We start from the raw sequence: 72,089 nt of genomic DNA on the forward strand, positions 1-72,089 counted from the left end.
GTCCTTCTGGCTGGTCTAAGAATTAAATTGACATGAGACAGAATAACAGGAGAAAATCAAACAAAGTTTAATAACAGGTGTATATGGGAGAAACCCAGGAAAACTGAGCAACTCAGCAAAATGGCTGAAGCCACCACCTTAAATACCATCTTCAGCTAGAGACAAAGGAGGATGTTCGGGGTTGTGGTTTGGAACTTCTAAGGGAGGAAGGCAATTTACATGGAGATGAAAAAGCAAATGCTTGATAAACAGATATTTGCTGAGTCATTTATAGACAATGTGACCCAGAGAGAGAGAACATTGATAAGAATGGGCTTAGCAAGGACCCTCCCAGTCTGTTACACCCAGAGTTCTCCATGGTGATGGCCTGTCCTGGGACAGGGCTTATGTCTCAAACTCTTTTAGGCAGTAAGGGGGAAGGTCAAGTTGCTTTCAGAGTCTCTTATCCTTAAAAATAATAAGCCAAAGAGACACATTTTGGGGTGGGAGGTACAATTCTGATCCCCAACATGTGTGTGCTGGAAGTTAGATTTTATTCACACTTATACACCCTTGTGTTTCAATAAATGGAAAATGCAACACGAGTTGCAGCTATAATTTTGTCTAGATCCTTTGGGCCAGCCACAGATCTAAAGTTAAAATCAAGTCATATACTTGTTCTTGTTTCAAAGACAAAGTCACAGCTGACAGGGCTAGCAGGGCACATTTCCTGAACTTGACACCATGTATCTATCTGTTGCCATATAAAAAGTATCTTATAAAAAGGCAAGCTGGGATGAGATGGGAGAAGAATTGGACCCCCCTCCAAAAAAAGGGAAAAGAGAAATGAGCCAGGTGTTTGTCACATCTGGAAAAAGCAGCTGGGGGTCAGCACACCCCTCCCAGAGCACACTTCACTCAGTTCCTCAAAGTAAAACCATCCTCACAAGAGGAGGCATTTCCCCTGTGCTCATACTACCAGAGACTGCTTTAAAACAAACAAAACACATTTTAACATCCCATAAAGCCAACATCTAAGAATACTATTATCATCCTAGGGTTACTATATTCTATTTTATTTCATAAGTTAAAAGCCTGTGTGATGTGATGGAAAGGAGACTGGAAACCTGCCCCCTGGTCTCAGCTCTGCTGAGTAGAAAGTCCTGTGGTCTGAACAAGGCAATTGTCCTCCTTGCTCTCTCCCTCATGTTGGACCACACCAATCTTTCTATCAGAACCAAACAAAACAAAATCATCTATATGTCTTTATGAACCAAGATTCACTGGTTCTTTTGTGGGTTTTTTTGTGAGGAAGATTACCCTAAGCTAACATCTGTTGCCCATCCTCCTATATTTTGTATGTGGGGCACTGCCACAGAGCCCCTGAGTGGCTTTATGAGTGGTATGTAGTCCACAGCTGGCATCCAAACCCATGAACCCCGGGTGGCTGAAGCAGAGAATGTGAACTTAACCATTATGCCACCAGGCCAGCCCCTCACTGGTTCTTTCTTTATCAGCCGACTCATCTAAACTCCTCATCTTTGCCATCCCATCCTTCAAAAGTCTTCTAGGTATCATTCATTGAAAACACATTTGGTTTTTGGTTATGAAATTTTATTTTTGTAATCTGTGCTTTTTTCTTGGAATGAAGAAGACTTTCGTGAAAACAAGAACAGATCAGAAACAGCACCTCTCTGAGGAGCAGAGCTGTGCAGAAGAGAGAGCACGGAAAGCCCAAACAGGTAGGGGAGGAGGGCACTGAGTGAATCCGTTACCATGGCGACCACTGTGCAACAAGCACCTGAGAGCTATGGGGGCAGAAAGCATGGCACTGGGCTGGCACTCGGAGGAATGAATTAAATAGTCATTAGAGTGTGTAAGGCAGAGTCATGAAGAAAACACACAGGCCCAAACAAAGATTTTGTGTTTACACACCTGTCCTCAGAGTTCTCTGATGGGGAGGGTACCCAGGCTTCCTCTGACACCTCACTATTACCAATCTCAAGCTCCCTTCTAAGGCCAAAGGCACTGTCTCAAACTAAAGCATCTCAATTTTAAGGTAAATAAGGCAGACGAGGAAGGTTCTAAGACATGGTTCTAAAACTGTGTTCATCATGCCCTAGGGTTCCTCAGTGACACCTAAGTTTACAGAGCAGGCTGAGGTGCTCTGTATTGTTGACAGCGGTGAACATTAAATGTTATTGCTAAGTGAAAGAAGCCATCTGAAATGACTACACACCATATGATTCCAACCATATGACATTCTGGAAAAGGCAAAACTGTGGAGACCGTAAAAAGACCAGTGGTTACCAAGAGGGGAGGGAGGGATGAATAGGCAGAGCACAGAGGAGTTTCAGGGCAGTGAAACTACTCTATGTGACACTATAATGGTGGATATATGCCATTATACATTTGTCCAAACCCGTAGAATGTATGTTGAGAGATAATGATGTCTCAATGTAGGTTCATCAGTTGCAGCAGATGTACCACTCTAGTGGGAGATGTCGATAATAGGGGGGCTGTGCTTGTGTAGGGGCAGCAGAAATGTGGAAAATCTCTACTTTCCACTATATTTTGTTCAATTTTGTATATCGTTGCTGAGGTATATTATTAGGTTGTGAACCTAAAACTGTTCTAGAAAATAAAGTCTTTTTCTAAATATTGTTTCGCAAAAAAAATCAAAACCCAAAATTCAATACTTTACAATCATAAATGGAAGCATGAAGACTGAGGAGTAGCTACTGGATTTGGCAACAGTGGTCCTTGGGTGACCTTAGCAGAAGCCTGACCACAGGGGCCTGAGGGAGCAGGATGTGAGGGAGCAGGTCATGAAAAGTAATGGCAACTCTTTCAGGTGGTCTGGCTGCGAAGGGATGGAGGGGGTCGGTGTCCATGACTGTGGGGTCAAGAAGGTCGTTTTGTTTTGTTTTGTTTTGTTTTAAAGATGAGAATTCGGGGGAAAAAGAAGGAAAGAAAAAATGGCAACGTTAGACATTCCATAGCTGGTAGGTAACCTAGCAATTTCACTGTAAGAAAATAATAATCATGATCATTTAAATAAAAAATTTACCAAACTTTGACTATTGGCAAAGCTAAATGTTCGGGGGAAAATGAATAAGGCTTGTGTCCAGCCCTGACCTTAGCAGCTGCAGCTTGGACTCAGCTGGTCTCTCTTGCAGTTGTCCCCTCGCCTTCCTAGTTCCCAAGGCCCAGGGAGAAAATGAAGGCCGTGTAAGTCAGAAGTATAATGGAGTTTGGCATCGAAGGGCTAGGTCATCTTTGAGGATCCCTTCAGCTCAGAGACATACTAGTGACTCATTTCTGTAATTTTTATTGAGGTACAGAGAATCAAAGCACTCATGGAATATGACAGAAAACTAAAGCTGAGATTTAGCATTATGCCTCCTGGAGCATGTTCAAAACTGCTCCACATCTGCATACTTCCTCCCCACCTCCCCTCACCATTGCTTACAATAGCTGGACCTATGGGAGACATTATTGCAGAATGGAGGCGGGGAGGAAATCCTCTATGCCATCCCAAGAGTAGGATGGGTCATGGATATTTAAGAGCTCAAACAGTACCTAGAAAGATTGTCCGTGAAAGATGGATGGCCCAGGCATACATTTCACTTAGTTAATTGGAGCAACGGCTAGCAGAGTAAGGAAAATATTTCCCTTTAGCCTGACTGATAGAAGGACTGTAGTTCCAGAGGGGAGTTTCTCAGCTCTTGAAGATGCTGAGCTAGTGTTCACATCTATAGACCAAGCCTTATGCTGCCAGGAAAATAAAACCGGCCTTGGTCTCTGCAGAGGAGGAAGAAATTTTCCTCTACCCTTCTAGGTTCTTCTGGCTGGTCTAAGAATTAAATTGACATGAAATAGATTAAGGAGAAAATCAAACAAAGTTTAATAACATGCATACATGGGAGAAACCCAGGAAAACTGCATAACTATCCTCAGGTAAATCCTCAGCAGAGGACAGAAGATGTTGAGGGTGGGGAGAGTCAGGGACTTCAAAGGGAAGGAAGGCAATTCACAGATAGGTGAAAAGAAGCAAATATTTCGAAAACAAGTGTTTATTTGGCCACGCAGAAACAGAAGAACACAGAGGGAGCCCAACAAACAGGCTTTTCTAAGTTCCTCCCTGTGTATCACCCAGTTCATGTTATGGCAAGGTGATAGCTTCCTGAGACAGGTTTTTTTATCTGAATTCTTTTAGGCAATTAAGAGGAGGTAACAAGAAAAACTTTCTGAGTCTTTGTGTCTTACAAATAGTCTGCCTAAAATAATTCTCATGTTGAAGAGACACATTTTGGGGTGGCAAATATTGCTCCCCTTCATCCCAGTCCTTTGGCAACCGGGGCTGGCAGAGTATAAAGGGAGATTTATGCAGTTAGCACTTGCCTGAGAACAGACCAGGGGCTGAAATGATTACAGTAGAGGCGGGAGCGAAAAACACAGGTATGAGCCTGTTCCTAAGGAAAAGGAGATAATGCCAACAGCTCCTTTGGAAGCAAAGGAAGAGATGTGTGATCTGGTTTTTTTGTGATGAGGGGAAAAAATGTCTGTGCAGTAGATAGTAGGAGCCATCTTCTTGCATAATGATTTAAAAGGGCCTTTTAAAAGTTCTTTGCCAAAATTCTGAGCAAAAGAGATCAGGGCCCATTATGCCCAGGATTCTCATTATTCCATCTATGCTCCACTGTTTGATTTCCAGCATGAAGAGCAGGTCACCATTGAGCCGGATTCTCCAGGAAACAAAGAAGAAAAGGACGATCAAGAGACGCATCAAAAAGAGCACAAGCTTCAATCAGAGAAATAACCACACCTACCTCCTAAACAGAATAGTTGTTTTATCTTCATCTAATTTTTAAGATTTATTATGATTTATCAGAGATGGTCACCACCACCAATACTCCCTCCCCATTACCTACCCAACACAATTTTCAGAAAATTAATGGAGAAGAGGTTGGTGTCAAGATGGCAGCATAGGCCGACTCTGAGCTTCACAGGGTGAGACTTTCCTCTCGGTGTCAGCGCTGCTGGCCTGGCATCGCTTCCCCATCAGGAGACCCAGTGCCTCCTCTGAGCATTTTGCTCTGAGAATCTCTTGATGGAGGTGAGTGGCGCCAACCCCACAGCACAACCATAAGCATTATTTCTTTAAGTTGTCTCACAAAATCAGCTGCCTGAACCTTGGGTATAAGGCTGCCCCAGCGTTGGGTTCGGGTACCAAGGTTCTCTTGCTGGAGCCTGGCTTTGGGGTTCGGATCCCTGTCCAGAGGTGGCCTGGCTCAGGGAAGTGAGAGTCTGCATGTGGTTGGAAGGATTGTGCGACCCGGCCACCCCAGAAGAACTGATGCTCGGCTCTGGCCAACAGGAGCCATCCCTGCTGACTAGTCATTGGGCAGCGAGGGCTTGAAGCCCATTTGAGTTTGTCACTTCTGGGGCTTGAAGCCTGTTTGAGGGCCCTTTCTGTGTCAGTGACAGAAGGAGCTGGTCTCTGGAATCACAGAGTCTGAGTCTTATGTTGTAACTGTGGTACAAGGCGGGGTTAGGTCCCTGCAATCTGAGTCTTAACCTTTGAGCCGCCTGGAACAAAGTGGGCGGGCATGACCAGTAGGGGATCCTCATATCCCTCTCTGTTTCCTCAACAGACAGCCTTCCAGGCCTCTGAGATCTCTCTGCCTCAGTTTCCTTACCAGCCGTCCTTGGGGAAGCTTGATGCCCCTGTTCTTCTTTCCCTCGCACTTCCTTCTGGAAACGTTCGGTTGGCCTCTCCTCTCCCAGATCGGACCTTCCTGGGGTTGCTTAGTCTCCTTAACCGTCCTCCTTCGAGAGGGCGACTTTGCTTTTGCTGGTGGAAGAAACAAGGCTCAGGACTCGAGAAGACATCTGTGGTGAGTCACGGAACTCATTCACAAGGGGGCCAAGGTACTTGCCCTCCCAGCACTTGGTCCTGTTTTTCTTTTACTGGATATTGGATCTGTCAGAGTTTTTTGTTGTTTTTCTCTTTGCACTAACCCTTTCCAACAGGACTGGCTAAAAATAATGGGATTTATGTAAAATGATTACATCTCTTTTGCCTAATTATATTTTAAACTACACTGTGGGGATTGTGAGCACATATAAATCCACCTTCAGGAAATATGAATTAACCATGTTAATAGAGACCTCACCTTAAATTGGCCAAAATGGGGCAAGTTCAGTTTACCCAAACTGGTGTATTTGCACATGTAATTGGAGACAAAGCTGGCCATAAAAAAACTAAACCACCAATGGGAAGCCTGTTTTAATTTTTGTGTGTGTGTGAGGGAGATTGTCCCTGAGCCAACATCTGCACCCATCTTCCTCTATTTTATATGCAGGATGCCACCACAGCATGGCTTGATGAGCAGTGTGTAGGTCTGCACTCGGGATCTGCACCCTCTAACCCCAGGCCGCTGAAGTGGAGCATGCAAATTTAACCACTACGCCACTGGGCCAGCCCTGCCTATTTTGATTTTTGAGTTTCTAAACAAGATCAAAAGTCCCGTACTGACTCTTTAAGAAAAAATAATTAAATAAACAAACAGCTAGCTAAAGGACACCCCCTCTGCTGCTCCTCCCTCCTTTCTTGCTGGGCTCCACCACTTCAACTTCCCCAAAATTCCAGATCTGAAACTAAGCAAGTGAAAGTAAGTAAACTTTTAAAATATTTTTTAAATTGTAATAGCCACTTTGGGGAAACTTTGTTCCAGAAAAGTCCACCTTAAAAGAGAGGATTCCAAACCTCTCACAATAGCATGCATTCTTTGATTAATACACAGACACTGCTAAAAGAAAAAATGACCTTAAAACCAGCTATAAAAAAGGATCCTTAAAGCAAAAAGAAAAAAAATCTTTAACACAAATCTTTAGCCATCTGAAGAAGTCACAATCTGGATCCAGCATTCTTTTAAATTTTGTGCCTGAGACATGGCTGAAATTTTTAAAAATCTGTTTCCAATTGTTTCTGTGTCTCTGTGTGTTTGTCCGGATGATGTAATTTTAAAGAGACCTCTATTTAATTGACTTAAAATAAGCACTTATGTAAGTTATTTCTAAATGTGATAAAAACTAGCCCAAATGTCTTTCAAGTTAACATGATCTAAAATGATCTTTGGTAAATAAAAACTTGTTGAAGTTTGTTGGTTTATTAAAGTAGACATGTCCTCAGAGTTATCAACTTAGGATGTAATGGAAACATACCACCTTCATGAGTCAAACAAACTCATGTTGTCTCTGTTACAGAATTTGTCAACAAAACTAATAACTTAAAATAATAGCTAATTTTGTCGGATAATTCATGAAGTTTTTATAGGCAATCTAAATATTCATTGGAAACAGGTAAACTAAACAGATGTAAAAAGGTAAAAGTTTGGGGGAAAACTTTTAACAATAATCATGTTTTCTAATATATGTACATACAACAACTTAAAATGATGGCTAACTGCTCTGGTGTCACATAAAGACTTTGTGAGTAATCTGGACATGATCGTTAAAAACAAATGGCTTATGGGGCTGGCCCCAGGGCCTAGTGATTAAGTTCACGCCCTCTGCTTCAGCAGCCCAGGGTTTTGTCAGTTCAGATCCTGGGCACGGACATGGCACAGCTCATCAAGCCATGCTGAGGCGACATCCCACATGCCACAACTAGAAGGATCCACAACTAAAAAGCACACAACTGTGTACCAGGAGACTTTGGGGAGAAAAAAGAAAAAAATAAAATCTTTAAAAAAAGATAAAAAACAAATGGCTTAAATGTAAGTGAGGTAAGAGTTTATGGATAAGCTTTTAACAATAATTATATTTTATAACATATGTATTTAGAATAACTTCCAAAATCTCTTTGGTAAGTTAAAACTTTGAAGTTTTACTCGATTAAATTAAATGATAAAAAATTCCTTAAATAGCTAGATAATTTCTAAGGAGGATAAAATACCAGATAAAGGTTAATCTTTTGGCTTCTTGTTACAAAAAAAACTAAAAGATGTTCAGGTCTATTAGTAAACATGTCCTATATTTTATTAAAAGATTATGCTATGAAGTAACATGTTTCTAAAAATTATAAAAATTATTTATAAATACGCCAAGCTACAGAATACTAACGTAAAAGACAGTATGTAATTACTTACTTCTTAGTTTTCACAGACAAAATCAAAGTTTGTAATGGCTAAAAATTCTAATTAATACATATGATTAAATTTGGGCCCAGCCTTGTGGCCGAGTGGTTCAAGTTTGATGCGCTCTGCTTTGGGAGCCCAGGTTCTCAGGTTCAGGTCCTGGGCACAGACCAACTCTGCCCACCAGCCCGTTGTGGAAGTGCTCCATGTACAAAAAAATAGAGGAAGGTTGGCACAGATGTTAGCTCAGGGCGAAGCTTCCTCAGTAAAAAAAAGCTACTAAAAGTTAATAAGGGAAACGTCTTTGTAATCAAGGAAAGTAAAATGTATGTTTTCAGTAAAGAAGACATAAAGATTAGAGATATTTTTATTTTTTCTGTTAAAAAAGATAAGCTTGTCCTAGAGTACTAGGAAAAAAACGGAGGAAGACATAGAACAAATTCTAAATGTAAGAAGCAAGTGACAGAAGGTTTGTGAAAGTAAAAACCCCAAGAAAAGAGTTTTATACATAGTTGACTAAGATTAAAATAAATTCAATTAAATAAATGTTTCTATATCAAAAGCAACTTAAGAAATTAAAAATTTGGGTTTCTCTCTCTTAAAAGGATAATCTTAAAGTTTGGTCCATTCTTGATAAAGAGATTATGAAAGTTTTTTTTTCTTTGCTTTTGAGTGAGTCTACTTACAATGCAGACAACCTATGTTTGGTTAAAATAGCTTGCTATGCTCAAGGAGGCTGAAGTCTCTCTATTCAGGCTTTCTTTTTAGACTATTTCACTCTCTCTGTTTGCCTGTGACATTTTCTGTTGTCACCTTGACTAAATGGATAACTAAACATTATTTCCTATTTGACCAAGTGTTTTAAAACCCTTTGCTATTTTTTTTTTTACAAATTTCCCCAAGGTTCAAGCCCTAAGTAAAGTCTTTCTTTTGAGGGGTTTCCAATAGCACTCTGGGGACTTCTCAAAGAATTTGTTCTCTCTTTCAATAAAGACAGCGATATTAAACTAGTTAGGCTTATTTGGTGTATTAAATTACATAAATTATCAAATAAATAATAATAAACTTTCTCAGGTTATATCATACGGGTAAATGTTATTGATGTAAGTGGTTCTTGATACCTGTTTCACATCTCAAAGTGCTCCAGGTATCCATAGGAAACTCCAAAAGTTGACAATAGGGCCTGATACCAGGTCTGCACAGTTAGTGGAGGTAGGCTTCAGGGTGTTCAACACCCGAGATATGACAGAAGAAATGAAAGATGACCAAGAGTTGCACAGGCAAGCTACTCTGCTCTTGGTGGACCTCCAGTCTTCTCGAGGTCACCAAAGGGAGAAGAAGATGCCACAGGTGAGTGACCCTGGCCCCCCACAGCGGGGTCACACAAAGGTCACCAATGAAGTTGGGGCTTAATCAGTGTGCAACTACAGATGAGAAGGGCATTGGGATTGTCCGAACCAACCCCAGGGAGGGAAGGGATCAGACAAGACCAAGCCCATGACTACAGATGAGATGTGATGGGGCCCTGGGGCTCCAAGTTTGGCTCCAGGCAACCAGTCCTCATCTCCCCAGAAGAGCCCCAGGGAACCTTAGCAGTGGGAGGAGGGCATGTTGAATTTTTGCTCAATGCTGGGGCCACATTCCTGGTGTTAAATACCTAAAAAGGAACCCTTTCAAATAAACATGTGATAGACAAAGAGTATTAGGTAGAGGAGAGACCAGAAGTTTTCTGGAGCACTTGACCTGTGAAATAAGATCAAAAACATTAAGATGTTCTTTTCTATATCTGCCAGAATACCCTGTTCCTCTCCTCAGGAGGGACATGTTATCAAAACTAGGGACCTCAATAAACTTGGAACAAGACAAAATAGAAATCCAAGTTCTCAAAAATTGGGAGGTCGAGCTCATGGGTTTGTTACAAACGTACCAGTACCTGAAAAGGAGGAAATTCCCCAAACATTCTAAGCCAAGCCAACTCGGAGGTATGGACACAAGGACAAATGGGACAGGCAGTCACTGCCATACCTGTAAAGGTGGACTTAAAGCAGATAGACCACTGGCCTCTGGCATAACAATATCCCCTAAAGTCAGAAGCCATAAGAAAAATCCCTCCTGTAATTTGACAAACTTTAACACAAGGAATAAGCCGGCCATATAGCTACCCATGTAACGTTCCCATTTTACCCATTAAAAAGCCAGGAAAGGGGGAGTACAGATTTGTTCAAGACCTTAGGGCTGTCAACAAAATAGTCCAAGACCCACGTCCTGTAGGACCTCATCCTTACACCTGCTGGCTAATCTCCCTGGGACAGCATGTTTCAGACAGCACTAGATTAAAAGATGCTTTATTTTATGTCCCATTGGACCCTGAGTCCCAAGAGATTTCTGTCTGTGAATGGGAGGACCCAGACTCCCGCCAGAAACAACAATACTGCTGGGCTGTCTTACTCCATGGATTTAAAAACTCCCTTACAATTTGGGGGGAAATTCTGGGCCAAGATTTAAGGGAATTAAAATTAAAACAAAGCACTGTGTTACAGTATGTGGATGGCATCCTAGCAGCCAGTTCGTCTAAGAAAATCTCTGATGAGAACACGGTGACCGTGCTAAACTTCTTAGTCAGTAAGAGATATAAAGTGTCTAAGGGGAAAACACTGATATCTAAAGAGACTCTAAAGTACTTGGGGGTTATTATTTCAAAAGGGCAGCACAACCTTCCTCAAGAGAGGAAAATGGTAATATATCAACTTCTCCACCAAGAACATGTAAGTGCTATGAGGATCTCATTCTTGAGATGGCACATGTGGATCCCTAATTGGGGTTGATTGCTAAGCCTCTCTATGACAAATTACAGGGTCCAGAAACGGACCCCTCTGAATGGGATGAGCTATGTGACCAAGCTTTCAGTAAGCCTAGAAACTTACTAATAGAAGCACCTGCACTGGCCTTACCAGACCTGAGCTAAGCATTTGACTTGTACCTTCATGAAAGACAAGGAGTAACTCTGGGAGGATTAGCCCCAATGTTGGGACCCTTAAAGAGAGTGATAGCCTGTTTCTCAAAGCAGCTAGACACCATGGCAAAAAGATGGCCTTCATGCCTGAGAGCTGTAACTGCCACCTCCCTGTTAATCAAGGATATGAACAACTTGGAGCTATGCCTGGTGATCTACAGACTTACCTTAGACCAGCGGGAAAAGTTCTACTCCTCTACCAGCCCCTATGACAACACCCACACTGTGGAGGAAGTAATTACAGAAGATGAAGCTTTGCCCCATGCGCTGCAAGAATGAGGAACAGGATAAAAGTAGAGGAGGGATTCTCTCACCAGCCACGGACTTTAATTCGCTTCTCTTGTCCTGCCTAAACTCTAACCTTTTGTGTTTGACCTAATTCTCTTGTCTTCTTGAAGGGCACGGACATTCTTCTCTCCAACAACTTTGGCGTCTTGAGCTTATGCGGTTTCAGCTATGCACGAGGAAGAAGCTCAAAGTGACAACCACCCTGGACCTACTAGCTCTGAACCTGACCAGAGTGACAAAAATGATGCCTACACAGACAGGCGGGGAGTTGCACAGAAGTAATCTGCCCTCATTAACATCGTAAATTCTCCTCTGGGAAGGGCAAGGCAGCCATTGTTAGATTATGTGATGCATGTAGATTTCAAACCACGCATGTGCAAGCTTCTGCCCGCCTCTACATGAGATGATGAAAGTTTCCCCTTTGAATATTCATTCCCTATCCCAAATAAATGTACGCTCTTCCCATGCTCAGAGAGCCATAGCTTTGTGAATTATTCCCTACGGTCTCCATTTTCTTTCCTGCATGCCGGCAAACAAAATTTCTGCTTTATGTGACAATTGCTTCTGGTGCAGATTGATTGATTAACTCACGAAGAGGGGGACACACATTTAGTCTGGAAACATACCCACCACCCCATAACAAAACTCTGGACACAAAAGAAGACCTGCCAACAATTCTAGAACTTTCTGAGAAAGCTGTATTACAACCTACTGGTTAATAGCTCTCAAATCCACAAAATCCTTCTTTACTTTCAAGCACCCAGTGAAGTCTGTCAGCCTCCCACTAAAAAGTATGGTGAGCGAGGACAGGGAACCACCAGCTTCCTCAAACTTTGTGTAACCAGAAGGGATGACAGTTCATTGGATTTTTATTTCTTTTGAAATATTTACATTTAAAGACAGTGGCTTAAAAGCTAATGGAGGCCCTCATAATCCAGTGAGAAACACCCTCGTTCTATGATTTATTTTCAGCTTTTGGTTAGTTTTCCATCTCCCTTGCTCCATTTCCAGGAGCACATTTTCTCATCTCTGTCACCCCTCATTCAATTCAGCAAATCGCATCCATTCAGCAAAGACGGATCGAAACCATGGCTGCTTTTTAGTCTAAAATGAAAGGAGTTTCCCGTTTCTATATTGTAGGACATGTACTTCATGAGTTTGGTTGTTTGCTTGCTTGATATACAAAGCCCCATCCAGCCTTAGCTGCCAGTTCGTTTCATTATTTTGGTGTTGACTTCTGTCTGGCCTTTTTGCTTTTGTCTTCTGACAGGTATCTGGAGAGGAAGTATGGTACAGTTCAGGATTTTTATCAGAAACACAAAACCACCCTTCGGTATATCCTCTGGGGCATCTTATTAGCAGGTAAATAACAAAGGGGGATGGATCGCATGTCTCTTTTCGTGGATCCCCCAAATATTAGCTTTCTGTGGAAAGAAATAAGTCTCCCCCCTGTCCTGGACCTCACGGAATCATCCAGAGAGGGAGAGAATTCAATCAGGAAGCCCCTGGGCGGGGGGAGGGGTCTCAGCGTGGGACACCTATGCAGAGTGGTTCCCTGTCCAGTTTTTGTGCCAGCAGCTAATGTTTTAGGTCCCCTACTCCTGTGGCTTTTGTGACTATGGTGTGGATTTGAGGGCTGGTTCATCAAATCCAGGCAACTAGAAAACATGGTGATAATCACAGGGCAGAAACCTAATTGCAGGGGAAATATAAGCAATTAATACTCTATGCAAACACAGCACGAGGAAGAGCCGGGGTTCAGGTAGCCCACTCTTCTTCCCTGAAGGCAGAACCGTACTGTCCTTACAGATGAGCACATCTCCACTTTTGCTCCCTTCAAGCAAAGGGCTCTGCAGCCCATTTTAAAGAGCACTCCCGTCTATAAGATGGGACCCTCCCACCCAAGTCCAGAGAAATTAACCCAAGACCACTGCTCCCTGAGGTCAGTGGATCTGCTGGTGCTCACACTGCAGGAACAGGGAAGAGCCATAAACTTTCTGTGTTCCAGGCCAGATGGTGTCTCAGGCTTTGCACCGCCATGTGGTGAAACCAACATAACTCTGCCTTATGGGACAACAGCACACAGACAGTGTGGCTGTGTTCCCATGAGACTTTATTTGTAGAAGACAGATACAAACATAAAAATACAGCTGTACTTGCCACCTACAAAGCACATGGCAGGCCACATTTAACCTGCAGACAGTGTTTGCTGACCTTTAACAGGAAACCTTGTTGTTCTTATCCTACAACCTCCTCTTCAAAAGCAGCCCCCTTGGTAATTGCCCCACCCCTTCCCCTTTCCTGTAGAGATCCCGGGACACTGAGAGATTGTTGGTGGGCCCGTTTTCCTACTCAAGCTTAGGCCAAATCTGAGCTGCAAACCAGCGGAATCAATACCTTTAGTCAGTGGTTGCTTCAACGTCTGGCCTTTCTCTGATGGAAGCTTGCCTGCCAAGTCTGAATGCCAGAAAAAAAGTGGTTAGTACTGAGTGAGAGGCCCGGTGATGAAGCATCAGGATTTGCGAACTCAGAAGGTTCTATAAGAGAAAAAGACTTAGCACGCTGTCCTCCTAGCGTTCATGGTGACATTGTTAGGGACTTGCTTGGAAAAACAACAGAAGCTCCCAAAATCCACTACTTATAATCAGAGGAGCCCACAGCCCTATCACGAGCTCTCCCGCCTTCAATGCTCCCTTGACTGAACCCCCCTTGGTGGAGCTGATTGGTGCTGTGGCTGGTCTCCAGCTGGTGCTGATGGTCCCCATCTGTGTCTGCTTCCTGGCAGTTTACCTGGCTATGGTGATCGCCGCGTGTGCCCTCAACTTTCACCGAGCCCTTCCTCTCTTCATGATCACCGTGGCTACCATCTTCTTTGTGGTCTGGGATCACTTTATGGCCAAATATGAGCATCGTGTCAAAGAACTCCTGTCTCCTGGCAGAAGGCTTCTGGACAGACATTGGTCCTGGCTGAAGTGGTAAATGCAGTTGGTTCTCTTACCACCATTGAAAAGGAGCTTAGTTTTTTCGAAAACTCTTCCAAAACTGTGTTCTGAAATTGCTTCCTCATTGTGGGATATTGAAGCTAGAGAAAACCTAGGAAATAGTCTATTAAAATGCCTTCATTTTATAAATTATATTTATATTATATTACATTATATTATATTTTATATTATATAGATATTATATATATTATATTTTATTGTAAAATTTTATAAACAGGAAATCAAGACCTCAATAAGGTAATGACTCATTTGAGATGTGTTCAAATGTCCCTACAAACTGCCTTAATTTCAACTGCCACTAAATGATAAGATGTTGTCCAAAGGATGGGATGGTTCTCACTTGGGGAGGTGACCCTCTGCTCTAGGCATGAAGCTAGCCTCCTTCAGAGGAAGGGTCTGTGAATTATTAAAGCCAATCCTCTCCTACAGAGCCCATGTCCTGTGGGGGACCACGCAGGGCATTTCTCACAGCCTCTCTCTGTGGGATCTTCTCTCCCTCCAGGTGGCCCTGCTGGGTAGGACCCAGGGCCCATTCTCCCCAGCATGGCCCACCTGGGATCTACCAGGAAACTTCACCCATTCTTGGCCTAATAAACCAGGATTGTGTAATCCCAACACAGCACCCTTTCTGGTTCTGCCATCCAAGCTGTGAGTCAGCCTGGCCATGCCCACCTGATTCCCCAGGGAGTTAAATCTACTGTAAAGTCCAACTTGGCTCTCTGGGGCTCGGGTGAGGTCCCCCAACTGCAGAGAATGCATTTCAAATTCTCCCTTAAAGGGAAGAAAGTAACACCTCACGCATCCTCCAAAATGGAGGTGAGGACTCCCCATAGATCTCTCAAAGAAATCATCAGACTTCTCTCCAAACATCCTTTCTTCTCTCTGACCCCTTTAGATGTCCTTGAACGGCCCAAGGGCTGTGGAATGAGGGGGACACATTGCTTAATGTTTTCGCTCTTTGCCTTTATAGTCACACTAAAAGAGGGTCTGTTGCAATTTCTAGAAGCATAACTTCCTGGTGCCAGAGTGTGTTACTCTTAATATTCTTTGTTTGTTGGTTTAAGCCTGATTAAGATTTCCAAGTTAGCACTTGGATGCTACAAATGAGCCACAAATACAACAAATGATGCCCCCTTTCTGGTTCTCTCAGGGTGATTTGGAGCTCTCTGATCCTGGGAGTTGTTTTCTGGCTGATCTTTGACACTGCCAAATTGGGCCAACAGCAGCTGGTGTCCTTCGGTGGGCTCATAGTGTACGTTATCCTGCTATTTCTATTCTCCAAGCACCCAACCAAAGTAAGTATCAAATTCATCTTTTCTGTTTTTTTCTCTCTTTTTTCTCATGTGTAAATTGCTCAAAGTAATGAGTGTGAGAGAATTTAACTGTTATTCAGTATTTTTCTTACCTTGCTATGATATTTTGAGTGGCTAGGGGGCACTTCTTCCTGAACTTTCATAGAACCGTCACGTTCTCATTGTTCATTCTCAGTAATTTTCCAGTTACACAATCAGTGAGATGTTCTGTCCTGTCAAGGCCAACTTCTACTCGTGTCCCCTCCTCTCCCCATCAAACACACATTCAAAGAGAATGCATCCATTTTGATCCAGATTTCCCCAGGCCAGTAAATAATCTAATATTCTACCATTGGATTCTGCAGTTTATCAAATTCCCATTTGTAATTTTGGCTATTTTACTCCAAAAGTTTGTCGTTGAACAGTTTTGTTCACATTGAATTCCAACCTCATCCTTGTTCTGTCAGTCAGTAACCCAACACATGGGCAAGAATTCTGAGACATCAGTTATTCACAAATGACTCATAATGGCAAATTCTGGAAGACTTCACTGGCTGAAGGGTGACCACTCAAAAGAAAGCGTTAGGCAGAGATCAAGTCACCTAATGTGATCCACTTCTTTGCCCTGTGAACATCTCTGCTGTTTTCTATGCCTCCACTCCCATAGTTCTTTGCAGGCCACTCAGCTCTGCACCAAAAATGAACGCAGCTGATCGTCCATGACTCTGCTCTCCCTGGGTCTGCATTAGAGATAAGAGGCTCCTTTTACAGCAAAATGAGAGCCCCTCAACAAGGTGGAATTTCTTTCACTTAATTCACTTACAGTTTGTCAGATCAACAAACCTAGGACACACAGAAAAGTCATGTTCTGCCTCTCCATCTTCCAGACAGTGGAAATAATTATATGTATTAAATATTTACAGTGTAACCAGCAAGGGTAGATCCTTCCTCCTTGTGGCCCTGCTAAGACACCTCTTTGGGTCTAAGTTGTTTTATCATGACATAATGATTACATACTCCCTTGAGACTGAAGGCTTCAAACTCAGATTTAGAAAGAGAGAATACAACCTCGAGATTTCTGGGTATGAGTTTATTAAGGGACTCTCTATTCATAACTGCTTGGGTCTCCCAGAGAAGGTGGATCACAAGCCACGTGTGAGAAGCTACTGAGGAAACAGTGAGGCTCTGGGAGTTTATGCCGAGGTCAGCATTCACCCTCTAAGAAGATACATCTCTCTCCATCTTTCTCCATAGGTTCGCTGGAGGCCTGTCTTTTGGGGAATTGGGTTACAGTTTCTTCTTGGGCTCTTAATACTACGGACCGGCCCTGGACTTATGGCTTTTCAGTGGTTGGGCAACCAAGTTGAGGTAAGTTGGGTTCAGAAAGAATATCTTACTTTTATAGTGTTTTAACATTTGAATATAATCGTCAAGATATGTCAGAAATAGGTTTATTTTTCTGCATGAGTTGACTCAAATTTCAATTTCATAGCATGAGTTAGACAAATAATTTTATGTGTCAAATGTTAATCTGTCCAGTTTATTAATCTTATTGTTGCCCCTCACCCATACCATCCACTACATCTCTCCCCTCTCCCAGTTGCCCCCTTCATCCTGCCCAAGGGGTGTCACAATTCTAAGATGGTTCCACAAACAGAGAAACAAGCTCTCTTTGCATCTAGTGGTCAGCAGTGCCACTCATGTGCCATCTATTGCTTCTGCAGCAAATTACCACACCCAGCTTATTCTTTAGCACCCTAGAGTCACACTGAATGTTAGAAATGCCGGGAAGTCTGTGCACAGTTATAGTTCAAAAATACACTTCCGTGCCACCCACTGCGGGGAGAAAAGCTGACAAAATTAACTCTCCAAGTCTATCCAACAAGTTTGCTGGGTCCTCACCCTCTGCAGGGCCTGGTGGGTCCTGGGGACAGTAACCACCACTTCAGGGGTTATAATGGTCTCCTCTTGCCCTTTCTTTATCTCAGAACTTCTTGGAGCACACTGACGCTGGTGCTTCATTTCTCTTTGGTGAGAACTACAAAGACCACTTCTTGGCATTTAAGGTAAAGCCAAACCCTTTTCTATGGAGTCACATCCTTTTCAGTAACTTCTCAGTCTTTGTATATGTTCGGATAGAACCCAACTACCAGAAACCAGGCGTACAGCTGCTGGGCACATCATAGGTGCACAGCACACCACTGTCCTTTCTCATGACAATTTTATCTGAAGTCAGTAGATTATAAATGTTTACTTTGTTACTATAGCATTAAGAGAAACATCTAGAGGGGTCAGAAATTTTGGAATACCTTTCGAGGGCTTGTAGCATTGTCTGAGATACTTATGAAAAACCATGTGGGGCAACAGTATCTGAGATTTCAGGGAAAAGAACATTAGGTACCTGGCCATGAACAGGCATATGGCCAATAATGGCTGCTAGGTCCAGGATCAGTGACAGGTCTGTGCTCAGGAAACTCTCAGTCCTAGGCCAATCAGGACAACTGGACACCGACATCGGCCTCTGTTCTTCCAGAAGCATACTCGTGCTAAACCATTCCCATTTTCCTTCAACACAGCCTTTGCCTAGGGAGGCCTGGGGGCTGGGCCTTCTCTGAGCCAAAGAAGGATGTTATTTTACAGTGGAAAGGCAACCTGGCCCCATGCCCAGCCTCATCAATTCCCTCTTAGGGCTCCCACAAGCCCCAGGAAGTCACTGTCCTCTGGGAAGTCCCTAAAGATGCTGGTCAATGAGTCAGAAAGATGCATTTGGCTTTTTCTTCAGCTTTCCTTTTTTTGGTGTATCATTGTTCCTACACTTCTAAACTGTCTTCTCACTTAGGGACTTCCAATTTACCTCCAAATTACCCCAGTTTCAGTTAGGCCGACTGTTAGACTGGACATTTTCTTAAACTGCTGATTTGATGCTTTGGTGCTGAGATAACTTAGCCATCTCTGAAAGGTCAAGTGTTTACAAATTGAGATGAAAATATGCTGATATTGTGATCTGAATCCAGAATTGGAAAAAATAAAGTCACAAAGAAGGCATCTCAGACCTCCCTCCAGCTCCCCCCAGGGCAGTAGCCTCCATCCTCTCTGCCAGCACAGAATCCCTGTGGGCACATTCAAGAGATGAGCCCCTTCGACTCCCTGACACTTTCAGGAAGGTTCTGCCTGCCCATTAAAGCCAACAAAAGCACGCAAGTGCGTGAGCTCTGAATGATGGTGCAGAATGTCTTTTAATATAAAGTATTAATAGAGTTTCCTAAATTGGATCCTGTACAAATTGTCCTCAGTCATTCTGAGCCTCTGGTCGCAGCTTGTCCCTGGCCGTTTAGCTGGGGAGCAGAGGGGAAGGGGTGTGGAGGGGTAGGGGTGGGAAGGGACTGAGACCGCAGCTCTGTGTGGTCTCTGCAGGGGAGACACGGCTCCCTGTAGACACACAGGCTGCACTGAAGGCACCCAAAGAGCACCAGGAAAATAGGATCTAGGAAAGGACAACCTTTGTGAACACAGAAGTAAGCTGGTTTCCAAAGTTTAACCGTTTCTTAGTGTTTCAAAAGTCTATAAGTAAAATAATTATCTTTCTAAAAGCTAAAATAATTCTCTCTCTAAAATAATTATCTTTCTAAAATTTTCCTCCATAGGAGGCACTGTGTGTGAGGACCTACTATGCTCTATCTGATCTGTGCAGCCACTTTGAATAAGGATCTGAGGTTGCTGGCACTTAATCTTGACCCAGGTTACTCTGCTAATAAGTGGTGAAGCTCGTGTCTATTTAATATCAGAACACGAACATCTGCCAGTGGCCTTCGGTTTGTTAAGCCTCGCTATTACAAATTCCTCCAAACCTTCATTCCTTCTCTGAGACACTAAAGGAAGAAAAGATCACTATAGCAGAGGGAAAAAAATGTTGTTTACGATGAAATATACTCCAGCTTATCTAGAGCAAATTAGAATAAGAGACTGTAGATGGGGCAGCTGCCTGATAAAAGTGTTGTTTAGTTCAAGGGGAGTTTCCAGTATTTTTATGACGTTTCAGAGGAGGCAAAGGAGGTAGAAAGGAGACTGATCTGAAACCTACTAATTCTCCTGAGGCCAACGTTAGCCCACGATTGCTTTATCTCCTCCTCCAGGTCCTGCCAATGGTGGTTTTTTTTGGCGCCGTCATGTCCATGCTCTACTACCTCAGACTGATGCAGTGGATCATTAGAAAGGTACGGGACCAGAGGGTTTGGGTGATGGGTGTACAGCTGATTATTTCAGGGACAAAGTCCTATTTATTCAGAGTCTATTTATTCAGAGTTTTCCAAAGTGCTTCTCTCTTCCTACCAAGCTCTACCCCCTACCCCAAGTTATTGGATTCAAACCCAAAAATCCTACATGTGTCCCTAGAGGGAACTCTATCTCAGGGACTTCTGACAGGGCTTTGACTTGCAACCCACTGATATCTTCATGACACCTTAACAATTACTTCTTTAGCCACAGAATTGACTCCTACAGGTCCCACACCTGCCGGGGGAAACAGCACTGTCCTCCGTCTTGGGACCACCCTGTGCCTTATGCAGAGTCACTGCTTTTCCACAGGAGGTTCCAAAAGGGGGCACTCTGGTCTGGAAGCTGCTGGGAATCAGAGCAGGAAGGGGAAGCTGCTTTTCACTCCTCAGGGAGTTTTATAAGCCCATAAATTTTTTTTTAAGTCTAAAAAGTTAATCTCATTCCTGCTGGCCCAATAACTGTTAGTCCTACAGTCACATGTTAGACCAGAAATCTACGAAACGTGTAAGCTGATTTGAGCGCACACGAGAGCGAGGCCGTGCACACAGGGTTTGGGCACAACCCAGCCTTCCTTGGATCCCTGTTGATAAATAAAATGGAGAGAGAGAGAGAACCAGAATACCAGCAGAATTCACAATTTCAGCAAGAGCACCAAGGCCCACAATTTTCCAATTGTTGATTTAAGCATTCAGAACTACTGTGCCCATGTCTAAGGAGAAAGAATGCCACAGGAAGTCCCCATCCTGAGGTGGACACCACAGTCTCCAGTCGGAAGGGCCACTACGAAAGTGGGACCATAAAGCACATCTGCTTGAGTGTTAAGTAGAAAAGGGCAAACGTCAACTACGCGCCACTACTTATTAGCTGCATGGTTTTTGGCAAAACAGCTAAACTCTTCTGTGCCTCAATTTCCTCTTCTATCAAATGGGCATAATTATAGGACTTCCCTTTAAGGGTTATTGTGTGGATTAAAGCGTTACTCAGATCAAGGGCTCAAAACTGCCTGGAATGCAGTAAGCCTGCCGTTACTGTCAGCAATTATTATAACTTATGACTCGTCCACAACGCTTCAGTGGAAATTCATTCGCATGATGTTGAAAGTACGTACAATGACTCAGACTTACCTCTCCAATAGGAGGGTCTGATTGGCCTGCTCTGAGGACGAGGTAAGATGTCCTCAAAGTTAGCACATTGCTGGCCTGCCCACAGTTGTTGAAGGCCTCAGCGTTTTCCTCCAAAGATTTTATCCCTACTCTGAAGTGTACAAATAGCTCCTCACTGACTTTGTCCCTTGCCCCCTTCTAGATTGGATGGCTCATGCTGGTTACTATGGGATCATCTCCTATTGAGTCTGTAGTTGCTGCTGGCAATATATTCGTCGGACTTGTAAGTTATAATATCAACAAAACAAAACAAAACACCCCTCTGAAATGGACTTCCAGAAAGTGAAATAAAAAAATATGATGGTTTTATTTCTTTTAGTGTAGAGGGAAGAGTGTCAAAATAAGGACCCCTCAACATTAAGAAAGTCCAGATTCCAGAGAGAGAAAAAGACAGAGACAGAGAGAGAGAGAGAGATCCCTTCCAAGAGTCTCAATGCCGATTGCGGCATTGGGGTTCTGGAAATTTGATGGAGAGGACGAAAAATTGAGTCATTTTGTCAAAGCTTCTCATGCAGAGATTCTCCACCAATCATTTCTGAACTTATAGAATTGTTGAGGCCTCTGGCCCACCCTTCAGAGGCGAGCAGCTCATTCGCTCACATGGAGTTCACCACTATCTCGAACCTGCAAACCTGTAGCAGGCAGCCTCACCTGCTGTAGTGTAAGGCTAGGGCGATGAAGGAGACCAGGAAAGGCTCGCACCTACAACTGTGCAGCTGTATAGATATCTGAGTTCATTCTCAACTTGTCTGAACTGGCCAACAGTCTGTCTTTGCTGAGCCTGAGGAACAATGCTGACGACCAAAAGCATTTTCACTCCCCATTCCATCCCATGGTTAAATGCTCTTTTGCCTGAAGTCCATTTAAGCAAAGAAATATGATGCAAAAGGAGTGTCTCTCAAAACAGCGGCATTCCTAAGGGACGGATGAGTGAGAAATAGCAATAGTCATCCTCATCACTCTGCACATGGAGCTTCAGGCAGAAGGGAGTCACATACCAAGGAAACCAAGTGTGAGTGCTCGCTAGCACGGCTGCCCAAGGAAGTTGGATTTGAAGCAAAAATAGTCACCCAGAAAAATACATGGCCCCGGATCCCAGGCTTATGACTGCTCCAGGCAGCTGAGCCTTCTTCTCGGCCAGCCCAGCCTGCTAACCTGGAGCACAGGCTTTAGAGCAGGGCCCATGCTTCCTTCCCTAGAAGCTCAAATTATTATAATTATAGTCGTAAGATCTCTCTGGACTAATTAGGGCACCATCTTGAGTTGATTCCTCCTACCTGCGGGGTAAGAGGGCTCATGTACTGAATTTCTATTCAGTCCATAAATTGACGCTCAACACATTCACTCTTATAGAACAATTAGAAATAAAGGGGAAAATTGTAAAACTGCACACATGCTCAATTTGATACCTAATATGCTAAAAGTTCAGCTATTATTTATGAAGAGCCCGAGGCTGTAGGCCACCTGCCTTCCTTGAGAGGACTCAAGCCTTTACAACTACATGCTACCTGATTCCTTTCCACCCAGGAGGAAGAAGGGGTCTTGATTCTCAATTAGGAAAAGGCCTCTGGGCACCTGACCTTGTTATTTTTTTTTCTGCTTGTGTCTCTATTTCCCTGTGGTGTCAGCAAAGAGGTTTAAGGTGTATCAAGATGAAGCTGGAAGATGCGAAGTCACGGTGGCTTCAGAATCCCCAGTTCTCAAGGCTAGGCCACTGGGCAGAGGTTCTTGGCCAATGATTTTCCAACCTTAGAAAAGTGTCCCCAGCCAGCAGAGTCCAGTCCCAGGCTAAGTGGGGGCCTTGTGTGAATTGGCCTTGCACACTTTGCAAACTTTACGCATGATTTTATATGCACATTCACCTAGAGTTCAAATGACCCAGACAGCTAGGGTGTAGTTCTCAAAATCGAGCATGCATCAGAACCACCTGGATGGCTTTTTAAAACAAGATTGCCGGCTCCAATGCCCAGAGTTTCTGATTAAGTCTAAGAATTTGCATGTCTATGGAGTTTTCAGGTGATGCTCATGGAGCTCGTCTGCAATCCACTCTTAGAAATACTGCTTTACAGGATGGAATTTTGAATAGATTGGCATACCCTCCTAAGACTTAAAAGGGAACACTTAATCTGGTCACTCTTCATTTCCAGACGGAGTCTGCACTGCTGGTCCGACCATATTTACCACACGTCACCAAGTCTGAGCTCCATGCAATCATGACCGCTGGGTTCTCTACCATGGCTGGAAGTGTCTTAGGCATATACATTTCTTTTGGGGTAAGAATGTTTGGGGATCAATTCATGGAAAATGCAACCTCTTCTTTCTTTGCTATTGTCATTTCTCTTTTTCTTTACCACTGCTGCTGGATAAGGAGGCCAAAAGAGTGTCCTTTTTTGCTGGATGGCTGCTCACAGCTCCTTTGGCATTTGAATGGAGTCCCCCAAAGGAGTTTTGGGGCTTCACTTTTATATCCCTACCACCCAAATGTGAATCATATCCAACCATGGCAGAATGCAATCATATTATGAGGCTACTTTGGCTGAAAATATAAACATGTGAAGAAAAAACCTGTTACACTAGTAAAGGCAATCTAAACCAGAGGTCAGCAAAGAATGACCCATGGGCCAATTCTAGATCACTCCTCTTCTCTTGTAACTGAATGTATACTGGAAACCAGCTACTCCTATTTCTTTCTTTATGGCAGCTTTCATGCTACAGAGTTAAGTAGTTGTGGCCCAAAAAGCCAAAAATATTTACTCTCTGGTCCTTTACAGAAAAAGTTATCTGACCCTGACCTAAAGCAGTGGTTCTCAAACCTTTACTGCACATTAGAATCACCTGGGAGCCTTTAAAAGCCCAAATACCCAAGCCCATCCCCCAGAGTAATTAAACCAGAATCTCTTAATATGAGACCCAGGCATCAGTATTTTGTTAAAGCTCCTCAGATTCCAATGTACAGCCCGTTGAGAGCTGGTGGTCAATAGCATAGGGATGGAGAGCCTTATGATAACTGGGGCATGTGCCCCAAGCACAGAGCCAACAAGCCACATACAGATGCAACCCCCATGGGAGAAATGAGATCAACAGCAGCCGTGTGACCCAGGCCACTGGGCGTTCTTACAATATAGGTGAGTTTCACTCCAGGACTTTATCTGGGCCTCGGAAGCTGATCAGCAAGAAAAGGGAAGAGGAAAAGGGTGAAGGAGACCTCAGGAAAAGCACTTTGATTGGATCCCCAGATGATCCCCTCTGCCACCACTGTGGGAATGCCACCTGCAGAAATGTGCTGGGTGGAATGGGAGTGGGGAGGGGTGCTGATTCTGGAATTCTGAAAGGATAGGGAAGAGGATCCAGAAACAATAAAGGTGTGTGGAGGGGAGGGGAAAGAGTGTAAGTGCACTCCTCTGCAGTGAGGAGAGCAAAGATGCTTACACATCACAGGGACTCTGTGTAAAGGAGTGTTATGTAAAGGCACAAACTTTCAGAAGAGCACAAGGAAGACAGAGAGGGTGGTTTCCGTGCCCGCAGCCCCAGACATCCCCATCTAAATGGAGATGTGATGAAATATGAGCTCTAGGGACTGTTTGAACATTCCAAAGGACCACAGAGAGGTGGAGGGATCTGTGAAAGCTCCTACAGAACGGGATTAATTCTCTTGTAAAATAATCGGACTTTGGTTTTGTGCCTCTCTCCAGGGATGTGGTCAGTTCATACCAATTCCTCCCTCTGAGTCTCACGGTGATGCGAACTTGGCTCCCTGAGCTCCTCCAAGCCTCCAAAGAAACACTGTTTTCTGGCATAGATGCAGTTCCTGCCCTTCTCTTCCCTAGTGAGGCTTTTGAGCCATTCTTCCTGAACACAACAGAAAAGCTAAACCTAAGTTGGCCTTCTTTCTCCTAAAATCGCAGATTTCACCTGCCCACTTATTAACTGCTTCAGTTATGTCAGCGCCCGCGTCATTGGCTGTGGCTAAACTCCTTCGACCTGAGACAGAAACACCTAAAATAACCCTCAAGAATGCCATGAAAATGGGAATGAGGTAAGTGAGACACATTCACCTCATTAATGACTATACAAGCTGGGGTGTCAGGGAGTTCCACATTCAAAGTACAGCAAAAAATTGACAAAGGGAGCATAGTGAATTATAGTATTAAAGTGAATTTAATTTCCCAATGACTATTAGACTTCACCCCCAAAAATCCTGTTTCAACACTTGAAAACCTTTTTTTTCATTGAAATATAGCTGACATACAATATTAGTTTCAGGTGTACAACATAGTGATTCAACATTTATATAAATTATGAATTAATGACCACAGCAAGTCTAGTAACTATCTGTCAGCATACAAAGTTATTACCATATTATTGACTGTATACCCTATGCTGTACATTACATCCCCAAGACCTCTTTATTTTGTAACTGGAAGTTTTTACCTCTTAATCCCCTTCACCTATTTCACCCACCCTCCCCCACTCTCCTCTAGTGACTACCAGTTTGTTCTCCGTATCTTTGAGTTTGTTTCTGTTTTGTTCTGTTTATCCATTTGTTTTTCAGATTCCACATATAAGTGAAATCATAGAGTATTTGTCTTTCTCTGTCTGACTTATATCACTTAGCATAATACCCTCTAGGTTCATCCATGTTGTCACAAATGGCATGATTTCGTTCCTTTTTATGGCTGAGTAATATTCCATCGTATGTATATGCCATGTCTTCTTTATCCATCCATCTATCAATGAGCACTTAGGTTGCTTCCATATGTTGGCTATTGTAACTAATGCTGTAATGAACATAGGGGTGCATATATCTTTTTGAATTAGTGTTTTCATTTTCTTTGAATAAATGCCCAGAAGTAGAATTGCTGGATTGTATGGTAGTTCTATTTCTAATTTTTTGAGGAATCTACATACTCTTTTCCATAGTGGCTGCACCAATTTACATTCCCACCCACAGTGTACGAGAGTTCTCTTTTCTTCACATCCTCACCAACATTTATTTCTTATCTTTTTGATAATAGCCATTCTGACAGGTATGAAGTGATAATTTATTGTAGCCCTGATTTGCATTCCCTGATGATTAGTGATGTTGAGCATCTTTTCATGTGTCTGTTGACCATATGTATATCTTCTTTGGAAAAATGTCTATTCAGGTCCTCTGCTCATTTTTTAATTGAAGTTTTTGTTTGTATCCTATTGAGTTGTGTGAGTTCTTTATGCATTTTGGCTATCACCCCCTTATTGGATACATCATTTGTGAATATCTTCTCCCATTCAGTAGGTTGCCCTTTGGTTTTCTTCATGGCTTCCTTTGCTGTGCAAAAACTTTTTAGTTTGATGTAATTCCATTTGTTAATTTTTGCTTTTGCTGCCTTTGCCTGAGGAGACAGATCCATCAAAATATTGCTAAGACCAATATCTAAAAGCTGACTGCCTACCTTTTCTTCTAGGAGTTTTATGGTTTCAGGTCTTACATTTAAGTCTTTAATCCATTTTGAATTTATTTTTGTGTATAGTATAAGAAAGTGGCCTTGTTCCATTCTTTTGCATGTGGCTGTCCAGTTTTTCCAACACAACTTATTGAACGGATTATGTTTTCTCCCTTGTATATTCTTGTCTCCTTTGTCATAGATTAATTGACCGTATAAGCAGGGGTTCATTTCTGCACTCTCTATTCTGTTCCATTGATCTCTGTGTCTGTTTTTGTGCCAGTGCCATACTGTTACGATTACTATAGATTTGTAGTATTGTTTGAAATCAGAGAGTGTGATGCCTCCAGCTTTGTTCTTCTTTCTCAAGATTGCTTTGGCTGAAAACCTTTCCAAATACCTGAATGTCATTATATTTCCTTGACTTCAATGTAGATATTTTATTTTAAATATAGTGTAGTGTTCACTGAGCTTTGATTTAAAACTGTTACAAAGCCATAGAATGACCATTTCTGGAAGTGTCTTATATGATAGGGAAAGAAAGTGTGATATAGGTATCCTTAACCCCTCTTTGGTTCATTTTCTTTTGCCCTGTGCAAAACAAATTAAAAGGGTGGAAAAGACTAAGGTATTTAGGATGTTCAAAAGTATTTCATTAAAGAACAGAATACATCAACAAACATGTTTCTGAGATTCACCCCTTGTTTGCATGTCATAACCATGAATGAAAAAGCAAGTTGTCAAAAACTATATATATGGAATATGTGTGATTCCACTTATAAAGTTAGCAGATGTGTGAACCTACACAACATGTTATTTAGGGATGCAGATATATAGGGAAATTGACAAGAAAGGGAATGATGAGCAACTTCTAGGGAGTCAGTTACCTCAGATTAAAGAGGATGAGATTAAGGAAGGGCACTGGTGGGGGGGGGGGCCCAAAGGTGAGGGTGACCTTCCATTTCTTACCTGATGGATGTCCTGGCCTTCCATGAATTATTAGTGTTTATACCATGAATATTTTATAAATATTCTCGGGTAGCTACTTTTAAGTATAATTTTTAAAACCTATAATATTTTTATCTTTTCTCAACTTTTTAATAATAAATGCCCCCAATTAAAAGAGTAGTGTAACAGTTATATACACATAAGCCCATCACCTACACTCAGTAATTATAAATCCCATCATGATTTCATGGAATCCAGGTGAGGATTTTGACCACGGCATGGGCCTGAGAGTTTGTCTCTCCATCTGAATGAGCTCTGATTTCCCCATATCTACACCTCTGATGTCCATCTGCTGACAGCTCCTTGGTAATTCTGCCATTGCTATTTTTTGATAAAGTGATTCAAGGAATCTCCTAGAAGCCGCATCACATGGAGCATCCTCATCCATCTCCGTGGTAGCACACATCGCTGTGAATCTGATTGCCTTCCTGGCCCTGTTGTCTTTTGTGAACGCAGCCCTGTCCTGGTTTGGAAACATGTTTGACTACCCACAGCTGAGTTTCGAGGTATATTCTATCACGTTTCTCCTCCATTTTGTTTCTGCCCATCTTTGTTTAAAAATAAAATAGGTTTGTGAATCACCTTCCCTTACTGCTCCAGTGCACTTGTACGCAAGCACCAACCTCTCATGTATCCCCTATCTTCCCACAGCTCTTTCTCTGTCTCCTGTGAGACTCCTTCCCCCAACATACAGTCATTCTCTCCATCCCAAGGATCCAGGTCACTTCATATGACTAATTCCAACCTTGACTCCTAATGAATAAATATGGACAAGGGTATGTGAAGGGATTTCTGTGCCCACAGGTGACACAGAGCGGATGGGAACAATCTCTTTGTGAGGGTGAGGCAGAAGAACGGGAGCAAATCACAACTCTAACAAAATATCTGTTTTTGTTTTTTGTAGATAATATGCTCCTACATCTTCATGCCCTTTTCCTTGATGATGGGAGTGAACTGGCAAGACAGCTTTATGGTTGCCAAACTCATAGGTTATAAGACCTTCTTCGGTGAATTTGTGGCCTATGAGTACCTCTCAAAATTGGTGGATTTAAGGAAAGGATCTGGACCCAAATTTGTGGATGGTGTGCAGCAATATATGTCAGTGAGTAAATATTTTGATTTTTCAGTGCACTTCTTTATCACATACATATGTTTCATCAAATCGTTACTGGTGCCTCTTTATGTCAGGCAAGGCACTTAGAATATGACAAAACAGACCCCAAATCCCAGAGCTCATAATGAGCACAGCACCTCATAATTTTCAGTTACATTGAATTAATCAATGTGTGTTTTTGTGTGTGTAGAAGCACAACTAATCTTTACCACTGTGATCATTTACTGTTGAGCGCTGTGGGTCCAAACCCAGAGTGATACGAGCTGGGACTGGAATAACCCTATCAACAAGCATTTATCGAATGCCTTCTGTGTGCAATGTACCTAGGAACTGAGGCCACAGCATTGAACAAGTGATGAGGCCTCAGCCCTCGTGGGGCTCAGAGTCTAATGATGAGGAAGCTCTCTTCCTTTCAGCTTAAGCAATTCTTTGGACTCCGAGAAACTGCCTAAAGGCAACCTAGTGCCTGGACATCCTAACGAAGTAGTGAGACACAATCACTGCTCTCCATGTAGGTGAGGGAAGAGAATCAGCTCAGGGTCTGTGGTCTGAACCTTTGAGACAAGCACCTAGAACTATGTCAGGACTTCAGGTCAATAGCCTGCAAGGAGATGCTCATGCCCCCTTGGCCTTGGATGGGAGAAGGGAGCTCAGGTGAGGCTCTTACTTGGGCCATGTTTGCAGCTGAGTCTCCAACTTCTATTTTCCTAACGAACGGAATTGTCACACACGGAAACCCCCAGGGAAATGGTGAACATTTCTGACCGCCACCGTTGCTCCTGGAAACAATCTATTTGGAATCATGTCCTAGGTACATATTGGACTTTAAAATGAAAGGGGAGGGGAAACATGCTGCCCACGCTTCTACCTGAGACGGCCCACCTCTGAACAGCCCCCACTCTCCAGCCTCCCAAAGACCAAACATGCACATTTACTCCCACGTGTTACACAAAATAACAGCACATCCCAGGAGAGTGTTGATTTGTGTGTTCTAATCAGGGCATTTGACTCACACATCTGATGTGAACAGTGACTCTGTAGGTCTCCTGTTTCTCAAATGCTCATTCTTCAGCTGAGCACGCAGTGGGGCTTGGCCAAATGTCCTCATTGTCTGGATGCCACCACAAACCAGCTTGCTTCCCTGCCAAAAGTAAACCATAGGCTCAATTAAGTGAAATGTTTTCCATCCCCAACTGCCAGTTGCCAGGAGAAAGTAGTTTTGTTAATGAGCAAAGCAAGCTCACAGGTCTGGCAGTGCTGAGCAGGTTTGTGAGCAGGTTAGTAAGAGGATAGAGATAGGCCAAGAGAGCTGATTCGGGTTTGGGGTGAGCCCCAACAGGGGCAAGATCAAAATGGGGATGAGTCCCTGAAATTTCTGTTTATCAACCAAGAAGTGGTGGGGGTGTCCCAGTAGTCTGGAAAAGGTACCACATGACTGAAGTGTAAGATCTGGGTCCATGAGGCAAAAATCCTGTGTGTGCCCACTGCTGACCTCCATCTAAGGTTAGAGGTCAGAATGTGTATGTCACACTTTATTACTCCATTTTCTCTTTCTTAGAGTAAAGATAAAATTTTTGCATGTTTGCTTGTTTGTTTATACATAATACATTTCATGGCACAGAAGTCAAAATGTGCAAAAAGGTATAGAGGGAAAAGTGAGTCATCCTGCCTATTTCTCTGGCGCTAGCTCCTCTCCCTGTGCCATATCATGCTCACTGTTCTTAGCCTTGCTCTTTGCACTTAATAACATATCTGGAATGCCTTTCCATACCAGTGCCTGTGACACAGAATTCTATTGTATGAGCACACCATAATTTATTTTATCCAGTCCCCTGTTGATGAGCACTCTTATTGATATTTTGCTATTGGAAGTAGTGCTACGATGACCGTCCCTGTACATATGGCATCCTTGCTCATGTGAAGGAGAGCTGTAGGATGTCCTATTAATTTCCTTGTGCAGTTCTTTCCACCATGGAATCTTGCACATTTATGGGCAAAGACAGAGCGGAATCATCCCAGCCTCCTCTTCCTCTTCTTATAAAACCCTACGTGGCCCCATCTGTGCCCCCCTCCGCAGATCCCCAGAAAGGAGAAAGAGGACTCTCGAGCACTTCACGCCCTCTCCCTCCCCATGGTCTCCTAATAAGCGGGCCTGTTTTTGAAGCCAATTGAACTAAATGAAAAGCACTAGACAGAGCAGGGGACGAGGATGAGCTTTTCCAGAAACAGTGGACTGCTCAAATACTTGATATATTTTATTTTCCTGCCTGCTATATGCACGCTGAATGAACATATCAACAAAGGAGTTCTCAGAAACCATGAAAAGAAGAGGGGCTTTCTCAGCAAAAACTTACCATGACCACTCGAGTCTTGAATGTGGGCTTTAAAAAATCCAGTTGGTGAAAGAAAAGAAAGGCAATACCAGTTTTGAATGTAGCATTAGCCTGGTTTGTTCTTTGAGCCAAATCATAGATTTTTCAGGATTTGGGGGGAAAAATTATTGCCTCAATTGTGTGAGTGCCTTTGCCAGATTGGGTGTGCCTCCGGCGAACAGTGAAATGCCCTGGCTCTTCCAAGCCTCCATTGTCAGTCCCTCACCCTGAGAAAGAACCATCTGGCCTGAGCAGCACCTCTTGCCTTCAGAATAGAGAAGGAGGGCCACGCTCATACTTGGACAAATTCACCTTCCATCCTCTCACAGCCCTGTGAGACGACAGTCCATTCTTCCACCTCCAGGGGGCACCTAATGTTCCTATGGGCTGCTCAGAGCTGAGAAGCAAAGACGGGCAAGCACACCCCATGGCCAGATGGAAAGGACTCCTGTGATAGCTGTGAGCTGCCTTTTTACTGATATGATTCCTTTCAAATTATATTCTTTTTACTGAAGTACAATTTACATACAAAAAAGCTCATTTTTGGTGTACATGTGAGTTTTGACATATGTATCACCTGTGTCACCACGACCACAATCAGATATAGAACATTTCCATCTCACCTAGAAAATCATCCTCATGGCCAGTTGTAGTCAACAGCCCCCACCCCCACCCCAACTCAGTCTCAGTAGCCACTGATCTTTCTTTCACCATAGATTACTTTTGCTTCTTCTACAATTTCATACGAGTGGACTCACATAGCATTCATGTTGTTGCCTATATTAGTCATTTTCCTTTTTATTGCAAAGCAGTTTTCTATTTTATGGAAATCCACAATTTGTGTATCCATTTGCCTGTTGAAAGATGTTTGAGTTGTTTCCAACGTGGGACTACTAGGAATAAAGCTGCTGTAAATATTCATGTACAGTCTTCTTGTGAGCATATGTTTTTATTTCTCCTGGGAAAATTCCTAGGAGTGGACTGCTGGGTCATGCAGGCAGTGGATGTTAACTCGATAAGAAACTGTCAAGTATGTTTGTATCTTACAAACAGGCTGTCAGGTTACATTCTCACCAACAATGTACAAAAGCTCCAGTTGCTCCACATCCTCACGAACACTTAGTATCGTTCACGTTTTTAGCCATTTTAGTGGAAGTGTAGTGGGATCTCATTGTTTTAACCTGCGTTTCCCTGGTGACAAACACTACTGAACATCTTCTCACGTGCCTATTGGCCATTTGCATGTCCTTTGTGAAACCTCTGTATTCGTTTATTACGCACTTGTCTTCTTATTGAGTTACAACAGCTCTTTATAATTCTCAATAAGTCTTTTGTCAAATAAATGTAACGTGAATATTTTCTGGGACTAATTTTGTGTCTTCCGGAGCTGGTCCTGTGCCTGGCACATTGTAGCAGGTGACCAGGTCACACTGAATATTAAAAGTTGTCATTGAGCAGAAAGTTGCATTTGTAGAGGCCAAGATTACCAATTCCAAGTCCTTTGTAGAGAGTCTCTGAATCCACACAGCCCCTTTCTCTCCATCGAAATGGAAGGGGAAATGGAAAAAAGAGTCTAGGAAGCAACAGGTGTTTGACACCGTGCACTGTGCACTTATTTGTCAGTATCGATTCTGTCGTCAGAATAGGAAGCTCAGTTAGGGTGTCAGATTTACTAAGCTGGTCACACCATGTATGCATCTGTGTGTTTATGCTTATTTTACAGATTCATTCTGAGACAATTGCCACTTACGCTCTCTGTGGCTTTTCCAATATCTGTTCCCTAGGAATGGTGGTCGGCGCATTCAGTAAGTGAAAAGAATATTCTTCAACAACAGATGTGATGTGAACCTGCTTCAGATCTCCACGTTGCTCTGTAACATCATTCAAATCAGGAAAAGAAGGCCCTGCAAGGGCAGTAAATCCTTTGGGGTCTATTTGTTATCCCTGCTCTGCAATGTAGTTCCCTGTTAGACCCAAGCTAACATCAGGAAGAACCTGCCCAAATGCACAGGTGCTTCTCCAGCCAGGGGTGACACATGGCTTTCACTTCACATGCCAATTCCAATAGACTTATAATGGACACTGGAGAAGGATTCTGAGGTCCAATGGAAGTTAAGGGGGAAAATGCTGTGATTCATGAGTGATGTCTGCCATGGGCACAGACGTGGATGGTGACAGATGAGTTGCAGATGTTTGGGATCCTCCCTTGCGATGCATTTGCCTTGCTGTGCCCTCAATATGCTGTGTGCGCCCTTTGGATGAAACTTAGGATTTGTCTCTTCTGTAAAGAATGGAAGCCTCTGGGCCTTTCGGTGTGGACAGACTTCTTTTCCTCACACACCAGAGGACTTCTTTGGATGTGGAACTTATCATTAAGCTCTTGAATCTTGAATTTCTGAGCTAAGTTTAAAAAAAGAAAAGAAAAGTTAGCTTATCTGAGACTCCAGCCCCAGAACAATTCTCAGAGGCTGAGAACTTGGAATTCTAATCAATAAGCCTCAACATTAACCTGATATCTGCTTCCATGTTTCCCAGCATCCATAGCTCCTACCAGAAAGCGTGACATCGCCTCAGAGGCAGGGAGAGCTCTGATTGCGGGGACCATCGCCTGCTTCATAACTGCCTGCATTGCAGGTACTGCTTCCATTCGTTGTGTCCTGTGTCCCTGTGCCCACAGCTCCCAGGGGGCGGTGCCTCCAACCTTATATGCAGTGTATGCTGTGCAAAGAGCTGAGAGGCAGAGCCGTGTTAAGCATGTCGTGAAGTGAAATGTATGGAGCTTGGTGGACAAGCTAAGAACAGAAGGAGACTTCAGTGACTTCATGAATTGATAAAATCCGTGGCGCTCTGTCCCACTTCTAGGCATCCTCTCCAGTACTCCTGTAGACATCAACTGCCGTCACACATTAGAGAACGCCTTCGCCTCCAGCTTATCTCAAAACACAACTGATGTGGTGTCCTGTTGTCAGAGCCTACTGAGCAGGTATTGTATTCTTGATCATAACTTCTTTATATTCATTATTAATTTAAAAATTAGACCTAAAGACCTCATCCACTTAGCTTTATGGCTTCATAACGTACTTTATTTAAATATGAGAACCTATGTGGCAATTCTAACCTCCTTTCATTTTGACGCTTCTCAGCTAAGACTAGGACCCATAGCCACCTAGTGTCACTCAAGCATTTCACACGCCCCCGCTGTGTGTTGGGCACTTGGTGTGAATTAGCTCGCTCACACCTTGCAGACACTGTGTAAGTTAGGCACTGTTGCTTTTTTAAGCGTTATATAAAATCAGGCCCTGGGGAGACTATGTCACTGACCCAAGTAAAATGAGTGCAAGCACAGTCAAGATAGAAAGACCCAAGAAATCTGGGTCTTTCTGCTCACAGAGCCCATGCCCTTAACTAGGACTGTAGTACTCTAGTACTAGTTATGAGGTGCTGCCTCCCTTTCAAGGGGATCAGGCAATGCAGACTGCCCTGACAACGTGGTGATGGTGATGGGCCATGGTAGATGAGGGGCTGCCAGTGCCCCATGCCGGCCACCCCCTCCCTGTACAGTTTCTATTTGCAAAATCAATATCCCCACCCCATCTGCCCTTCTTAACGTGCAAGTGTTTTATAAGGATTAGTTCTATCCTTTCTTTGTTTATTCTGGAGAAAATAGGTGGAGTCCTTGAAGCCAAACAGGATTTGAGAGTCAAAACTAATTCTTTGGTGCCTCTGTCCTTAACACACCCTAAGCTGAATGTGAGGGCGAAGTCAGCTCCCTGTCCTATGCTATTTTTAGTGTGTCATCTTCTGCTGATCTACTGTTTCCGTCTTCTAAGGCTCAGCTAACTGTTTCATTCTACTTTCTACCAGCACTGTTGCCAAGGGTCCTGGGGAGGTCATTCCAGGAGGAAACCACAGCCTGTATTTTTTGAAGAACTGCTGTGAATTGTTGAAGCCATCAACACTGAACTGCACTTGGATCCCTGATCAACTCTGAGTTCAGCCACTTCTCCAACAGAACTGTAAGTGCAGATGCTGAACTTTCCGCTTGGGGGAGAAAAAAAAGTTATTCTTCACAGATTGGTGTTTCCATCATGGAGTCAGGTTTACCTGGAAAGAAGAAAAACAGGAGTGAACACTTCAGATCTAGAGCATCTCCCTCCCCTCCTCAGCCCCGTCCCCGCTGAGAACTACTATAGTGTCCCAAAGTGAGGTGTTGTCTCTAGTCCCCAAAATGTCTTCTGACCTTAGAATTTCAGGACATTTAACCAGAATGCAGGTATAAATGATGGCTCATAACAACTGGGCTGTGACTCAGCCATACTCATTAGTGTGAGTTTCTGAGTAGCCCAGAGTGACCCACTTTGAAAATATATCAGGTGAGGTCTCTCTGCTTTCACCCTGGCTGAGCTAAAATAGCCTAAATATGAATCTCAGGTGGAGCAGGACCAGTCACATATCACCCACTCATTACCTGCCCTGAGGAAGTCCCACAGAAATCAGGAGTCCTTCAGGAGAGTGCCTAGAGCATTCCAACACTAGGTTTTAAATGCTGTGTGCTTCGAGTCAGCTTAAGCTGAACTATGCTGCAATAACAAATAATTCGAAAACCTTGGTGGCTTACAAGTTTATTTTCACTCATATTATGTGTTTATTGAGGGCCAATTTTGGTCATATTCCACGTTGTCTTCATTTCCAGGACCCAAGCTAAAGGAGCAGCCCCTATGTGGGGCATTGGTCTTATGGGAGAGGGAAAAGAAAGGTGGGGACCACATTATGGCTCTTAAAACTTCTGCTAGGAAGTGACACCCTTCACTTCCACTACATTCCATTATCCAAAGCTAGTCATGTGAAAAGCATGAAACAATAGCCATAGATGAATTATCCTGTCATAGGGAGGGATAGAGAATATTTGGAATAAATAATATGGTATACCACATGGGTATATAATATCCATGTCTCCCTTCAAGAAGTCAACATGTTATAGAGCATAACTGTAAGCATATTCATGTGCAAATTTGGTTATGTTCCTGGTGACAAGACTGGAAAATGGTGCTACGCTTTAGTCAAAAAACCATGTAAGGACCATTTGAAGAACAAAACTAAGTTCTGATTAAGATGTGAAAACCTTCCATTGATACTTCCATTGACCAGGAGAGCATCAGCATCAAACTTGCTTAATGGGTATCAAACAAGAACTTTCCACAAACAATGGTGGGGTGCTCTTTAATGAAATGCTCATCATCAATGCCATTAACAGCATAAAGACCACATTTTCTGAGAAAACACAAGCACTAATGACTGGATTAAAGGGTGATGCACACACAAAAAAGAATGTGGAAAATGTTTCAGAATATCTTAAGTAATTTATATGTTTTCCTTTTTGTTCATGCACAAGAGTAATTCTTTAATCCATGTGTAAACAGTTGTGGTTTCTTTATGATAGTGGTGGTGGTGATGAAGGAGGGAGTTAAATGCCCAAAGGACTCTTAATCTCTGAAGTACTATATATTAGGATATTTCTACTTATTGATCATTTGTATCAAATTTTTCTTGGAACTCAATGTGTCCCTTCAGTATTTAGAGTTTGTTTTATGAAAATACATTTACCTCTCTCTCCCCTCCGTTCTCAGTGCTCTGGTGTCAGCCTTCATAAAAGCCTGTGGCAGAGTGTGTCAGGGATGCCAGTTATTCACATGTTGGATCTCCTTTGTCTGTTATCGCTACTCTTTTTTTCTCCTTTTAACTCTTTGCATTTTTCTATTCTGTTTTAGTCCCAAGAATCTCTTTCTAAGAGAATCTCTGTGCTGTTTCTAGTGTGCCTCTCTGGCCCAGTAATTTTCAAATTCTGTCTGTTGCCATTATTATTCCTTAGATGTTTGTAGCTTTTCTTTGAGCTTTTTTTTTATTTTAAGGAAAACTTAATTACTGCCCTGTTTTCTTCTTTTTCAAATTCAAAAAGTAATATCTATTTGTAATAAAAAATGATGATATTATATGCACACACATATCTTTCTCCCTACTCTGTTCACCTCAGCTCTCTTTCTAGTGCCACACACCTGAAATTATTATTAATTAACCAGCCTATGCACCTTTCTCCAAACATGTATAAAAATATGGGAATTTGTTGTTTCTACACAAATAGAATGAGCCTTTTTACATATCATCTTCAACTTCTTTTCACTTGGCAATACACTTTGGAAGTTCCTACAAGTCATTGTATATAGTTCTACCTGTATCCTTCCCTTCCTCCTAGTGTGTGTGTGTGTGTATGTACAATTCTACATAAATGAGATAATATACATGCTGGGGATGGGAGGAAGTTAGACATTTTATTGTCTTTCTACTTGCTTTCCTCTTCCTTTCTCCTGCCCCGGCCCACCACACACAGGTAACCCAGGTTCAATAACTTGATGTATAGCTTTCCATATTTTTTCATGTTTAGGTCATATTTTACAAACATGTCAATCTATGGAGGATTGGGATGGTACTTTTACAATACAAATCTTCCTCGACTTACAATGGGGTTACATCCCAATAAACCCATCAAAAGTTGAAAATATCTTAAGTCAAAATTGCATTCAATACACCTAACCTACTGAACATTATAAGAGCCCAGCCTACCTTAAACATGCTTAGAACACTTACATTAGCCTACATTTGGGAAAAATCACCTAACACAAAGCCTGTTTTATAATAGAGCACTGAATATCTCATGTAATTTGTTGAATACTGTACTGAAAGTGAGAAACAGAATGGTTTATGAGTATAGAATGTGTATCGGTGGTTTACCCTTGTGATGGCGGGGCTGACTGGGAGCTGCGGCTGCCCAGTGTCACAAGAGAATGTTGTACCATATAGAGTATCGCTAGCCCAGGAAAAGATTAAAATTCAAAGTACAGTTTCTATGGAATGCATATTGGTTTTGCACCATTGTGAAGTCAAAAATCATAAGTCAAGCCATCATTAAGTTGAGGACCATCTGTACTGGGATTGCTCACATTTCTATGCAGTTTACTTTTCTTCTATAACAATATTTGGTGGATAGTCAAGTCCACTGGCATAATTTTTCTTTGCGAATGCTTCATAATAGCCCGTGATGTGTACATATATGTATGAGCCATTCCTCTATGAACAGGGATCCACTTTCTTTCCAGTTTGTTTTTCTTTTGCTTTTGGGCTACTTTGAATATTTTTTGTCCATTTACTGTACGTACTGCTGCTTTTATTTTCTTTAGGAGTGCTGTCTGATGGAAATATAATGCAAGTCACATGTAATTTAAAATTTTCTAGCAGCCACGTTAAAAAAGTAAAAAGAAACTGGTAAAATTAATTTTAACAATATATTGAACCCAATACATCCAAGATATTATCTCAATGAGATATTTTACATTCTATTTATTGAATAAGCCTTTAAAATTGAATGTATATTTTATACTTAGAGCATATCTTGAGACACTAAATTTTCATTGGCAATACTTGATCTGTATTTAGATTTCATAGAATTTACAGTTAAAAAGTAAATTTACCTACCTAAGTTGCTCCAAATACACTTAAAAGTTTTCCAATGGAAACTTCCATTTCGAACTGAAATGAGCATCATTTTTAAATTGAAATTTTAGGTCCTCTGTTCCATATATGAAAGAGTTCCATATTTCAAGTATTGGCTACCATACTAGATAGTGAAATTCTACGACATGATTTCCCAGGTGAATTCAAGTGTGTGTGGATATTTGATATTAATATAGGTTGCCAGATTTCTTCTTAGAAAAATATATTGTCTTAATTTTCATCTGCTTCATGGTATAATCTTTCTGATGTGTTTTATTCATCTACCTCTGTGTGTATCTGTGATATTTTTAATGCAACATGTTCACATAAGTCTCATGCTGATTTCTTTTTTTAATATTGTCCATCCTTGAGCTGAGGATGGGGTTACTATTCATGAGCCATATGAGAAAAGATAGTAAGGGTAAGGACCAGGTGGGTGAGCTGGTGAGCACTTTGGGCTTGTTACCTCCAGAACCTTCTGAATCCCCTGTGCATGTTGTGAGTGGCTCTGGGCTGGCTGGAAGTTTCCCTCCTCCCAGTGAAACCACCTGATGGAGGTTTTGGAGATTTTGGGTGATGTCCTTGCTTTTCTCTAGCAGACACAGAAGGTGGAGAGCTGTTTGCTCCCCCAAATTCATCCTCCACCCACCCACTCATAGTCTCCTATAAGAGCAAAGATGGAGTGTTCCTGTGTTTCCTGTGTGTTTTCTCAGTTGTTGTCTGAGATCATCAGGGCTGACAGCAGGTTGCTGTCCATCTATGCACCCTGACCATGTTTCAAGCCAAGGCTGTGACATCTATTTTGAAGAATTCTGTACTTTGTCTAGTCTGCCCATGATATTTGAAGCCGCCAGCCTTCTCTCTGTGTCTATCTTCACACTAGGTACAGTTTTCACTAATCTGAAAACCCTTTTTCAAACACAGCATTATGGGTCCAGACATGAATTTTTCCAAATTTCAATGAAGAAGGAAGTTTGCTTTACTGCTTCTGTTCTCCTTGTTGTTCTCCATTCGTTTGCAAAAGGAGAGGGAGGAGGTAATGGCATTTCTCTCCCCAGTCCAGAAACCATGGTTATAAACAAATTCTCTGACCCTGCAGAGGCCTTAGGGTCTCAGCCAAGAATAGACTGGAGTCATGGGATACGGGGAATTTTCTTTGATTTTTTTTTCCATTGGTCAAATCAGCACATCCACATAGTTAGATCTAAGTGAGAAGGTCTCTGGAACTACACAGATCACCAACATGCATTCATTTTGCAAATACCTCCAACTAATTGCTTCTCTATTTCTGTAGTTTAGCTAGGCTGGTAGGCCGCTGTGAAGAGCTCAAGACGCGCACTTGCCCTGTGAGGCTGACTTCCAATTACAGAGCAATTCCGAATCAGGCACGCTCATGAGGAAGGTGCTGAAAGACAGTGTGCCGGGAAGGGTTAAACTACCCGCGTGCACTGGAGCAGAGGAAGGGAGGCAACCAAACACATTTAAACAGGCAGGAGCACGGGACTTAAGGAAGGAATGCCTGGTATGGGGGCACTACGGGGAGCTAATGAGCCATATGGTCCTGAGAGAAGCTACTTTTTACAGCTTGTTACTTTAAAAAAACAAAACAAAACTTTGATGCTAAAGCAAAAAGAATACATTTACCCATTCTTCTTCTGGCTCTAAAGACAGCACAAGCTTATGATAATAATTATACTTTCCTTTACATTACAAAGGCACTGTGACTGCCCCCTGGATGTAGGGGGACTGCTTTCAACCCTGCTCATTAGTGGGCTACTTGGCAATTTCATTTCAAGAGACTCTAGAAAGTAAACAAAGAGTCTGCTCCAAGCCAGCCCTCTTACCCATAATGCCTTTTGCAAAATGCGAAGACAGTGACTGATTTTAGGGATCAGCCTGTAGCCATGGAACAGAGAAAAGCCCTCAGATGACAACCTTGAAATGTGGTCCTCTGAAAACTGACAACCAACTGCTTTACCATGAGAAAGTAGGATTAGGAAAAAACTGATGTCTTACAAGCCATGTTAACATGTGGAATCAACCCTACATCTTCCATGCTCTGGGCATGCTTCTGGAATATTCATGAAATAAGAGGATGGCAGAACCCTAGGTCATTCAGAAATGCTTCAGCTCCTCTCACCCCCCCAGTCATGTAGAGCCACCAAACCCATGGCTAACAGCAGAGCTGGGGCAGAGTCCCTGGGTCTAATCGGAATCCCTTCAACTGCAGAGCGCCTGCCTCCTTCCGTAATTGTCCATACTTCTGTCTCACTCCTAGACGACTAATTCCTGTGTGTCTCCAGTACCTAGGATCTGGCATCTAGTAGATATTGGGCAAATGTTTATTCAATGAATGGATGAGTGAATATTGCAAAATGGCCAACTTTGACATAAGCAGGAACAGTTAATTGGTTCACCATTAAAAAACTTTTTAAAAACCTCATCTAAAGTGCATACTCCTAATAAAAGTTGCAAATGATACACGTGTATAATTGAGAAATTGGAAATTTCCACCCACCTCAATCTCATTCCCCATAGGTGGGCACTGTTAACACTTTGGCGTCAGTATTACTTTTTCTCTCCATCTTATAAACAATACAGTAAGCTACAACTATCAAGCTGGAGTGGATGCGTCTTCTTTCCAGCCCAATGCCTCAATCACTTCCACTTTCCATTTCTTGGCAACTTCAGGCATGTGATTTTTCTTGTCTACAATATTAACTGTGTTCTACAATGATCAGTAAACACAGTTCCGGAGACTGGCCTTCCTGATAATCTATGAAGCCAGCCTGCAGTTTAGTAGTATTGTCTACACTGAAGCTAAATGGAATCATTAAAAGCATCCCAATACCCAACATAAATAGGCATATTTTAAATAACCAGATTCTTTCTGCCTATATGAGCAATTGTTCTATCACATTTGGAAAAGCTGTTGATAGGAAATGGAAAAGCACAAGCTGGTGGCTACTTCCTGCAGGTGTGGAAGTATAACTCAGCAGCTAAGAGTCCAGCTCGGACGCTGAACTTTTAGGGTTCAAATCCTTGCCCTAAACACTAGCTTCATTACCTTAGATATTTATGCAACCTCTCTGTGCATCGGTCTCCCCATCTGTAAAATGCAAATAAACATCTCCTTTCTCATATTTTTGTGAGAATTAAATAAGTTAAATCATGTGCAGCACTTGGAAGAACGCCTCACAGAGAAAGGCTGTAACATGCACTCTTCACTGAGGTATAATTTATACACAGTAAATGCACAGATCTGAAGTATACAGCTTGATGAGATTTGACAAATGTCTACACCCAGGTGACTTTCACCCCAATCAAGACGCAACACATTCCCATCATTTTAGGAAGTCCCCTGGCGCCGCTTCCCAGGCAATCTCACCCCCTATCCCCCAACGTAAGCCTGATTGACTTTCTTTCTCCCAAAGATCAGTTCAGATGAATGGTTCGGAGAGAACTTCATACAAATGGAGTCACACGTGCTCTTTTGTCTCTCATTTTTCTGAGTGTGATGTATTTAAGTTTTATCCAGTAGGTCGTTCTATTTATATTGCTGAGTGTTATCCCATTGTATGAAGAAACCACCATTTATGAATCCATTCTACTCTTGATGGACATTTAGAGTGTGTTCAGTTTTTGCAGAATATTTGTTTTTGAAAGAAGCTTCTATTTGCTGCCATTGTTTGGGTGTTTCGGAATATTTCGAGCTTTGCAAATATAAACTGGAGCGTGAAGAAGGCGTGGTGCCCTCATGGGGGCTACTACTTACCGCCCTTTCTCTCCCTCGTCATCTTGCCGAGTCTCTTTACTTACACGTTGTTCTTCACAGGGATTGTCAAGATCACTGGCTTCAGGCCACAAAATGGAAGATCAGTGATGCCAGAGCCTCAAAGGGAACACCAGGCCACTCTCGGCTGAATAGCACGTTGATGAGCCTGCTCCCACACGCTACATAATGGTCCTTTCACTGTGCTGCATTCTGAGAAAATCACTTGGCTTTTCTAAGTCTCCAATAAAAAAGAGTTACATTAGCATTTGACCCCACAGGGCTATAGAGGAGGAACATGAGTTAAAAGAATACAAGAAATGCAAAAAGAACACTTTGTAGTTTGAACACAGTGTAGGAAAGCCTGATGCGCATGCAAGGTGAGCTCTGATCATAACAGACTTGCAAGGTATAGAAGCATCCGTCAGCTGGAAACTTTGTCACTTAGGAGCTGTAATAAATTTTATGCCATTTATGGGAAAGTTTGGCCAGTTCTTAAAAGCACTTGTGCATAGCAAAGACCCTAATTTTCATCAGAGTTCACGCATCAAAATTCAACCTGTCCTTTTTGAGAGGGACATCTCAAACAGCCGAGAAGTATTTGCTCTCTTTGACCACCCATTCCTCAATGTCCGGCCATAGAAAACACCTTATCCAGAAAGTGAGGGTTTCTGCATCTACTTAAACCAAACACAAGGAAACTATGCTTTGGGGATTCAGGAAAGGTCCTGCTGTTGCTGTCTGACTTGTTTTCATAGCAATAGACTCCAAAGTCCTCAGACAAGCACAATGTGGTCACAGAGGCTGCAGCTGGACCCTCAAGAAAGTTCTTTCTTAAAAGCTACTGAAGTATTCAGAAAGAATTCAATCACCATTCCCTCTAAAATTCACAAGAGGTGATCATCTAGATGACCTGAAGATAAAGTGAATTTCTTAAACGCTTTCTCCTCCCTCTTACCAGTAACATGCTTGAGGGGAATTTTATTGCAGTTATAGGTTTTTACAAGTGCCTCTGCTCAGGTGGATGGCACAGACGCAGTCCAGACATCAATAGTGAGGAACAGGGCAGACCCGGAGAGCTTCCCCAGCAACTGGCCGGAGCCCGTGTGGGCCTCAGAGGATAAGGCAGGGGTCCAGGTTCTGGAGGAGGCTCCCTGCGTTGGCCACTGCGACTGTACCAGGACAGGCGCTCAGAGGCATTTTTGCCCCTCCCGTTCTCACAATAGCTTTTATAAGATGCTTTACTGCAAAAGTAATCAGTTATATTTGTTGTATAAATATATGCATAATCTTAAGAAAATAAAAACTTTACCTATATCCCAGCACAAAAATATGAGTGCTAACAATCTGTGATGTATAGCAATTCAATGTATGTGTGTGTGCACGTGTGTGTGTACAATACTTTTAAAGTGAGATAACTACTGTGATTATTTTGAGGCCAGCTTTACCAACTTAAATATATCATGAACACGTTTGCACATTGTTAAACGTTCTTCTACATCATATTTTTAAGTGGCTGCTGAGCGTCCCGTGTGTGACTGTACCATAATTTATCCTGTCTCCTGTGGTTGGCTGTTATGGACATTTCCCATTTTTCATGATTATTAACACACCAGCAATAAACATTCTTGTAGCCAAATCTTTACACGAATTCACGATTAGTTCCTTGTAAAATATACAAAAATGCTAGAGACACATAGAGATTTATTACCCAACAGAATGTTTCCTATCTTATGCTAAGCCTCAGGGCGAAGCCAAATGATCCATCTTTGAATGGATATTTCTCCAGGACAAAGCCAGTCTACCTATGATCAAACTCCTAGACTCTGCTGGCCTTCAAGAAGGTGGTTGAAACACGACAGCAAGCCTTGGCTCATGTGGGATTTCATGTAACCACTGACATCCACTTTGTAAAAATCCTTGGTAAATGACACACTGGGTTATCTTCATCTGATTAAAGGTGAATTTTCTAGTGTCAGAGTTGGAACTAAAAATTAGTTTTCCTGCCAGCCCTGGTGGCCTAGTGGTTAAGTTCAATGCACTCCACTTCAGTTGCCTGGATTCGGTTCCCAGGCAAATCTTCCTCAGCCAAAAAAGGGATGATGTTTCTATTTCTTCCGTGGGCTTTTTTACTGCCAACACAGATTCATTGGGTATGAATAAAACAAAAGTAAGTTTGAAGGCTAACTCCCAACCATTCTTAGACCCAGTCTAGGAGGAAAGAAGTTCTAGTCCAGAGAGAATCAAAAAGTATGGTCCCCACCAGCACAGTTGGATACAGGGTGTAGTGACAGCAGGGGAGGGGTGAGCACTGTATGGGTCCCCGAGGAACGGGTCTGTTCACCTCATCAAGGGAGGGCCAGCAATTTCACCAGCAAAGGCAAGATCCAGAATTGTGTGTCCCACCTCCTCAGGTTTCCCAGGAGAGCAGCCGTGGGTTCCCCTTTGTGAGGAGAGGGGTCAACTCCCCATACTCATGGTTCACAAATGGCAGCCTACTGTACACTGTTCTGTATCTGGGCTCTTTTTCACTGAATAATATATCCTAGAGCGCTTTCTAAATCACTACAAAAGATTTCGTTCTTTTGTACATATCATATGGATTTACTATAATTTGTTTAGTACTCTTCTGTTCATGTTGTATTCCATGTTTTGTAAAACAAACAAAAATGCTGCAAATATGTGTGAGGATACTTGTAGGAGAAATTTCTAGAAATGGAATTGCTGAAACCTAGGGCATGTACATTTATGATTTTGGAAGATGTTGCCAAATTGTCCTCCATAGAGATTTTTTTAATTCTTTTTTTATTGCGATAACAGTGGTTTATAACATTATGTAAATTTCAGGTATACGTCATTATATTTCGATTTCTCTGTTTATTCTGTCATATTCATCACCCAAAGACTAATTGCAATCCATTACCACACATGTGCCACACACCCTTTTGCCCTCTTCCTTCCCCACTTCCCCTCTGGTAACCATTAATCCGATCTCTGTTTCTCTGTGTTTGTTTGTCATTGTTTTTGTCTTCTATTTATGAGTGAGATCATATAATATTTGACTTTCTCCCTCTGACTTATTTCACTTAGCATAATGCCCTCAGTGTCCATCCATGTTTTCACAAATGGCTGGATTTCATCGTTTCTCATCACTGTCTAGTATTCCATTGTGTATATATACCACATCTTCTTTATCCATTCGTCCCTTGATGGGCACCTAGGTTGCTTCCAAATCTTGGCTATTGTGAATAATGCTGCAATGAACATAGGGGTGCATCTGTCTTTATGTATTTGTATTTTCATGTTGTTTGGATACATATGCAGCTGTGGAATAGCTGGATCATATGATAGATCTATTTTTAATTGTTTGAGGAATCTCCATACTGTTTTCCATAGTGACTGCACCAGTTTGCACTCCCACCAGCAGTGTATGAGGGTTCCCTTCTCTACATATCCTCTCCAGCACTTCTTATTTCCTGTCTTGTTAATTACAGTCATTCTGATGGAAGTGAGGTGATATCTCATTGTACTTTTGATTTGTATTTCCCTAATACTTAGTGACGCTGAACATCTTTTCATGTGCCTGTTGGCCATCTGTATATCTTCTTTGGAGAAATGTCTGTTCAGATCTTTTGTCCACTTTTTAATTGGGTTGTTAGTTTAGAGATGTATGAGTTCTTCATATATTTTGGATATTAACCCCTCATCAGATACATGGTTTGTAAGTATCTTCTCCCAGTTCTTAGGTTGTCTTTTCATTTTGTTGTTGGTTTCCTTTGCTGTGCAGAAGATTCTTAGTTTGATGTAGTCCCATTTGTTTATTTTTTCTATTGTTTCCCTTGCCCAGTCAGACATGGTACTTTAAAATATGCTGCTAAGATCAATGTTGAAGAGCATACTGCCCATGTTTTGTTCTAGAAGTTTCATGGCTTCAGGTCTTACATTCAAGTCTTTAACCCATTTTGAGTTGATTTTTGTGCATGGCATAAGATAATGGTCTAGTTTCATTCTTTGCACAGGGTTGTCCAGTTTTCCCAAAACCATTTATTAAAGAGACTTTCCTCTCTCCCTTGTATGTTCTTTGATCCCTTGTCAAAAATTAGCCGTCCATAGATGTGTGGGTTTATTTCTGGGCTCTCGATTCTGTTCCATTGATCTGCGTGTCTTTTTTGTGCCAGTACCATCCTGTTTTGGTTGCTATAGCTTTGTAGGATATTTTGAACTCAGGGAATGTGAGACTTTCAGCTTCATTCTTTTTCTCAGGGTTCCTTTGGCTATTCTGGGTCTTTTGTTGTTTCATACAAATTTTAGGATTCTTTGTTCTATTTCTGTGAAAATGTTGTTGGAACTTTAAAAGGGATTGCATTGAATCTGTAGACTGCTTTAGGAAGTATGGACATTTTAAATATGTTACTAATTCTTCCAATTCAAGAGCATGGAATATCTTTCCATGTCTTTGTGTCTTCTTCGATTTCTTTCAACAATGTTTTATAGTTTTCAGTGTACACGTCTTTCACTTCTTGGGTTAAGTTTATTCCTAGACATTTTATTCTTTTTGTTGCAGTTGTAAATGAGATTGTATTCTTGAATTCTCTTTCTACTACTTCGTTGTTAGTGTATAGAAACGCAACTGATTTTTGTATGTTGATTTTGGATCCTACAACTTGAATGTATTTATTTATTATTTATGAAAGTTTTTTAGTGGAATCTTTACCATTTTCTATATATAAATCGTGTCATCTGCAAATAGTGACAGTTTCACTTTTTCTGTTCCAATTTTGATCCTTTTTATTTATTTTTCTTGCCTGACTTCTCTGGCTGGGACTTCCAATACTATGCTAAATAAGAGTGGTGAAAGTGGGCATCCTTGTCTCATTCCTGTTCTTAGAAGGATAGCTTTCAGTTTCTCTCCATTGAGAATGGTATTTTCTGTGGGTTTATCATATATGGCCTTTATTATGTTGAGGTATTTTCCTTCTATACCCATTTTATTCAGAGTTTTTATCATAAATGGATGCTGTATCTTGTCAAATGCTTTCTCTGAGTCTATTGAGAAGATCACGTGATTTCTATTCTTCATTTTTTTAATGTGGTGTATCACGTTGATTGGCTTGCAGATGTTGAACCATCCCTGTGTCCCTGGAATAAATCTCACTTGATCATGATGTATGATCTTTTTAATGCACTGTTTTACTCGATTTGCTAGTATTTTTTGAGGATTTTTGCATCAATGTTCATCAGTGATTTTGGCCTGTAATTTTCTTTTTGTGTGTTGTCCTTGTCTGGTTTTGGTCTCGGGGTAACATTGGCTTTCTAGAATTTGTAGCTTCCCTTCCTCTTCAGTTTTTTGGAAGAGTTTGAGAAGGATAGGTATTAAGTCTTCTTTGAATGTTTTGTAGAATTCATCAGGGAAGCCATCTGGTCCTAGACTTTTATTTTTGGTGAGGTTTAGGTTACTGTTTTGCTCTCCTTACTGGTGATTGGTCTATTCAAATTTTCTATTTCTTTTTGAGTCAGTTTTAGAAGGTTTTATGATTCTAAGAATTTATCCATTTTTTCTAGATTATCCAATTTGTTGACATATAGCTTTTCATAGTATTGTGATCATTTGTATTTCTGAGGCGTCCATTGTAATTTCTCCTCTTTCATTTCTGGTTTTATTTATTTGAGCCTTCTCTTTTCTCCTTAGTAAGTCTAGCTAAAGGTTTGTCAATTTTGTTTATCTTTTCAAAGAATCAGCTTTTGGTTTGATTGATTTTCTTCTACTGTTGTTTTAGTCTCTATTTCATTTATTTTTGCTTTTATTTTTATTATTTCCTTCCTTCTACTGATTTGGGGCTTTGTTTGTTTTTCTTTTTCCAATTCCTTTAGGTGTACTGTTAGATTGTTCATTTGGGATTTTTCTTCTTTGTTGAGGTAGGCCTGAATTGCTATAAACTTCCCTCTTACAACCGATTTTGCTGTATCCCATAGATATTGAGATGTACTATTTTCATTTTCATTTGTCTCCAGGTATTTTTTAATTTCTCCTTTGGTTTCTTCATTGACTCAATCGTTGTTCAGTAGTATTTTGTTTCATCTCCACATATTAGTGGCTTTTCTGACTTTCTTCCTGTAGTTGATTTCTAGTTTTATACCATTGTGGTCAGAAAAGATGCTTGGTATTATTTCAATCTTCTTAAATTTATTAAAACTTGTTATGTGGCCTAATATGTGATCCATCCTGGAGAATGTTCCATGTGCATTGGAAAAGAATGTGTATTCCGCAGTGTTTGGATGGAGTGTTCTATATATATATCTACTAAGTCCATCTGGTCTAATGTGTCATTTAAGGCCAATGTTTCCTTATTGATCTTCTGTTTGGATGATCTCTCCATTTGTATAAGTGGAGTGTTAAAGTCCCCTATTATTACTGTGTTTCTGTCTATTTCTCATTTTATGTCTGTTAGTAATTAATTTGTATAGTTAGGTGCTCCTATGTTGGGTGCATAGATATTTACAAGTGTTATATACTCTTGTTGGATTATTCCCTGTATCACTATGCAGTGCCTTTCTTTGTCTCTTGTTACAGTTTTTGTTTTAAAGTCTATTTTGTCTAATATAAATATTGCTCCCTAGATTTCTTTTCTTTGCCATTTGCCTGGAGTATCTTTTTCCATCCCTTCGCTTTCAGTTTGTGAGTGTCTTTAGGTCTGAAGTGTGTCTCTTGTATGTAGTATATATATGAGTCTTGTTTTTTTATCCAATTGGCCACCCTGTGCCTTTTGATTGGAGCATTTAGTCTGTTGACATTTAATGTAGCTATTGATAAATATGTAGTTATTGTCATTTTGTTACTTTTTTTCTGGGTGTAGTAGTTCTTCTCTGTTCCTTTCTTCTTCTCTTGCTTTCTTACCTTGAGGTTTGATGGATTCTTTAGTATTATGTTTGGGTTCCTTTCACTTAGTTATTTGTCTGTTTATTAAAGGTTTCTGGTTTATGATTACCATGAGGTTCACATAGAATAATCTACATATATAGCAATGTATATTGAGTTGATGGTCTCTTTAGTTTGACCTCTTTCTAAAAACTCTGCTCTTTTACTCCTCTCCTCCCACACTTTATGTTTTTGATATCATATCTAACCTCTTATTTTGTGTGCGTGTATCCATTACCCCCTTATCATTGAAATATGTAACTTTAGGACTTTTGTCTTTTCACCTTCATATTATCTTCATAGGTGGTTGATCTGCTACCTTTACTGTATTTTTGCCTTTATGAGTGATTTCATTGCCTTTCTCTTTTTTTGATAATTTTCTTATTCCTATTTGTGGTCTTGTGTTTCCCACTTCAATAAGTCCCTTTAGCATATCCTGTAAGACTGGTTTCTTGGTGATAAGCTCCTTTAACTTTTGTATGTCTGGAAAACTCTTTATCTCTCCTTGCATTCTGAATGATAACCTTGCCAGGTAGAGTATTCTTGGCTGTAGGTTTTTTCCTTTCAGCACTTTAAATGTATCATGCCACTCCCTTCTAGCCTAAGCTTTCAGCTAAGAAGTCAGCCAATAGCCTTATGGGGTTTCGATTGTATGTCACTTATTGCCTTTCTCTTGTAGCTTTTAAGATTCTTTATCTTCAATTTTGATATTTTAATTATAATATTTCTGGGTGTGGGCCTCTTTGGGCTTATCTTGTTTGGAGCTCTCTGTGCTTCCTGCACTTGGATGTCTGTTTCCTTCCTTACATTAGGAAAGTTTTCAGCTATTATTTCTTCAACTAGATTCTCTACCCCTTTGTCTCTCTTTCTTCTTCTGGGACACCTATAATATGAATGTTAGTGCACTTGATGTTGTCCCAGAGTTCCCTTAGACTGTTCTCATTCTTTTTAATTCTTTTTTCTTTTCTCTGTTCAGTGTGGGTGATTTCCTCTAGTCTTTCATCCAGCCCACTGCTCAGTTCTTCTATATCACCTACTCTGCTATTGAGTCCCTCTAGTGAATTTTTCACTTCCAATATTGTATTCTTCATTTCTGATTGGTTCTTTTTTATATTTTCCAATTCTTTGTTGATGTTCTCACTGTATTCATCCATTCTTCTCCCAAGATTGGTGAGCATTCTTATGACTTTTTGCTCGAACTCTTTGTCTGGTAGAGTGTTTATTTCTATTTCATTTAGTTCTTTTTCTGGGGTTTTGTCCTATTCCCTTGCTTGGAACGTATTCCTTTGCCTCTTCATTTTGCCTCTTTCTCTGTGCTTATATCTATGTAATAGGTGGGTCAGCTACATCTCCTGATCTTGGAGAAGCAGCTTATGTAGGAGACACCTTTTGAGGCCCAGCAGGGCTTCCTTTTCATCACAGTTCCAAATATTCCAGGAGTGACCTGTGTGTGGGCTACATGTGTCCTTCTGTTGTGGCAGGGTTGCTCTTGCTTCAGGTGCCCAGGGTATCTAGGCTGTCCCCCTGGCCAACCACTGGTTGTAGTGCTCAGCTGCCTGTGACTGCTATGGACCCTTCAGTCAGTTTATCGGGTGTGGTGGGCCCCAGCACAGTTAGCTACCAGGTCTAATAGAACATTCCTGTTGCAATTTTTCTGTTAAGTGAGTAGACCCCCAGCATGCCTGCTTGCAAGGCTCAGTGACTTACAATTGCTGTAGGCCCCAGGCCTGCAAGGCTGTTGTCAGCGCTCTCAGGATTGCAGCTGAGTGGGGCTGGCCCCGGGCATGGGAGTACCCAACTGCTTCAGGCTTTAGAAGGCAGGTCCAATTCCCTATGTGGCTGTTTAAGAAACACAGGTCCTCTGCTGCTGATAAGCTCCACTGCCCACAGGTCCACACCACTGTCAACACAGTCCTGGCCCATGCAACTTCTTGACCCCCTGGAGTGGACCCAGTCACCCCACTGCAGAAGCCCCCACATACTCTACCAACACCCCACACTCTCCACCAGCTCCTCACACATGCCTTGCCAGACAGAGTTGGACCCACTTGCCTGCCTGTAGGGGATCCAGGCACCCAGTCTATGTAGGCCAAAAAGTTGTCTGAGGGTTTGCTATTGGGTGGGGCCAGTCCCTAAGGTGGACTGCATGCCCTGGCTGAGCTAGATTAAATCAGCACTCTAGTCAGGGGGCAGACCCTGGACTAAAAGGCCAGGGGAAGAACTCCAATGGCATTTGCCAGCATCTGTGTCAGCATGCCTATACTAGGTCACAATAATGGCTGCCACCAATGTCTCAGTCCCTGGACAGGCCACCTCCCACCAAGATGCGCCCAGAGCCTAGCAGAGGAGTCTCTTTTCACCAAAGGACTGTGCACCTTTCTTTCTGGTGATTTTAGGTTGCTTTCCAAAATGGGTAAATTTGTGCATGGGCTCTTTAAGAGCTGACTATTTTCCACTCATGTCTGATATGTTTTGGGGGGTATTCCCCATTGTTGTTAATAGCCAGCAAAGCCAGATACTATGAGACTTGTCTCAGTTGCACTGAGTCTGAAGGTTGCTTATAGCAGCAACCTTCCCCTGCTCAGTTCCCTCACTCATCTCCATGGAGATTTGACTGATTGATATTCTCACTAGCCAAACACAGTGCACCATTTTATTAAACTTTTGGATTTTTCCAAATGCAAAGGAAATGGCATCTCAGTGTTGCTGTAATTCACATTTCTCTTGTTTAATGAGGCTGAGGATCTGTTTCAATGCTTAAGAGCCATGTGCATTTCTCCTTTTAGGACTAGTCTATTCCTATCCATCATCCATTCCTCTGTTGGGTAAGTTGTCTTTTCCTCAGACATTTATAGGTACCATTTTCCTATCGAGGAGCATAACCTTTTATCTGTGGTAAGAAGTGCACATATTTTCCTCAGATTGTCATTTGTATTTTTACTTTTTTGTAGTGCTTTTTTACCATATAGAAGTTGGTCCTATACTGATAATTTCTATTTTCCCCATTTATTTGAGATGCCACTTTTATCCCATACTAAAGCCTCATTTGTTGGAGTGCATGTGGACTTTCTCTTCTGTTCTGTTATCTGTCAGTCTACTCCAGTGAGGATAAATTGTTTCATCTTGAGGGGATCAAAGTGTTCTACCTGAGAAGATTCCATTTTAGTGTAAGGATTGTTTTGAGCTGAAAGCAGTTCGCTCTCTGCCCTCCCACTTACTCACTGGAGATGACTCATCAAAGGAGAAGGCCACCAACTTGAGTCTTTATGACACATCTTACTAAATAATTCTCTTCCTATTGTTCCCCCATATATTTACCTTCCCACAATTTACTGCCCCTGGGAGCCTGGAAGCACAATTTGCTGTGAATTTACTTCCCACAACTTACCCCCATTACTTTGTCTGGTTACGTTACAATATATCAATCTTTGTTAAAATGGAATATGAGTCCCCAGGTCTAATCACTTATTTGAGTTTTCATTACTTTCTTGTGGAGCTCCCATATATGTGTAAAATAAACCTTTTCTCCTATTAATCTGTCTTTTATCAGTTTAATTTGTAGGTCCCAGTCACGAACCTAAGAGGGTAGAGAAAAAGATCCTTTCCCTCCCCCAACAATTTCTAAAATGGAGATTATAATATCTACCCCAGAGAATTAGCCTTAACAATTAAATGAATGTGGAATGTTTGGCTCATAAGTTTCACCACTTATGATGAAGAGAAGGAGAATACTGCCTACTTCACTCTTGGGCAAAGAAATGCAGGTACCCAGAGGGTTCACAGATAATCACAGTTCAGGGATTAGCCTTTCCATTACCCTCTGATCTAACGGCTTCTCTACATGCAGAAAGTGATGTTCTCAATGATTTTCATAATGGGTTTGAGACGGTCTTAGTGAATTTTTCACTAACCCAGTTTGAAAGGGAATCTCTGGGCTGTTGTTTCCCTGAAACTGGCCTGCGGAGGCGAAATGTCAGATAAGACGAGACTTGAATTCCAGTTTAGCTGCTCGTCTCTGAGCCTCTGTTTCCTTCCCATCAGAAGAGGGATAATCCTGCCTCCTCCTCCTTCTGACAGGTAACGAGATGGTAACATCACAACAGTGGCCAGCACTGCGCCTGTGATACAATGTGTGTTCTAAATGTTAGCTACTCTCATTGCTATCATCACCGCATTCTTTGTTGTAATCACTAAAGATGATGGCTTCGGGTGGCTGAGGACAAATAAATGGAGGGTAATAAACACCAGAATTGGAAGGAAAGAAAGAGGGAAAGAATAATCAGAATATTAAAACCAAAGCTATCCAAAAAAATGAGATGTATTGGTGGAGGGACAGAGGGACACACAGATGGACAGCATGTGATAAAGCAAAAGAAAATGCTGACAGTAGAATCTAAGCAGTGTGTTTCTTTCAGGTTTGCTGTATATTTGAAAAAATTTTATAATAAAATGTTGGGAAAATTTTTAATTTTATGGTAACCCCCCATAAACACTCAAAGACGAAGGAGGATGGATTTTCCTGTCTTCATATTTCTGTAGAGTGAAGATCTTGTAACTCCCCTCCAGGCCGAAACATCAAGCTGTCTCTGTGACTGGGATTCACTCCCCTCCCCTCAGATCCGTGCTTCTTATTTCCTGCTGGTCCAGCTGACAGCTCCAACTGACACACACGCCACCAATATCACTCAGGTCCCAGGAGCCCCCGCTCATCCTCTTTCTCTCAGGCCCCAACTCTCAGAGTCCACACAGCTTCCCACCCAGAAAACCGCAGAGAGAGAAGTCGGGGCCTGGGACTGAAGCCCTGTTTCCAGGCACTTGGAACTCGGAAGACAACCACAGCTTCTCCTGTCACCATGACACAAGCGACCCTGTAGAGGGGCCAGCCTGGACACTGACGGATGGGGACAGTCTGCGCTGGTTGCCATGGTGAGCGGGGACCAAAAGGTGGTTTCTCCAGGCCCCTGGTGCCTGGCATATCAGGTGCCCCGAGCTGCCAGAGAGCTAAAAGGCCTCCTCAAATCCTTAACATTTAGGTAGGAAGGCAGCTGTGCGCTATTGGTCAGAGGTCCTGCTCCACAAAAGCGAGTGTTGGACCCTCAGAAACCTGGAAAATTAAGTATTTAAAGCAAACTCTGTAGGTTTTTTGAAATGACTTATTCATATTCTTGTTCAAAAGAAAGTTTAACTCCATTTTGAAATGTTTATCTTTGGGCAATCAGCATCCTCTAGTCCAGTATTTGTCAAAATGCTGTTCCCTGATCTATGGAATCAGAATCTCGGGGGTGGGGCCCAGGTCACTGCAGTTTTAACCACGTCCCTAAGGTCCTGGGCAAACTGAAGTTTGAAAATACAGCTCTAGTGGAGCTATAGAACTATAAAGTCTCCTGACAAACCGTTTTAGCCAGTACCTCCCAGCCTTCTCTCTATTCCGGATCTTTTTGTCACATCCTTCCATCCCTGTGGCACCTCAAGAGCTGCATTCTTTGAGAGAGATTTGTCCACCAAGCAAATTGCATTCATTGAATAATCATGATTTTCCCCTTTTTATCAAAAATGTATGTAATGCCCAACTGATTGGCAGAGAGAAGCAGTGTTAAGATGTTGCATTGATAGAAAATTCACTTCAAATCAAGGAAAGTGGATCCGCCCTCCCAGCCTCCGCCCTGGTGAGTGTATGTTGCTCCTCAGGCTTCAGAGATGCAGAGCTCGAGCTCACCAGGACCACCACTGAGCATCCCAAGGCGGGAACAGTTGAGACCTCTGTGGCATCAGAGCCCGTTCTGAGATTCACACTCGTGTTAGACAGAAACAATAATGAAAGCCATCCTCCTTCGAAGAATATAAACTTATTTATTCCTTCATTTACTTGTAATCACCCCTGCCCCCGTATGGACAGAATTTAAAATAATTCACAAAGATCCATAAACTAATCTAGATTACAAATAGAGGTACCACAGCCTGCTACTTGTTTCCTAATGGCCCATCTTCCCTTCCTCTATAGTATTAAGACTCCTCATTTTTAGCTAAAATACATAGCTACTCACATTTCTGAGCCATGGTTATAGCTAGGTATAGTCATGTGACTAAGGCCTGGTCAATGGGATGCAAATGGAAGTTGTATGTGCAACTTCTAAGAAGTGATTTTCAAAGGGAGGCTTTCTTGGTCCCTTTTCTCTCCTATTGTTCTTCCTGCTGACTGGATGCAGACATGTTAGTGAGAGCTCAAGCAGCCATCTTGTACCATGAGCTGGAAGCTGTGTGTTGAGGATGGCAGAGCAACACATTAGAAGTCTGGGTTCCTGATGACCATGGAGCTGCCATTCCAAACTGGGACCACCTACCTAGAATTTTACCTGAGAGAAAATGAAGCTTCTATCTTGTTTAAGCCACTGGTATTTTGGGTTTTCCACTCCTCTTAGCCAAACCTAATCCCTACTACTAATATAAATGAGAAAAAAAAAAAAAGATGGAAACATAGAGAGTCAGAAATAAACTTAACACAAAAATATATAGCATAAAATCATATATATGCTATGAATAAGTTGCAAATTTAGCTTCAAACTTTCTAGTGGTAAATGCTATAGTAAAAATTTTAAGGACACAATTCTCAGTGTCATAAGGTTTATTTTTTTAATTTCCCAGGAGAAACACAACTGTTCCTGATGCTAAGAACAAATTAATTTATCCTAAGAGTCTTCGTAAAGAAGACATCCATGATGTAATGTAATTAACAACAACTGCAACAAGTTCTTGTAGTACAAACAATGTGTTTCATGATGTTCTTCAATATAGGCCAGGAGAATCTGAGAGTCAATAATTTGAAATTTCCCTGTCTAGCAGTTTAATCTACAGTCATGTGTCACATAACAACATTTAGGTCAACAAGAAACCTCATATACAACAGTAGTCCCATAAGATTATAATGGAGCTGAAGACTTCCTATTGCCCACTGACATCATAGCCGTCATAACATCACAGTGCAACACATTACCCACGTGTTTGTGGTGATGCTGGCATAAACAAATTACAGCGCAGCCAGTCATATAAAAATATAGCACAGGAGCCAGCCCAGTGGCACAGTGGTTAAGTTTGCACATTCCGCTTTGGCGGCCCAGGGTTCACCAGTTCAGATCCCAGGTGCGGACCCATGCACCACTTAGCAAGCCATGCTGTGGCAGGCATCCCACATATGAAATAGAGGAAGATGGGCATGAATGTTAGCTCAGGGCCAATCTTCCTCCAAAAAAAAAAAAATAGAGAGAGAGCACATACAATTACAGTCATGCACTGCACCACATTTCAGTCAATGATGGACCACACGTACAATGATAGTCCCATAATATTAATACCATATGGCTGAGGTGTGTAGTAGACTATACGATCTAGGTTTGTGTAAGTACACCTGGTGATGTTCGCATGATGACAAAATCACCTAACGATATATTTCTCAGAACGTATCCCCGTCGTTAAGTGACCCATGGCTATAGTCCACTAGATTGAATCCTTTCTTTCCCATCCTCAGACACACTAGCTAGGTAGGACATGGAGAGGTAACTGGTTCAAGAATAAGAAGGTAGTTTAAAAAGCCAAATTGCTATCCGCTGAACCCATAACCAAGTTGTCTACCACCAGGACCAACACCATCCACGAAAAATTGGCAAAATTCATACAGCCTCCCTTTCACTACCCCATTCAACTTTCTTTTCATGACTTGTTTTCTTCTTCAATACATCCTTGAAGTTATTTGAATTTAAATTTTATAGGTTATTTCAAACCTATTAAAAATTGTGTGTGTGTGTGTGTTGTGTATGTATGTGTGTGTACCAGGGGAGGAACTCAGTGTGTGATTTTTCCACTTCTAGTCCCTACATATCTCCGAATATACAATAGAGGTAGACAATGAATAAAATTAAACTATGTAAGGCACTCATTTACCCATAAAACACAGGGAACAAAAATGTAAATATTGAACTTATGAGTCATGTGTCCCAACTGTGAACACCAAGTGGAGAATATCAGAAATTTATATCTCAGAGGAAACCACAGTGGTTTCCAGCACAGCCTTCCTTTGCCGGGGCAGCAAGGCAGGCACCCCTGAAGCCACAGGGACACGTTTTCAGACTCTCTAGTGAGATGCTTCCTGATGGGTCCTCATGTCTGCACTGTTGATTCTACGGCATTTCAAGCAGGCTCTCACCCTCCACAGACTTGCTGATCAACCCCGGGTCTCTTTCTGGATTTACTCTGTTGAAGGGACGATTTGTGAGAGCAGTGCGTGGGAAATGAGTGGTGAATGTGCGCTGCCTAAGCCAGAGGATTACATATTTGCATCCAACATGGTCCCTTATCATGTATAGCTGGGTTTTGTTAAAGTACGCTTCCCTAAAACCCAATATTGGCTTTGAGAAAAGGATACATTGCTTTTCGTTTGCTTGGTTTCTATCCTGAGCGTTACTATTTTTCAGGATGCAAATACTGCACTTACATTGTAAAACACAGATGAGGACATGCCTGCGGGAGACCCAGTCATTGCCAGTAACTCAAGTCTCACGACACAGGACACAACGTGAAGGCCTCTTTATCCCTTGGAGAGGGTCACCGAACACCTTTTCTTCTCCCTTTAATTTAAATTAACCTTCCCGTTTACCTAACTGCAGACCAAAGTCTCAACACTTTATCACTCTGGTCTTGTTGTTGTCCCCCAATGGTCCAAAGCCATCTTTTCATTTATATATTGAATTCACAGACAAATTCATTTCCCACAAATGGGATCTCTAATTAGGATCAGCTTCATTTGAAACTGTGCAGCAAATGGGAAAATGAGAAGATGAGAGAACATCATTAATAGCAACTGCAAATAACCTTTAAATCAATTGGATATTTTTCTCCGAGAAGTCATTCTTCTCTTCCATTTAGGAAATAGAGAAATTTTTCCTGTCATTGGCAATAATCTCAGCAGCATGCAGAATGATAGTAATAGTGATAATTTTTAAAAATGTCAACCCACACCTGGGTAGATCGTTTTCAGTAGAAAATACTTCCAGTTGCATCCTCATCTCCTTTGATCTTGCATCTGCTTTGTGTGCTGTAGAGGAGGTGTTTTTACTTCATTTCACAGACACAGGGTAGAGGGGTTGGTGGGGGAGTTGAGTTACTTAAGTTTGCATCTCAGTTCTACCGTGTATCACCTGAGTGACCTTGGAGTAGCTATTTAATATCTCTGAACCTCAATAAATCTATAAAATGAGGATAAAAATAGAACCTATCACGGACGGACGCTGTGATAAGCAGTAACAGACATGCGGTAACCCGGGTAAAACGCTGTAACTGTTAGTGGAGGACAGAGGGGCAAGTCGATCTTCCCAAGGGCGAAAAGTCTAATCTGCAGACCCAGGAAGAACCTGGGCCTTACCTGAGGCGAGAATTGATTTAAGAGCAGAACCAGGATCGCACATTCCCAGCACTTAATCTTTCCCATTTCTGCCAGCCCCTCAGCAGGAGAGCGCTCTGAAAGAATGGGAGGATTACCAACTCTCCTTTGGGGCTGGGATGCAACACAAACATTTGATGATCAATAGAAGACTCTATAAATAATGAACAGAACTCACAGAATTGTGCTTGGACTCCTGATGCCTGGAAATGCCTGCCATATTTTGCTTCTCCTCCAGGGCTCAGTCTAGGGTGGCCTGTGCACCTACGGGACAATGCACAATGCTGAAGTCCACAATTGGCCACAAGAGGGCAGGAGGTCACCAGCAAGGATGCTCAGGCCTAAACTTCACGCTGGAGCAAATCAGGCCCCAGGCGCTGATGATGTCTGACGCTGAGACCACAAACTGAAACATTCCAACCAACATCAACCCTAAACCTAAGTTAGTGCCCAAAGTTCTGCAGATGCCATTCCTCTGCCTAAAGCTCTCTGTCTCTTATTCAAGGCAGCGAAATAGGCACCTCCTCAATCTTCACACACCAAACGGAACCTCAAGGTGATCACAAACTTATTCCAAGACAAATGACTACTTCTGTTTGCAAGAATCTCAATTTCAAATGTAGAAAGAAATTGAGAAGCTTTAGGTGTTTAGGGAACAGCCTCAAGAATTCCCAGAACCCTCTTATTACAATTTTTTCTTATACAAATAAAAATATCTAAAAAAAAGAGTCAAATCTAAATTATTTCTATATAACTCAATTACCATAAACAGTTTAAAACCTGGATTCTCCTACCAACCTATGTGTTTCTGAGCTGTCTTCTCTCTTTCACTCTCTACAAAAGTGAATGTTTAAGGATTATAAAATAATTTAAATAATAGCCTAATGATATACAAGGTTTTGCATGGACGTGTATTCTTTTAGGGTCAATGGTAATGGGAGATCAGCTACTTTCATGCCCTCTTTTTCCCGAGGAAGAAACTAGTATTTCCAGGAGTTAATGAACTCGCCCAAGGTCACACAGAGAATCAGTTCAGAACTGAGACTCAACTTTTGTTGTCTGACTTTCAGGATAGTTTGGACTAATGTTGATCTTTTATTTAACTGTGTCAAGGAAGTCATGATTTCCTTTACCCTATAGAATAGAAAAACCAATAACTAGGAGAAAAATACCAGTCCAGCACTGTGCCATGTGACTCCGCTCAGCTGGCTCTGCATGAGAAATTCAGTAGTGGTTAGGACAAAACTGTCTGAGATACATTGTAACTGGGGCCAGCCCAGTGGCATACTGGTTAAGTTCTCACGCACCACTTCAGCAGCCCAGGGTTCACAGGTTCAGATCCTACACACTGCTCATCAATCCATGCTCTGTCCCACATGAAAAAATACAGGAAGATTGGCACAGATGTTAGCTCAGGGCCAATCTTCTTCACCAAAAAAACCACAGGTGAGATACACTGTGATTACTACAATAGTAAAGCCCAAAAAATAAAAAGTAAAAACCCTAACAGATGATCTACGGGTGAGTCTCTCTAGAACCTGGAAAAGAACCTGGCAGGGCACAGCCACTCAACTGGGATAAGAGACTGAATAAGACTCAGGCAAAATAACAAAATACCTCTCCTGGGACTCTGGAGACCCTGAGTGCCATCTCACAAGGTGTAAGTGTCATGTAAGGTGTCTGATTTTAAAGAAACACAACCAGAGCTCACACATCCCAGTGAGCCCCGTGGGCCCCAAAGCAGCCACTTTGGGAAGCTGCCTGTTCATCCGAGATGCTGCAGCAGCTCCAACATTCACTCTTCTCCAGGACTCGCCTTCAGAGCTTCAGCATGTTCTGCCAAATATCGACCGTGGGTGTAGATCTTGGTCACATGAGGGTAGAGTTGTTTCTGGAAAACCTCCAGCATCAACTCTCGGCAATAACGTGGGTGGTTAAAGCACATCATAATATTCTGGGATAAAACTGAGTTGCATATAGTCAGTAGGTCGATTTCCCCTGTGGCTTATAAATTGGACCAGATGGTTCATCTAGGGGAAAAAAGATTCACTGTCATGTAGTCAGTCAGGAAAAATCTTAAGGAATTACTAACATGTATGTTATTGACTTCAAATAAAGGTTTCTTAATTCCAAGTCCTAATCATTTTACATCTATTGATGAGTTACTGTTCTGTCTCCCAATTCATGTCTAAGCCCCTCTAAGGGAAAGGACACTTATTAGATTGAGTCTAATTGCTGCCATTTGACCATATTCGACCTACAAAAATCATATAGTTCAAGCTAATACATTTGACATCTTACTCTTTTAGCACGGTGGTGAAAAGCAGTCACGGTGTTAAGTGCTATCACCGTGCTGAGTCGGACGATCCTGAAGGGCAGTACTGAGTTGCCAGAGAATGCCCCAGCACGCGATGCTGAATGACCTCACAAGAGGTGAACGTCAGTTCCTCCCTGATAGTTCTACTTTTTCCAGGTTTTTTTCACTAACGAATTTAAACTGCACATCATAAGGGTGAAAAAGCCTGCCAAGCGCATCAGCAAACGGCCTTTCACAAACAGGGCTGCTCTGTAGGAAACATCAGTCTTCTCCCAGGTGACCATCTGCATGTCATGACCATAATCCGCACATGTGGAAGCAGCTTTGCTGACCTGGTCTCTCTGGGTCCCGGAGTCAGCTGCACATGTCGGGTGATCTGAGCTGAACTTAACCGATTGGCTAAGGAACAGAGTGCACCCTGGGCCTTCCCACTCCCTCCCGCAGGGCAGCCGTGACCCTGCAAGTCCTGGTTGAAGTCATTGTGCTGCAAGCCATCTCCCCTCTGTCTCTTCCTCGCCCGGATTTTGATTTTGTTTTTCCTCACCCTACATTTACCATCAAAACATAATGAGAGAAGCCCCCATCCATTCATCTGAGTTTTCAGGAGTCATCCAGCATCTCTAACCTGCCTGGGAGAAGGGACTCATTGGTTTCAGCACAGAACTTTCTGGTTATTATTTCAGCATAGAACATCATTTAATGTTTGAGGGAAAACTCTGTGCCAGCCATCTGCCTCTTACAGAATGCTCCTCTCGGGAAAAGCTTTGACCAAGAAAAATGTCACCCATAAAACCTGGCCCTGAGGGATTTGCCAGGTGATGGGCAAAGCTATCAAGACATGTGTTGAGGGTGCTTCCCTTCTAGAACAAAGAGTGGCCCAGCAGGAACGGGCTGGCTTCACTGCCTGCTCTTCCCAGGAGCGTGCCCTGCGCCTCCATCCCGACAGTTCCCACCCCTCAAAAATCATCCTCAGTGGGAAGTCACTCTGCACATTCAATTATATCGTGGCCAATTTTAAACAGTTCACCTGCACCTCAAAATGAAACAAGTGGGGCTACGTGGCTGTAGACTCATGGTCCCCACTGGGGTCTTCCCGATGAGGCCCGGGCTGGCAGGGAGGGGAGGTGCTCGCCTGTCCTCTGTGTCAGCCCACGAGCAGCTGGGCTGACCCCTCGCCCAGGTCCCTTTCCATTATTGCTGCCAGAAAAGGTATTTCTTGGTTTGTTTATTTGTTTGACAACCTTTTGTGATTACAAAAGCAATATATTTTCAATATTAAAAAATTAGATCATTTCACAATCTGTAAGTGTATCAAATCATCCCATTGTACACTTAAACTTATACAATGTTATGTGTTAATTATATCTCAATAAAGATAGAAAAAATTAGAAAATGTCAATAAGGAAACAAAATCAAAATTAAAACATCATATTCTTATCCCCAAGCTTACCACAGTTAACATCTTTGTGTATATTTTTCCACAATTACCACAGTTAACACCTATGTGTATATCCTTCCACACCTTCCCTCTGTGCACATATATATGTCATATGTGTATATACTGATATATATAATCAGTCATCTTTCCATGGCAATAAGTTTTCTTCTAATCCAATACTTTTCACATCTCCCCATTGTCCCCAATATGTGTGTTATTGCTAGTTTAGCTAAACCAGCATCCAATCCAGGACCATGCGTTCTATTGAGTTGTTATGTTCGTTAAGTTTTAACCCAGATCTCCTCTCCTATGCACATCATTGAGTCCTTGCAGAGAGCAGGCTAGTTGTCCAGCTGTGGTCCATCCTCTGGATTTATTTGCATTGCTCCTTCGTCAGGCTATGTATCAAAAAGCTTGTTCTCGCCTCCCCACATTTCCTGTACACTGGAAATCAGATCCAAAAGATTAGCTTCAATCCTTTCCTGGCTAAATCCATCAGAGGAGATGCGGCACAGTTCCTACTGGACCACGTCAGGAACATGTAACACCTGGTCACCCACCATTAGTGATGCTACCATTGCCCACTGGATTAGGGGGATGAAAGCTTGATCCAACCAACCAGGAAGTAATCTTTGGGATGTTACTTTGGCAAATTATTTCCCAGACTCTAAACCTTTGTAGCCAGTATCCTGATCCCCAAACTATACCGTAAGTAAATAGGGAAGAACAGACTGGACAAGTCTGAGACCACGAGCCAGGGAAGAGTAAGTAAGTGGCAGGAGCAAAGCCAAGACTTGCTTAGTGCTCGGAGCAGGAAAGAGGAGCAAGGATCACCGCCATCACAGTGATTACACTTTCCAAAGGCATCGACAGACATTAGTGAAGCTCGGCGCGAGCTCGCAGGCCCTGGGGACTGGGGTGGGACTAAACGACGGTACAGTCAGCTCTGGGTGGTGTGTAATCTTTTTCCTGAAGAGCTCTTCACAGGAGATCAGGGTTCTGATCTCTCTTTTAACACTCTTTAGTCAAAGTGAAAATGCTGGGCTCATACCTGCAAGTTCTTCAGAAACGAGAACCGAATTTAATCCTCCCCAGAGGAGCCTGATCTAAGCCCCCGCTTCAGCTGCAGTCCCACAGGCTGGGTACTGTCACAGCCACAGGCAACAGCAGGGGCCTTGATCCCGTCTCCCTAGCTCCCCACTATAGTCTCCCTCTCCATCCTGTGGCCAGTGACCTTGTGACAACGACCCCATGTAGTGAGGATGCTGGTTGAGCTATGGTTGCTGAGTTCACTGCTACATAGGGGACATCAGATGGGGTCCTCTCAGGTACATGTACCATCAAGCAGCCACCACCACCGGGAACAAGGCACCGGGGCCCAAATGTGATCTGGTGGTCTTGTTAGCCACGCACGGTACATGTTGTACTGTTTGCTTTTTCAGGGTGACAGTGGCACAGTATTTAAGACAGCAAGAAAAACCTGAATTTGTCAATCCTATAAGCGAGCACAACTGGAAAGTCTCGGAAGGAAGATGCCTCTGAAGATGTTTGCCTCAGTGCCCCTGAGGAAAACATTCGCGGGACAACTCAGAGCTGAGGGGTCTCTGTCTGAGACAGCCGGGATGGCCTAATTTCCAGAATAATGACAAAGACACGCAATTAACCTGGAGAAGGCAAATTGGCCCAGGATGGGAGAGGAAGAGAAAATAAATACCACATATCCCAGAGGCCAGACACGCACACACATATACACACAGCCAGAATTTGGCTGCAAGCAAACATTATAGGTGTGGATAGCTCAGTTCAGGTGACCCTCTCAGGGCAGCTCCAGTGAGTCTTTCCATCCTGCCGACCATGCAGAGAGAAGACACGAAAGGCCTCATGGGACCACCCAGCCACATCAGACTGCAGTGGCCTTCTGCGTGCTGCGAGCTGAAAGGGAATTCTTTGCATGGCTGCTGGACTCACAGCCTTTAGCCAAATGGAAACTCAGGAACTTCTGTCTAAATGATCCAACCAGGTGAATTTCCTCCTGACGGACATCAAGTTGAAAATTAAAAGGAGAAAGAGGAGCACAGTACTTAGAAAAATGGATCCTAGAGGCTGCTCTACCTGCTGCTTCAACTCTGGGAGGCTCCTCCAGGCTCTGCTTGGAGTACAAGAAGCTGGTACAGCCAGTTCAGCCGGGAGCAGGCCGGCCGCCCCACCAAGAGCCCTCATTAGCTGACTCTGTTGAAAAGCTGAAAATAGAACTCTGAGCCATTTTCTCTGCAGCTCACCTCCTATAATTCTCCATCTTTCTAAATATTAGCAGCAGCCCAGTTATGCCATCGTTTTTAAGGTACTTGTCCCTTTTTGCCACCCCCAAGCACCACACTACTTTTACTTGGAGAAAAAGCTTTTTGTGTAAAAGGTGAAGTGGCTTTCATTTTATTTGCTTTTCTCCCTATGTAGCTATGAATGCTACTGGGGTTTTTTTCTTGATGGCTTTTATACTTGGTTAAAATCACCTAGAAAAATCAGTACGGAGGAATAGAGTATGTCTTTAGTTCCCATTGGCCATAGCAACTAAAGTGCACAGAAATCCATTCCCATTTCCCACTAAAGTTTTATAAGCATTTAAAATATTCACTTGGATGCTGTGTGCTTTCTTTTGCATCCCAAGCGAGCTTCTTTTTCACTCTGAAGTCTAAAGCCTGGCTGGTTTTCCTCAGTTGCTTTAGTCACTTAAAATGAATCTTTTTACTAATAAGTAAACACAAATTCTGTTCATTAAACCACAGACTCTTGGATTTTCTAACACAGTTTCCTCCTAAACTGGAGCCAACCCTAGACAACGCCCCAGGTGATCGGCACACACAGATTAAACCATCAACCCCAGCATAGAATTTTCTTCCTGACTTATCTGGAGTCTCTGCATTAGATGACAGGCTCCCTACAAACCATTAAAATTCGCCGCAGCTTGCCTCGTCCAGCCTTAAAGCCAATACAGATGCCCTCTGTGGCACATCAGTGGAACAGAACTGCTCTGCCCCCTGTCTTCAGTCTCCAGATCCTTATCTTAAGGGAACCTAACTGCAACTGGGCTGAACATATCTTGTAAATCCCTAGAGGCTCTCAAAGATCAGATTTCTCAGGGATCTTATTTAAAATACACATTCTCAGTTCTCACTTGCCACAGACTCTAAGCCAATAGGTCTTAGTGGGGTCCGTGGATCTGCATTTTCAACAATATCCTGCCCCCACCCCAAGTAAATGGTCCCTGGAACTCACTTTGACAAATACTGCTCCAAGAATATTCATCTCAAGGGCTTTTGATCAATGCTGTGTTCCTTCATTTATTCAACAAATGGTGACCTGCTATGTGTAGGATGTCACTTAAGGGGCAGATAAATTTCACATGGGCCCTCACCCTCAAGAAAGTCTAGCAGGAGAAATGAAACATAAACATAAATAACTACTCAAAGGGAGTAAGAGGGTTGCCATGAGAGAGGAACACAGTTCAGAGGGGGAAGAGGTGACATTGAGCTAGAAGGGGATGGCTTTATGGGGAAGTGACGTATACATTAAACCTGAAGGAATGTGTAGTATTTGGCCACATAGAAGTAGAAAGGAGGAGGCATTCCAAAACACAGCAGTTGTGAGCAATGGCACAGAGTGAGGAAGTGTGAAGGCTGAGTGGGGAGGAGGGGTCATTCAACGGGCTTGGAGCACAGAGTGTAAGGAAGGGACACAGAAGCAAAGGAGCTTATAGAAGAGAGTTGCGGCCAATCCTGGAGGGCTTTGAATGCCAAGCACAATGCCATAGTCACAAGTGAGAGCTTGACGTACACCTGGCAAAGGGGTGGACTGTGAGCAGAGTTGGAAGTAGCCCCAAGCTGCCCCAAGCATGTAGTGACATGGTGGCCCTGGGCATTTTCCCAGGGAGATGGGAAGAAAGTCTACTGAGCTCTTCTCTGTAAGGATCCCCCAACCCTGAAGTCCAGCAAGAGCCTCATACATTATTCCTGAGAATGAGACGTCCAGTGTAAGCTCATAGCTTGCCTTGCAGTAACCCATTAATGTCAGCGAAGGACTAAAGCTTTTATCAGTGTATTTTCTCACCATAGAGCCTGTAGGTGCTCCTTGAGATGGAAGGATGAGAAAAAATGTGGAGTGGGGGCGCTCCATGCTCTCACACTTTTATCCTCTTGAGAACACTGCTACCTCTCCAGCTGCGCGCACACACACACACACACACATCACACACAGAGTCAAAACTTGGAGGAGGCTGAGCTAGCCTCTGCTGGCAGGCTAAAAATAAGAACACAGTGGTGTTAAGACTAGACTTTCTCTGGTAACATCTCCCCCACCCAGTTCAGTGAATAAGTTCAATTCGCATGTACAGTACTTCGTAGACTTGCAAGGGTTTTGCACGTTCCCTGATATCTGCCCAGGAAAAAGCTAGACCCTAACTACTAAACGTGTCATTCTTTCTGCAGTCAGAGTAGTTCCACCCCCACCAGCCACCTCCCCTCAGATAGAGGTCCCCCCACTCAGGGGCTGACTGTCCATCTGCATGTCTGTGGAGTCTGTGAAAATCCATCATTCGAAGGCTCGTGTTTCTGAATACACTTCAGAATCACCAACAGCGTAGGTTACAGGAGCAAATTGTATCAATCAACTCAGCTGCCACCCTATTTTCCACCTTAGTCTAATCAGAAACACCAAACACATGGGCCGTAGAGAAACAAATTGCAATCAGAAGCAGGGACCCAGAAGAAGCAGATGGAGGTTAGGATTACCTGCCCAGGCACTGGGTCATTGCTCCAGGAAATCTAACCAGAGGGAGAATAGCAGGTACTTCTTCAGGGAAGAGGGAAGGAAGGAGGGTTTTTTCTGCTTGCTTTGTGACAGCAGCACCATCTTTAGTAAGTGCAATGTGTGTCCTTTGTGACTTTCTGCACATCTATTATTACAAAGAACTCTTATATGAGGGGCTGGGAATACAGCGCCTGCTGCTCTCCACTGGTCTGCTCCCAACCGGGAGGAGATGCCAACCAATTACAGAGATGTCCTAGCTGTCTAGTCCCACAGCCAGGCTGGCCCGTTCCTTTGTGACCTGATCATTGTGGATCCTGCTTTAGGAGAGGCCAGGAAGAACAATCTGAACGCTTGCGTCCCCCTTGGCATGAATGTGCACTGACATAGCCTCTATTCAGCCTTCCTCAAAACCATCTCTGTCTGTCCGGGGTTCAACTACACTGAGATGTGTCCCCACAACCTAAAAAGAACTGGCAAAAAACGCAGCTCCTCAGTGAAAGGCTGATCCGATGAAGATACAGTAAAGATGTTTCCTGCCCTGCCTCAGTGAAGCATCATCCTGTTGTCATCCCTCTCAGTCCCATTCACGGACTGTCACCATAGGGGTGCTGCGATCCCAGGGTGGCTCCAATGGAGGTACAAGAGGAGCAGATCGAAACAGGACATGGGACTGGAGTTAACAACGTTGAGTCGTCTACTTGCAAGTTGCTATGAGAGTAGAGCTTTAATGTTCTCACCATGACAACAGCAAAATGGAAATTATGTAATGTGAAGGATTTAACTAACCTTATTGTGGTAAACATTTCACAATAGCTACTTCTATCAAATCAGTCTACACCTTAAACTTATACAGTATTATATGTCAATTATATCTCAATAAAGCTATAATTTTTGAAAGTTAATTAAAAAATGGAATGTGGATCTTCCACGAGTCAACGTTGGCCTCTGTGGAGACCCGAGGATCTGCTGGCCAAGGCTGGCAGGACTGGGGGCAGTGATAACGGATCTTTAGTGGGAGATCAGTTTGCAAGCTGGTTCCTGCTGGAGGGACAATTAGAACCTGCAAAAACTGCCCCTTTTTGTCCTGGGGCATCTGGGATGTCTGCCAAGGCTGCTGGCCCTTCCCCACCCCCGACAGGCACACATAAATGCTCGTGGAAGTAACCCACACATACTCACACGTGTGCAAGCGGCCACTGGCTGGAAATAGAGCACCGGAAGTAGAAATACCCTAGAGGCATGCTCCGCAGATGCTGTGAGCTGGGAAATCAACCCCGGGACCCTCAGATTTCAGAATCCTGGTGCAAAGCATCTAGACTATGCTTTTCAGTGTGGTAGCCACTAGTCACATATGTCTACTGGGCACTTGAAATGGAGCTAGCCTGGAGTGAGATCTAAGCTGTGCTTTAAGCAAAAAATACACATGAGGCTTTGAAGACTTAGTATGAAATAAACTACATACAATATCTCATTAATAATTCTTATATGATCAAATGTTGAGAATATGTTGGATTGGATTGGTTTCTTATTGCTAGTGTAACAAATTACCACTAAATTGAGCAGTTTAAAACAACACAAACTTGTTGTTCTTCAGTCTTGGAGGTCTGAAGCGGGAGCTGGGTCTCACTGAGCTAAAATCAAGGTGTCAACAGGGCTGTGTTCCTTCTGGAGGCTCCAGGGGAGAATCTGTTTTTTGCCTTTTCCACTTTCTAGAAGCTGCCCACATTCCTCGACTCACAGCCCCCGTCCTCGATCTTCAAAGCCAGCAATGTTCCATCTGTCTGACCATTCTTCTGCAGTCGCATCTTCCTCTGACCACAGCCAGGAAAAGCTTTCAGCTTTTAAGGATCAATGTGATCAGATTGAGACCAGATAACCCAGAATAATCCAGAATTACCTCCCCAACTCAAAGTCCTTAACTTAATCCCATTTGCAAAGTCCCTTTCGTCCTGTAGAGTAACATGCCACAGGCTGCAAACCTTAGGAGGTGGACCTCTTTGCCTCCATTATCATGCCCACCACATGAACATGTTAGATTAAATACAATACAGTTATTAAGATTAATTTCCCCAGTTTCTTTTTACTTTTTTAATGTATCTACCAGAAAACCTTTAAATTACATATGTGCCTGGATTGCATTTTAGTAGAACAGTGCTATCCTACGGCCTTTTAATCCCCGAAATTCACTGCATGGACCGTGTTAGGTGCCCAGAACTTCTCTGGGGCCCAGGGGTACAGCCCTGCGGTGACCTCTACTGCTAGAACACAGCCATGTGGCATATACTCAGGTTGTGTGAGTGTCCCATGATTAGGGTGACCATATGCCCCAGTTTTCCAGGGACAGTGCTGGTTTGTGCCAAGGTCCCAGTGGAATTGTGACTAGTGCTCCTGCGTACTCTCAGAACGTCCTGGCTTGGACGAGCTGGTAGATGTTTGCTTATTCATGTGTTATATGTGAAGATGAAGCTGCTCACTCTTCATCAGTGAAGGGGAGCCTCCAATCGATTTGCTAGTGGTGGTAACGGGTTTGCATTGATCTGCACATCCCGCCCTGCTGGCCTGTCCCTGTGTTCCTTCACCAAGCACATCACCAAGTCCTCTCCTCTCTGCTACCCCCCAGTGATAGGTGCTGTCCCCACTTAGGGGTGTACACCTTCCCGCTTGACTGGGTGTCTCCCTCTGGCCCAACCTACTCCACCTCTGCAATGGAATCTCCCACTTGCTCTGCTGTGCTCCCCTGGGTAGGGGGTGGGTGAGCTGAGGGCTCTATCTAGTACCTCCGACCCCACAGTTCTTTAAGGGGCTTTGCTTCTTGAGCCATCAGCAACTCTGGGAGAAATCCGGGCCCTTGGTCCATGTTCCAGGGTTACCCTCATACCTCAGGAGCAATTTTTACAACTCCCTCTTCTGAGAGGGCTAGAGGAGGGATGTTACTATCCCAGGAATCCTGATGCCTCCATCTGCCTCCCTCTCTAGCTGTCCTTGTAAATGAAAGGGTGGTAACCTAAGTTCTTCTGGAACCCACCTAGAAGCCCTGGATGCCAAGCACCTACCATGTTCAGCTAGGGCGGACTCCCCAGTGATCGGCTGAAACTGAAGGAACAGGAAAGCTTCTCCACAGCAACTCACACCCTCCTACACAGGTCCTAACATATTTTGCTACTACAAGCATCCTTCTTGGGACAAATTCTCCTAGGTCTTAGCATTTAAATTAATTACTTCAATTGTTAAGTAAAACACACATATGATTCTCAACATTTATGTAATTGCAACTTAAAGGAAAAAAAGAGTTGTGACAGAAGAAATGACAAGAGGTCAATCTTGCACGGATTAACCCCATGATGAGCGAGGAAGCCGTCAGGAGGCTAAGGGGAAGCGACGCCCCAGGCCATTCGATGGCTGCCTTTTGCAGTACTCAGCTGCCGGCAAAACCAAAACATAAAATAAAACTCATCAGAAATGCTAGAAGATGGAATCACAAAAGTTCACCAGAGAGAACCTAAAAGACAAAAAGATGGACTATAAAAGGGAAGGATAAGTGTTCCAGAAAATCAACCCAGAAGTTCAACATGCAATGTACAGAAGTTCTAAAAAGAGAACAGAAAAACCAGAAGGGATGAAATTATGAATAATCATGACAATAATGGTAACACATTTCAGATTGAAAATTCCCCACACAATGAATGAAAAAGGAATCATGAAAATGGAACTTCAAAACTGAGCCTTAAGAGAAAAAAAAAATGACTCATGTATAAAGAAGTGGCCATCAGGGGGCTGTCCCCGTGGCCAAGTGGTTAAGTTCGCGAGCTCTGCTGCAGACAGCCCAGTGTTTCGTTGGTTCGAATCCTGGGCATGGACATGGCGCTGCTCATCAAACCACGCTGAGGCGGCGTCCCACATGCCACAACTACAAGGACCCACAGCGAAGAATATACAGCTATGTACTGGGGGGCTTTGGGGAGAAAAAGGAAAATAAAATAAAATCTTTAAAAAAAAAAAAGAATTGGCCATCAGAATAACATCAACTTGAAGATGGAAGATGGAACGACGCCTTCAAAATTCTAGATGAAAATTATCCTCAACCTAGATCCAGTCAAATGATCAATCAAGGAAAATGGAGGAAAGGATATTTTTAGACAGGTTCTCAAAACTTAGGCACCCTTTTTAAGGAAGCTAATGGAGGATGATTGCTAACAAAGTAACAGCTGACATGTATGAGGCACTTTCTGCACCAGGCACCATTGGAAGTGCTTCACATATATTTATTGGTTTACCCCTCACCACGCTCCTATGAGGTGGGTAATATAACTATCTCCATTTTTTCCACGAGGAAACTAGGCAGAGCATTTAGGTGATTGCTCAAAATCTCACAGCTAGTAAGTAGTGGAGAAAGAAGGGACCAAACTAAGAAAGAAGGCAAGGAGCTTAGAAAAAAGTGACTCAACCAGGAAAATGGCACAGGAAAACTCAGGATGATGCAAAGTGTAGCCCCAAGATGCCCATCAATCAGCTGATGTGGAGCATAGCCAGTCCAATTTGGAGCTGAAGAAGGAAGGACTCTGGGAGGGAGGCCAGCAAGGGGAAGGAATTAATTGATAAATTACCTGATGTTTTTGACTATCTGGAAAACGAAATCAACCGACCTGTGGTGGATCTGGCGGGATGTAATCATAGCGGGTTATTTGGCTCTCTAGCTAAGATATACTGTAAACACTGATTGTAGATTTTGTAGAAAACGTCTTCATACAAAATGAAATAGGAAGAAGGGATAAAGTATGTGTGATGAGGGGCAGGG

At 42.6% G+C, this 72,089-nt stretch overlaps 1 protein-coding gene across 5 annotated transcripts; it reads left to right on the plus strand.

Annotated features, from left to right (window-relative positions):
- The first annotated feature begins 6,470 nt into the window (after window positions 1–6,470).
- LOC106827211 (solute carrier family 28 member 3-like) lies at window positions 6,471–58,927 on the plus strand. Of its 5 annotated transcripts, none has more exons than XM_070495407.1 (18): window positions 6,471–6,656; window positions 11,535–11,702; window positions 12,695–12,786; window positions 14,210–14,399; window positions 15,577–15,721; window positions 16,973–17,086; window positions 17,707–17,784; window positions 19,852–19,932; window positions 21,299–21,379; window positions 23,304–23,429; window positions 25,062–25,192; window positions 27,925–28,093; window positions 28,492–28,689; window positions 32,797–32,878; window positions 33,609–33,707; window positions 33,936–34,056; window positions 34,938–35,089; window positions 42,454–44,367. In XM_070495407.1, the coding sequence occupies exons 2-17, from the start codon at window positions 11,593–11,595 to the stop codon at window positions 35,062–35,064; spliced, it is 1,944 nt and encodes a 647-aa protein (XP_070351508.1). In that variant the 5' UTR covers window positions 6,471–6,656; window positions 11,535–11,592; the 3' UTR covers window positions 35,065–35,089; window positions 42,454–44,367. The 5 variants fall into 5 exon arrangements, with proteins under 5 accessions (XP_070351508.1, XP_070351509.1, XP_070351510.1 ...); XM_070495408.1 differs by lacking the exon at window positions 42,454–44,367 and adding an exon at window positions 58,794–58,927 and having other exon boundaries at window positions 6,528–6,656; XM_070495409.1 differs by lacking the exon at window positions 42,454–44,367 and adding an exon at window positions 53,846–54,232 and having other exon boundaries at window positions 6,528–6,656.
- Window positions 58,928–72,089: the final 13,162 nt, after the last annotated feature.

Source organism: Equus asinus, chromosome 23, assembly GCF_041296235.1.
Source record: "Equus asinus isolate D_3611 breed Donkey chromosome 23, EquAss-T2T_v2, whole genome shotgun sequence".
Lineage (NCBI taxonomy): Eukaryota > Metazoa > Chordata > Mammalia > Perissodactyla > Equidae > Equus > Equus asinus.

Excerpts from the sequence above, each read along its gene's own strand:
- LOC106827211 (XM_070495407.1), top strand. The coding sequence starts at position 11,593 with ATGCACGAGGAAGAAGCTCAAAGTGACAACCACCCTGGACCTACTAGC. Across the intron at positions 17,087-17,706 it reads GGTTGGGCAACCAAGTTGAG|AACTTCTTGGAGCACACTGA; the intron begins GTAAGTTGGGTT and ends TCTTTATCTCAG. Across the intron at positions 33,708-33,935 it reads CATAACTGCCTGCATTGCAG|GCATCCTCTCCAGTACTCCT; the intron begins GTACTGCTTCCA and ends TCCCACTTCTAG.